Genomic DNA, 60,948 nt, shown 5'->3' on the forward strand with positions numbered 1-60,948 from the left:
GCATAATCTTCTCCAGAACCATCCATGTTCATGTAAAATTCCTCCTTTCTGATGGCTGAGTAATAGTCCATTGTATATATGGACCACATCTTCTTTTTATAAAGGTACTCTTTTTAAAGATTTTATTTATTTACTTGACAGACAGAGATCACAAGTATGCAGAGAGGCAGGCAGACAGAGAGAGGAAGAAGCAGGCTCCCCGCTGAGAAGAGAGCCCAATGTGGGGCTCGATCCCAGGACCCTGCAATTATGACCTGAGCTGAAGGCAGAGGCTTTAACCCACTGAGCCACCCAGGTGCCCAGACCACATCTTCTTTATCCATTCACCTGTTGAAGGGCATCTCAGCTCTTTCCACCATTTGGCTATTGTGGACATTTCTGCTATGTACTTTGTGGTACATATGACCCTTCTTTTCACTACATCTTTATCTTTGGGGTAAATACCCAATAGTGCAATTGCAGGGTTATAGGGTAGCTCTATTTAATTTTTTGAGGAAACTCTGCACTGTTTTCCAAAGTGGCTGTACCAACTTGCATTCCCACCAATAGTATAAAAGGGTTCCCCTTTCTCCACAACCTCTCTAACATTTGTTGTTTCTTGCTTTGTCAATTTTTGCCATTCTAACTGGTGTAAGGTGGTATCTCAAAGTGGTTTTGATTTGAATTTTCCTGGTGGCTAATGATGATGAACATTTTTTCTTGGGTCTATTAGTCAGATAAATTAGTCATTTATCTTTTTTTGAGAAGTGTCTGTTAATGTATTCTGCACATTTTTTTTTACTTGATTACTTGTTTTTTGGGTGTTGAGTTTGAGAAGTTCTTTATAGATCTTGAATATCAACCCTTTGTCCATGGTATCATTTGCAAATATCTTCTCCCATCCCATGGGTTGCCTCTTAGTTTTGTTGACTGTTTCTTTTGCTGTGCAGAAGCTTTTTATCTTGGTGAAGTCCTAAAGGTTCATTTTTGCTTTTGCTTCCCTTGTCTTTGGAGACTTTTTTTTTTTTTTAAAGTTGCTGTGGCCGAAGTTGAAGAGGTTACTACCTATGTTCCCCTTTAGGATTTTGATGGATTCCTGTTTCACATTGAGGTCTTTCATACATTTTGAGTTTATCTTTCTCTGTGGTGTAAGAGAATGATTGAGTTTCATTCTTCTGTATAGAGCTGTCCAATTTTCCCAGGACCATTTATTGAAGAAACTTTTTTCCCCTTAGGTATCTTTTCCTGCTTTATCGAGGATTATTTGACCAGAGTTGAGGGTCCATATCTGGGCTCTCTATTCTGTTCCATCTGTCTATGCATCTGTTTTTGTGCCAATACTATGCTGTCTTGGTGATCACAGCTTTGTAAATTAGCTTGAAATCAGGTGACATGGTGCCCCCAGCTTTGTTTTTCTTTTTCACGATTTCCTTGGTGATTTAGGGTCTTTTCTGGTTCCATACAAATTTTAGGATTGTTTGTTCCAGCACTTTGAAAAATGCCATTAGTATTTTTTTAAATTTCTTTTCAGTGTAACAGTTTTCATTGTTTTTGCACCATGCCCAGTGCTCCATGCAATGCGTGCCCTCCCTAAGACCCACCACCCTTGTTCCCCCAACCTCCCACACCCCCGCCCCTTCAAGATCCTCAGGTTGTTTTTCAGAGTCCATAGTCTCTCATTGTTTACCTCCCCTTCCAATTTCCCTCAACTCCCTTCTCCTCTCCATCTCCCCATATCCTCCATGTTATTTGTTATGCTCCACAAATAAGTGAAACCATATGATACTTGACTCTCTCTGCTTGAATTATTTCACTCAGCATAATCTCTTCCAGTCCCGTCCATGTTGCTACAAAAGTTGGGTATTCATCCTTTCTGATAGAGGCATAATACTCCATAGTGTATATGGACCACATCTCCCTTATCCATTCTTCTGTTGAAGGGTATTTTGGCTCTTTCCACAATTTGGCGACTGTGGCCATTGCTGCTATAAACATTGGGGTACAGATGACCCTTCTTTTCACTACATCTGTTTCTTTGGGTAAATACCCAGTAGTGCAATTGCAGGGTCATAGGGAAGCTCTATTTTTAATTTCTTGAGGAATCTCCATACTGTTCTCCAAAGTGGCTGCACCAACTTGCATTCCCACCAATGGTGTAAGAGGGTTCCCCTTTCTCCACATCCTCTCCAACACATGTTGTTTCCCGTCTTGCTAATTTTGGCCATTCTAACTGGTGTAAGGTGGTATCTCAATGTGGTTTTAATTTGAATCTCCCTGATGGCTAGTGATGATGAGCATTTTTTCATGTGTCTGATAGCCATTTGTATGTCTTCATTGGAGAAGTGTCTGTTCATATCTTCTGCCCATTTTTTTTTAAGATTTTTTATTTATTTATTTGACAGAGAGAGATCACAAGTAGATGGAGAGGCAGGCAGAGAGAGAGAGAGGGAAGCAGGCTTCCTGCCGAGCAGAGAGCCCGACGTGGGACTCGATCCCAGGACCCTGAGATCATGACCCGAGCTGAAGGCAGCGGCTTAACCCACTGAGCCACCCAGGCGCCCCATCTTCTGCCCATTTTTTGATATGATTATCTGTTTTGTGTGTGTGTGTGTTGAGTTTGAGGAGTTCTTTATAGATCCTGGATATCAACCTTTTGTCTGTACTGTCATTTGCAAATATCTTCTCCCATTATGTGGGTGCCTCTTTGTTTTCTTGACTGTTTCCTTTGCTGAGCAGAAGCTTTTGATCTTGATGAAGTCCCAAAAGTTCATTTTCACTTTTGTTTCCTTTGCCTTTGGAGACATATCTTGAAAGAAGTTGCTGTGGCTGATATCAAATAGATTACTGCCTATGTTCTCCTCTAGGATTCTGATGGATTCCTGTCTCATGTTGAGGTCTTTTATCCAGAGATATAGTAGAACGTATCAATGAAACTAGAAGCTGGTTTTTTGAAAGAATCAATAAGATCAATAAACCATTGGCCACACTAATCCAAAAGAAAAGAGAGAAATCCCAAATTAATAAAATTATGAATGAAAAGGGATAGATCACAACTAACAAAAGGAAGTAGAAACAATCATCAGAAGTTATTATCAACAGTTATATGCCAATAAGCTAAGCAACCTAGATGAAATGGATGCATTCCTGGAAAACTATAAACTCCCAAAATTGAACCAGGAAGAAATTCACAAGCTGAATAGACCGATATCTAGTAACAAGATTGAAGCAGTGATCAAAAACCTCCCAAAAAACAAGAGCCCAGGACCTGACGGATTCCCTGGTGAATTCTATCAAAGTTTCAAAGAAGAAATAACACCTATTCTCCTGAAGCTGTTTCAAAAAATTGAAGCAGAAGGAAAACTTCCAGATTCTTTTTACAAAGCCAGCATTACCCTGATCCCCAAACCAGGCAAAGACCCTACCAAAAAGGAGAATTTCAGACCAATATCACTGATGAATATGGATGCTAAGATTCTCAACAAGATCCTAGCAAACAGGATCCAACAGTACCTTAAAAAGATTATCCACGATGACCAGGGGGATTCATCCTTGGGTTACAAGGATGGTTCAACATTCACAAATCAATCAATGTATAGAACAAATCAATAAGAGAAGAGAGAAAAACCACATGGTCCTCTCAATTGATGCAGAAAAAGTATTTGACAAAATCCAGCATCCGCTCCTGATTAAAACGCTTCAAAGTATAGGGATAGAGGGAACATTCCTGAACTTCATAAAATCTATCTATGAGAGACCCACAGCAAGTATCATCCTCAATGGGAAAAAGCTTGCAGCCTTCCCATTGAGATCAGGAACACGACAAGGATGCCCACTCTCACCACTCTTGTTCAACATAGTATTAGAAGTCCTAGCAACAGCAATCAGAGAACAAAGAGAAATAAAAGGTATCCACATTGGCAATGAAGAAGTCAAACTCTCTCTCTTTGCAGATGACATGATTCTTTATATGGAAAACCCAAAAGACTCCACCCCCAAACTACTAGAACTCATACAGCAATTCAGTAACGTGGCAGGATACAAAGTCAGTGTACAGAAATCAGTGGCTTTCTTATACACTAACAATGAAAATACAGAAAGGGAAATTAGAGAATCCCTTCCATTTACTATAGCACCAAGAACCATAAGAAAACTGGGAATAAACCTAACCAAAGAGGTAAAGGATCTGTACTCGAGGAACTACAGAACACTCATGAAAGAAATTGAAGAAGACACAAAAAGATGGAAGACCATTCCATGCTCTTGGATCAGAAGAATAAACATTGTTAAAATGTCTACACTGCCTAGAACAATCTATACTTTTAATGCCATTCTGATCAAAATTCCACCAGTATTTTTCAAAGAGCTGGAGCAAATAATCCTAAAATTTTTTATGGAATCAGAAGAGACCCCGAATTGCTAAGGAAATGTTGAGAAAGAAAAACAAAACTGGGGGCATCACGTTACCTGATTTCAAGCTTTACTACAAAGCTGTGATCACCAAGACAGCATGGTACTGGCATAAAAACAGACACATAGACCAGTGGAACAGAGTAGAGAGCCCAGATATAGACCCTCAACTCTATGGCCAAATAATCTTCGACAAAACAGGAAAAAATATACAGTGGAAAAAAGACAGTCTCTTCAATAAATGGTGCTGGGACAACTGGACAGCTATATGTAGAAGAATGAAACTTGACCATTCTCTTACACCGTGCCATTAATATTTTGATCAGGATGGCATTGAAAGTCTAGATTGCTCTGGGCAACATAGACACTTTAACAATGTTTATTCTTCTGATCCATGAGCTTGGGATATTTTTCCATCTCTTTGTGTCTTCTTTGATTTCTTTCATGAGTGCTCTGTAGTTTCTAGAGTATAGATCCTTTACCACTTTGGTTAGGTTTATTCCAAGGTATCTTATAGCTTTTGGTGCTGTTGTAAATGGAATTGATTCCCTAGTTTCTCTTTCTACAGTTACATTGTTAGTGTATAAAAAAGCAACTGATTTCTGTGTATTGATTTTGTATCCTGCCACATTACTGAATTATTATATGAGTTCTATTAATTTGGGGGCAGAGTCTTTTGGGTTTTCCACATAAAGCATCATGTCATCTGTGAAGAGAGGGTGTTTGACTTTTTCTTTGCCAATCTGAATACATTTTATTCTTTTTGTTGTCTGATTGCTGTTGCTAGGACTTCTAGTATTATGTTGAACAATAGTGGTGAGAGTGAGCATCCTTGTCATGTTCCTGATCTTAAGGGAAAAGTTCTCAGGTTTTCCCCATTGAGAATGATATTCCATGTGAGTTTTTCATAGATGGATTTTATGAAATTGAGGAATGTTCCCTTTATCTCTGTACTCTGAAGAGTTTTAATCAGGAAAGGATGCTGTATTTAATCAAATGCTTTTTCTGCATCAATTGAGAGGATCATGTGGTTCTTCTCTGTCCTCTAAATGCATTCTATCACATTGATTGACTTGGGAATGTTGAACCACCCTTGCATTGCAAGGATAAATTCCACCTGGTCATGGTGGATAATCCTTTTAAGGTACTGTTAGATCCTGTTAGCTAAGATATTGCTGAGAATTTGGCATCCATATTCACCAGAGATATTAGTCTGAAATTCTCCTTTTTGATGGAGTCTTTGCCTGGTTTGGGTATCAAGGTAATGCTGGTTTTATAGAAAGAGTCTGGAAGTTTTCCTTCCGTTTCTATTTTCTGAAACAACTTCAGGAGAATAGGTATTATTTTTTCTTTGAATGTTTGGTAGAATTCCCCATCCATCAGGGAATCCATCAGGTCCTATACTCTTGTTTTTGGGAAGGTTTTTGATCCCTGCTTCAATCTTATTACTGGTTATTGGTCTATTCAGGTTGTCAATTTCTTTCTGTTTCAGTCTTGGTAGCTTATAGGTTTCCAGGAATGCATCCATTTCTTCTAGGTTGCTTAACTTATTGGCATATAACTGTTGATAATATTATCTGATAATTGTTTCTTTTTTTTTTAAAGATTTTTATTTATTTATTTGACAAAGAGAAATCACAAGTAGGCAGAGAGGCAGGCAGAGAGAGAGGAGGAAGCAGGCTCCCTGCTGAGCAGAAAGCCCGATGCGGGGCTCAAACCCAGGACCTGGGATCATGACCTGAGCTGAAGGCAGGGGCTTAACCCACTGAGCCACCCAGGTGCCCACTGATGATTGTTTCAATTTCCTTTGTGTTAGTCATGATATATACCCTTTCATTCTTGTTATTAATATGGGTCTTTTCTCTTTCCTTTTGGATAAGTCTGGTCAGTAGTTTATCGATCTTACTAATTATTTCAAAAAACCAGCTTCTAGTTTCATTGATGTGTTCTACTGTATTTCTGGTTTTTAATTCCTTGGTCTTTGCTCTAATCTTAATCATTTCCCTCCTCGTGCATAGGTTAGGCTTAATTTGTTGTTGATTCTCTAGTTCTTTAAGGTGTAAAGATAGTGTGTGTTAGGGATTTTTCTATTTTTTTGAGTGAGGCTTGGACGGCTATGTATTTCCCCTTTAGGACCACCTTTGTGGTATCCCATAGGTTTTGGACTGAAGTGTTTTCATTCTTGTTGGTTTCCATGAATTGTTTAAGTTCTTCTTTGATTTCCTGGTTGACCCAAACATTCTTGAACAGGATGGTTTTTAGCTTCCAAGTGTTTGAATTTCTTCCCAACTTTTTCTTGTGATGGAGTTCCAGTTTCAAAGCACTGTGGTCTGAGAATTTGCAGGGAATAATCTCAATCTTTTGGATCAGTTGAGCCCTGATTTGTGGACCCAATATATGGTCTATTCTGGAGAAAATTCCATGTGCACTCAAGAAGAATGAGTATTCTGTTGTTTTAGGGTGGAATGTTCTGTATATATCTATGAGGTCTATTTGGTCCAGTGTGTCATTCAAAACTCTTGTTTTTTTGTTTTGTTTTTGTTGTTGTTGATTCTCTGCTTAAATGATCTGTCTATTGCTGAGACTGGGGTATCCTCCAATTAATCTGTTATTATCAATATGTCTCTTTATTTTGGTTAACAGTTGGCTTATGTAGTTGGCTGCTCCCATGTTGGAGGCATAGATATTTACAACTGTTAGAACTTCTTGTTGGATAGATCCTTTAAGAATGATATAGTGTCTTTCTGTATCTCTAACTACAGTCTTCAGCTTAAAATTCAGTTTGTCTGATATGAGAATTGCCACCCCAGCTTTCTTTTGTGGTCTATTGGCATGAAAGATGGTCCTGAATCCCTTTACTTTCAGTCTGGATGTATCTTTATGTTCAAAATTAGTCTCTTGTAGACAGCATATGGATGGGTCCTGTCTTTTTATCCAATCTGTAACCCTGTGCCATTTTATGGGAGAATTTAGGCCATTCACATTGAGAGTGATTATTGAAAGATACGGTTTTACTGTCATCCTGTTGCCTGTAGAGGTCTTTGTTTCTATAGATTATCTCTGTTAATTTCTGTTCTATATCATTCTTGGGGTCTTTCTCCTTTCATAGACCCCCCCCCTTAATATTTCTTGCAGAGCCAGCTTCGTGGTCACATATTCTTTCAGTTTTTGCTGGTTTTGGAAGTTCTTTATCTCTCCATCCATTCTAAATGACAGCCTTGCAAGATAAATTATTCTTGGCTGCATGTTCTTCTCATTTAGGAAGTTGAAAATATCTTGCCAGCCCTTTCTGGCTTGCCAGGACTCTGTGGACAAGTCTGATGTTATTCTGATGTTCCTCCCTCTGTATGTAAGGAATCTCTTCCCTTTAACTGTCCTTAAGATGGTTTCCTTGGTTTTAGGATTTATGAGTTTCACTATTACATGCCTGGGCATTAATCTGTTCTCTTTGATCTTGGGAAAGGACCTCTCTGCCTCTAGGACATGAATGCTTATTTCATTACCCAGATTAGGGAAGTTCTCAGCTACAATTTGCTCAAATATATCTTCTGGTCCTTTCTCTCTCTCCACCCTCTCAGGGATCCCAATAATTCTGACATTGGAACATTTTATGGAGTCATTTTTTCTCTAATTCTGTTTTTATGGGTTTTAAAGTATTTGTTCCAGGCCTCCTCCTGTTCCTTCTTTCCTTCTTTTCTATCAGTTTGTCTTCTAGATCACTAATTCATTCTTCTGTCTCATTTACCCTAGCTGTTTGAGTATCTAGATTAGATTGGATATCATTGATAGCATTTTTAAGTTCTGCCCCCATCAGGTCTCATTTCTGCCCTTAGAGAATCTATGTTACCATTAATGGTTTTCTCCATCCTAGCTATTTTCTGCATAACTGTTACCTTGAGGTCTATTTTCAACATCTTGTTTATATCTTTATCTATTAGTTCTGTGGCAGAGATCATAGTCTGTGAATTTTTCCTGTATTTGGGGTTCCTCCTCTTAGTCATTCTGTTGAGGGGTGGTTGAGGGAATATATAGATTCCAGATTATTGACCACAACTTAAACAAGATTCACTTGTTCTATAGGGACCTTTGAGTTTTTGGCCTCTTGTTCTTCCAGTCTGTCTTCTGGAGGAGGGGTCTGTCCTGCTGTTACTCAGGCAACCCTGTTTGAGCAGAGTTGCCCTGCCCCCTATGGTGGGGATGGGCTTTGTAAAAACATTTTTGGGGGGGCTTTTGTTCTCTGGGTGCTTTCCCTGATGACTTCTGCTTCTCTTCTAAGAGTCAGAGCAGAAGTGACCATATCCAAACCTGTCTCAGAACAGAGAGATTGCAGTCTGATTTCCAGAGAGCCCTCCAGGGCACACTACCTCCGTTTTTGTCTGTGCTGCCAGAAACCGCAGCATCCTGGGTTGTGTGCCCCACAGCTGCACTCCCAGTTCTTGCTGGCTCCACAGCTCCACAGTCCCACAGCTCCAGGTTTCAGTCTGGAGGGGTTCCCTAAAGTCCTTTCCCCACCACTACCAGTCTGCGAGTGGGTGCCCAGTTCAGCGCAGGAGACTTTTACACGCCAGTGGCCAAGGATCCCAGAGACTCCCTCCTCCCTCCATTTATCTTCCAATATCTGCCTGCAGAATCATGGCTCTCTGCTTCATACCTCAAAACTAACCACTGGGGATATTCTGTTTGTAGGGATCCGGACATATCTTCTTTCATCTCAGGCTGACTTCATGGGTGTGCAGACTGGCCTGGTAGATATCCAGCTCAATTCAGGGGACTAGATGAAATAGGGTCCCTTACTCCCCACCATTTTTGTCCCCTATTCTGTGTGTTTTTAATGTCCCAAGTAGTTTTCAGTTTCTTTCTTTCTTTTTTTTTTTCCAAATGAAAGACAATTTTATATCCATTTTATGGGGATTTGGGCTTCATTCTGGGAAGAGAAGTTACCAAAGATAAGGTATCTTTCTGTATATTAAGAATACACAGGGGCTCCTGGGTGGCTCAGTGGGTTAAAGCCTCTGCCTTCGGCTTGGGTCATGATCCCAGGGTCCTGGGATCCAGCCCCGCATCAGGCTCCCTGCTCAGCAGGGAGCCTGCTTCTTCCTCTCTCTCTCTGCCTGCTTCTCTGCCTACTAGTGATCTCTGTCTGTCAAATAAATAAATAAAATCTTAAAAAAAAAGAATATACAGATATGTGTAGGCTAAATTAAACATTGGCTGATATCCAAAGGAGGGACAATTGTCTGACCCAGAAAAGATGACTGTTTACACTTTGACTCCTGAATGTAATAAGATATTAGAGTAAGAGAGAAGTATTTATTTTTGCCTTAGAGATTTATACTAGTTTGACTAAAATACTTACTAAGAACAGTCAATTAAAGTGTCACAAACCAAGGTGCCTGGGTAGCTCAGTCAGTTAAGTAGTTGCCTTTGGCTCAAGTCATGATCCCAGGGTCCTGGGATCGAATCCCCCATCTGGCTCCTTGCTCAGCAGGGAGTCTGCTTCTCCCTCTCCCTCTGCCTGTTGCTCTGCCTACTTGTGCTCTCTGTCTCTCTCTGTCAAATAAATAAATATAATCTTACATAAATAAATAAATAAATAAAATGTAAAAAATCTTGAAAAAATCTGTTCAGTAAACAAAGAACACTGAATAAGAAGTCTAGAGAACCAGTTTCTATTTCTGCTTTTATAATTAGCTATATATTCTAGGGCAAATCATTTAATATCTCTGGGTTCTGTTTTCTCATTTGCAACTTCCTACAAAATTGTGGGGGCAGAGGGGAGAATACTTTATTAACTATGGGATGCTGATGAAAGGCAGACACTGCATAGGAGGCTGGATCACTTTCTTCATCAGGAAATCAGTCAGGATGACTACATTCTGAAACCAAGAAGTGTCATGAAAACCTACAGAAAAAATTATCTGTTTTAGTGAAAGGGGACTTAATGAGCAGAACTTTACAAAGGGGCTATTAAATGTTTTTAAATATGAATAGGATCTAGGAGAAAAAGAAAGAAGCATTATAAGAAACTTTACAGTGCACACAGGGCTGTCAAATTTTTATTGCATCTGTAAGCATCAGCATAAATAGTAACAACCATCACAAACAGTATCTTTCTGTTAAAAAAGAAAAAGAAAAAGAAAAAAAGAAAGAAAGAAAGGAATGTCTCGAGCTTTCCAACAAATGTCAACAGACAAACTTACACCAAGATATTTACTTTGATTTTCTAAAGTCATATTTTAAAGAATTGGGAGAAAATTTATTAAATATTAATTCAAAATTTTTCTACCTTACAGTTAAACTAAAATCTACTTTACTCATTTTTTAAAATAAAGGCAAAAATAAAATAAAATAAATAAAGACAGGAACATCTGTGTGCATATGTATGTGTTCGAATACCAAAACAGCACAAACATCAGTATTTCATTAAAAAGAATTGCCAAATAGACTCAATAGCATCCAACACACCATATTAGCTCTCCTAACTGCACCTGGATTTATTTACTCTGTTCTTGGAAAATTATTGTTTCTATTTATTTTGTACTTGCAATCTCTTTCACCATCTCAAAGCATCTCCACCATCTCTCCTCTACTCTAAGGCTATAGGGAGGGACCAACCTATCAGCAGTCTGGCAAGGAAAAAAGGTCTAGACCACATGTGGCTGGGCCATCTTTGGGCAGGTATGCAAAATTAATATTTCAGCTGACCACTGAATGGTCTCTGTTTAATTGTGATTTGTGCAATTAGCTAAGATCAAAGCAAATTTATGGGCAGTTATGTAAACTTTTCCACAAAGAGAAAAAATTGCTTATTTTTTCATTACTGTAATGTAAAGAAATTAACCAAAAAAATTTTAGCAGAATGCAGTTCACACACACACACACACACAACTAAAATTAAAACATTATAAGGCAATATTTATCCTTAATACAAGTGATGTATTATCTATCTTCTCCTGTTATATATTGTTTTTCATGAAAAATGTTTGCAGTCAGTGGTTTGGTGGCACCACTCAAATCCACTGACAAGAAGAGATTAATTTTTCAGGAATTCTGAGAGCCAGGTGACATCACATTTATAGCTTATAAATCAGCAAATGAAGATATGTATATATATGTGTATATATATACACATATATATGCATACATATAAGCTAGAATCATTTTCATGGAATACCATAAAGGGCAATCTATATCTATATATATCTATTTATCTCAAGGAAATAGTCAAATTCTACAAATAGTGGCTCTTTCCTTCTTTCTTTTCTTTTCTTCCTCCTTCCTTCCTTCCTTCCATTCTTTTCAGAGCCAGGTGTTAAATACTTAGCAGCACACCACAGTTTGCAGATGACTAGCTTCATTTCAGGAGTTATTTATGGGTCTCAGCTTACAGTTAAAAGGACACTGAATAACAAATATATGGTTTCCAGTACTAAACCCTCCCCACCCACCGTAAATACTGGTTTTCTTAGCTTCCTCCTCTCACCACTCTATGATTTAAACATGTATGTATAAATATATTAAACAAACAAAAAATCACAAGTTTTTGGTATATATTTACATTTATTAAAAATCAGAACATAGGGATGCCTGGGTGGTTCAGTCCATTTAGTGGCTGACTCTTGGTTTCAGCTCACGTCATAATCTCAGGGCAGTGAAGTCCAGCTACCAGTAAAGTTCCACACGGGGCATGGGGTCTGCCTGATTCTCTCGCTCTCCCTCTGCTCCTACCCCCACTTGTGCATACACTGTCTCTCTTAAAAGAAAAAGAAATAAGAACACCAATTAGCAATACAAAATGTGAATGAGTCTCAGGAAGGAAGGAAGCACCGAGCAGAGTTCTCCTGCAAATAAACGGAAACTTGTCAGTGGCTGTGATTAAGGTGAAACATGAGTGAAAATATGAACGAAATCTGTTGTCTCTGATGTGCATTTGCCCTTTTTTTTAAAGAAACGTTTAGCCTCACCACAGTAAAATCTAGTAAAGTGTAACTTCCTGCTAACCAATGACTGGTTCCTGACAGAATATGTATTTTTGAAATTATTGCCATATTTATTTATCTATAGTTATTAGTTGTTAATGTTTCAAAATACATCTGTTCGGATGCTGAGGAACAAAAAGTGAATGGAAATGCGACACAAAATATTGGTGATGGTAAGAGGGAGCAGCACCCTCAAGGTCTGTTTGTGCCCGGATCCCTTCCAAATGGGGTAAAAGTCCTGTGTGTTCTCCTCACACCATTCCTGACTTTTCCTCTTCTCCTCTGTTTGTTTGTTTGTTTCTTTCTTTCTTTCTTTCTCTTTCCGTTCTTCTTCTTCTTCTTCTTCTTCTTCTTCTTCTTCTTCTTCTTCTTCTTCTTCTTCTTCTTCTTCTTCTTCCTCTCCTCCTCCTCCTTCTTTTTCTTCTTCTTCTTCTTCCTACCTACCTAGAAGTAGTGGATATATCAAGTATCCTGAAAAAGATTCCTTTTTTCCCCTCAAGTCTTAGAAATGAAAAGCTTGGGGCGCCTGGGTGGCTCAGTGGGTTAAGCCGCTGCCTTCGGCTCAGGTCATGATCTCAGGGTCCTGGGATCGAGCCCCGCGTCGGGCTCTCTGCTCAGCCGGGGAGCCTGCTTCCCTTCCTCTCTCTCTACCTGCCTCTCTGCCTGCTTGTGATCTCTCTCTGTCAAATAAATAAATAAAATCTTAAAAAAAAAAAAAAAGAAATGAAAAGCTTGCCATCATAGTCAAAAGTGTGCACACATTTGTGCACATGGCCATGCACACACACACACACACATTTTAAGTGACTTTATTCTTCTAAGTTCCAGTCCTTTTGCTTCAATTCACTCCTACAGAAGAAGTCCATTCAGTTTCTTTTTGAGTAAACAAATTAGTATTATGGAAATGCGAGCTGCAAATTTTCCCTAGTAAAATGTACTTCAGTGCTCTGCGAAACCAGGGATAGAAGAAACCATATATTAAGGGATTACACGTGGAGTTAAAATAACCAAACCATGTCAAAGCATCAAACAAAACCACAGGAGTAGAGAAGTCCAAAAAGGGATCCAATAAAATAGTGAAGAAGCAGGGAAACCAACATAATAAGAAAACACCCATCACTATTCCTAAAGTTTTGGCAGCTTTTTTGTCTTTCCTTATTTGGTTATTTTGATTTTCTGGCAAATTATTGATTGCACGAGCATGTTTTCTTGACACTGCAAAAATCTTGCCATAAATCCCCACCATCACAGACCCTGGAGTGAAAAAACCCGCCATAAACAAGGTGGTCCCCCATAGCTTATTGAACATCACTGGACAGGAACTGGAACAAGCCACCAAGATGTCATAGCCTTCTATCCCATCAGCATAGGCCTCAGAGAAGACCACCCCGAAAGCAAATGCTCCAGGGACAGACCAACAGAGAAGTAGCAACCTCTTAATGAGGGGAATCGTTATTTTTGTGGAATAACGTAAAGGGTAACAGATAGCATAAAATCTATCAATGGCCACTGAGCAAAGATGGAAAATGGACGTTATGCTAAGCATTAGGTCAAAACTATAATGAATCTTGCAAAATGTAAGCCCAAAATACCAGCAAGTCTCCACTGATCTGACCATACTGTAAGGCATGATGGTGAGCCCCAGGAGGAAATCAGTGACTGCCATGGAGAGGATGAGGAAGTTGGTTGGTGTGTGAAGTTGCTTGAAGTAGGAAATGGAAATGATCATGGCAAGGTTGCCAAACACCGTGATGAATATGGCTCCTGCCATAAATGAATACATAGCTGCTCGGACACCCAGTGATCTTTGATTTTCTGGGCAAGATCCATTTCCGTATCCAGAGCAATCCAATATTTCCTTCAGAAAAATCAAGAACACATGAAATTTTGTCAGCAATACATAAAACATTCTATAATTTAGGTAAGTTTTCATAGAACAACTCAAGAAAAATATCGAAGACTCAAGGAAGATACTTAATTTATGCTGAAGTATTAGTTATGATCTTTCTCATTTATTTATCCTAACCTTTATTTGGAACTTCATAGAATTTTAAATCTGAGCTTAAATGATCATTATTTACTTTATATGTTCCCAGATACAAATTATACATTTAGTAAGCTCTTACTTTATGCCAGGGCCAGAAATTTAAAAAAAAAGAAAAAGAAGAGGAAAAGAAAGAGAAGACTGGAAGGAGATGAAGGGGAAGAGAAGAAGCAACAAGTTCATTATCTAATTCATTATAACCGATGTTCTTTATGTTCATAGAAAGATTAGATATGTATCAGACAATACATTCACTTCTTCCTCAAATAAGTATTGAACAAATAATTAGATTTTATTTGATTCAGGTCTACTGCCTTGTGTGACCAGGAGTTTATTATCATTTGAAAATTGTTTTATTCATGTGTTGTGTTATTTTCATGGTGTTTTGATTTTGTTCATGCCAAGGTTGCTTAGAAGGGAAAGAGTCATTTAAAGATATCTAATAATCTAGTAGAACATCTTCAGCCAGTCATGGAGACTTGGCAAGCATCTCACCAGCCAGAGAAGCTCAATCAGATATGGACAGAGACCAAAGTTGGACCACCTTCAGTTCTTTATGAAGAGAAAACACCCCTCCATGGTGCTTCACCTCAGAGCCTTGGGCAATGTATAGCATTGTTTCAGTGTGTGAGTCACGGAGAGAGCTAGGAGCAGATGATAAGTGAACATTAGGACAACAAGCCATCTCCACTCTCTTCTTGTGTTGGTCTAGTATCTTCATTCTGCATATAAAAATCTGCATGATGCAATTTTACATGTATATTTGAAAGGAAATGTGTTCAATAATTAGGATGACTTTACTTTCTTAAAGTACATTGAGGGGAAAAAAACACTATTTAATACAAAGGATTAGCTATTAATACTGTAGAGTCTTTGGTTATCAAGGACTTCATAAATATCAGACATGACTACTTATTAACAGACAAACCAGTAGATTCTCAGCCCCTGTGAGCACCATCACACACTGATCAATACCTGTTTATTGAGTGCCCACAACACACAAGACACAATGAAAGAATAGGAAAGCATTAGAGCACTAGTCCCTGGCTTCAGAGAGTCTACAAAACAGGTGATGAGCAAAATACATCAACACTTAAAACATAAATGATTCTGCACTATAGATTAAAAAAAAAAACAACTATTGAGATTAACTGACCTAAGAGGGGTTGAGGCAAAATGTGCAAAGATAAAAAGTGGACATGAGAATTTCAGGCTGGGGTAGAAAATAATGATCCAGTGATGGTAAGACTTTCCATCTGGTTCTACGTAGGTGAGTGGGATTTAAAACAGAAGAGAGAAAGCCTGTTCCAAGCAGAAGGAAACATGAAAAAGAGACATGAGGTTGTTCAGAGACCTTCATTCTAAGGGTATCTGAAACAACACAGAGAAAATAGGGGGTTGAGGAGAGGATAGAGTGGGAGGAGGGTGGGTTTCTAGTTTCACTGTTGCCCCTCAAGCCAGTGGTCTTAGCCATCATGTAACCAAGGAACTTTCCCATTTTGTTCTCAAATTTAAGTAGTGATTTAAAAGAGAGAAAAATAAATAAAGCACTTAGGATAGCTGCAGGAGAATGAGTGCAGACTTGAAATTAAAAGCTTTTTCCAACTGATTCTTCTTTTTGTTCAATAATTGGTGTTCAAGATTGTATTCATTTCAGGTGTTCAGCATAGTGATTTGGTATTTATATGCATTACAAAATGGTCACTACAATGAGTCTAGTTATCATCTGTCACCAAGCAAAGTTGTTACAATATTGTTGACTATATTTCCTATGCTGTCCATTATTATATACCCAAGTCTTACTTATTTTTTGACAGGAAGATGGTACTTCTTAATTCTATTCACCTATTTTGTCCATCCCCACCCTTCTGCCTTCTGGTAACCATCAGGTTATTCTCTGCATCTATGAGTCTATTTCTGTTTTGTTCATATGTTCTGTTTTGTTTTGGGTTTTTTATTCATTTGTTTTGTTTTTTACATTCCACATATAAATGAAACCATATGGTACTTGTCTTGCTCTGTCTGACTCATTTCACTTAGCATAATACCCTCAGGGTCTAGCCATTTTGTTGCAAATGGCAAGATTCACTCTTTTTTATGGATGAATAATATTTCAATATAGATATATATATACCACATCTTCTTTATTCATCTATCGATGGGCATTTAGGTTGCTTTCACCTCTTAGCTATTGTAAATAATGTTGCAATGAACATAGGAACTCATATGTCTTTACAAATTAGAAAATGCAGTACAGTTGACCCTTTAAATTATATGTGGATTTAATTGCAAACTTCTTTGTGATCCTGGCTTAGTGACTTTGATATAATAATCATCCTACAGTCCATGTTTGGAAAGTCATACTCAATCCTTCTAAGCTTCAAATCATAGAGCACAGAACTGACCTCCTTTCCATGTAGCAAACAATTAGCCAATCAACTCTAAGAACTATAATAAAGTTCTTTGAAACACATAGCATGATGCATACATTAGAATATGTTTGCCTCAAACCCCTGCCATAGAGCAGGAAGGGACACAGGAGATGACTATTTGGTGACTTCACCAAACAAGACTTTTAAGTAACCTCCCTGTAAGCATCATTGTCCTCTCTTGGGTAATGTGACATCCATCATCAATTTAAACATTTCGATGGCCATATCTTTCACATCTTCCACAGTGATTATCTGTGAATGCTAAGACATAAAAGAGTACTTTCAAAGCCATATTCTTCTAGTGACACTAAATTTTTTTTTTAAACTACTAATATAAGCACATATAGATACATGGATGGCAAGAGAATTAAAGTCTGGTCTTTTCTTCATTATTGCTGTATCTATAAGAAGTGCAAAATTTAATGATCCAGAACATAAAGAATTGCTTGCCCATTCATGAATAATAAATAAATACATATCTAAACTGTATTCTACTAAATTGTTAAGAATAAAAATATTTTCTTTTTTTTTTTTTTTTTTTTAAGATTTTACTTATTCATTTGACAGGCAGAGATCACAAGCAGGCAGAGAGGCAGGCAGAGAGAGAGAGAGGAAGAAGCAGGCTCTCTGCCGAGCAGAGAGCCCAAGAATAAAAATATTTTCTACATTCCCCAGGAAAGTGATTAAATTACAGGGCCATGACCACAATAATAAGGAATTTTCTGATTTTTCTAATGCAATTTCATTTCTCTCTTTTTCTTTTTAAAGATTTTGTTTATTTATTCATGAGAGACCCAGAGAGAGAGAGGCAGAGGGAAAGTGGACTCCCTGAGGAGCAGGGAACCCTATGCAGGATTCAGTCTCAGGACCCTATGATCATGACCTGAGCCGAAGGCAGATGCTTAACTGACTGAGCCACCCAAGCACCCTCAATCTCATTTGTTTGTACCTTATTAAACTTGGTAAATACAGTAAATAGTAAAAATCCCTTTGCTTTAGCAACCATTTTTTAAACTTTCAACAGAATACAAAGTTCTTCTTCCTGCTAATCATTCTTTATACCTTTCTGGAATTATTCTGCCCTTACCCAAGCTTTTAGTTTCCTTCAGTTTTTCAATTTCTCTCAAATATTCCATGTTAATGAATCATAACATATTAAATCACACATATGAACAGCCTTAGCACAATGCCTGATATGCAAAGAACACTATCAATGTGATTTTCTTCTCATCTTTCTTCCTTGTTGGGATGAACACCACTCAAGAATACATTTGACTAGAAAATACTGTTCCTAAGAAAGTAAAGGAATGGGATTATGTGTAAAATCCTAGCTCTGTCTTAACTTTCTCTACACTTAAGTGAACACCAGTGATAATTTACTCAGCTACTTGTAAAGAGGTAATCCTTTCTAGGATTCCATATCTTCTTTCCAAGAAACTTGCTGCACTCCCAAAAGGCAACACATTATCCTATTCACATAATAGACTGACTCAGCCTTTTATTACAAATTTGTATTAAATCCTGCACCCACCATCTTTCACATTCCTTACATACTCTTTGCACATGACAAAATGCAAAACAGAAGAATCAAGTCATGCGTAATGCTATAACACAATTAGAGTGACAATTTACTTCTTAACAAAACCTCAAGAAAGAGAAAACCCAGGTCCATCCTTAATCCCCTTTCCACATACCCGTTGTACAGCAGAAGATGCCATTGTTAATGAAATTCCTTCCAGAAGAAATTTTATTGCCTTGTTTCTTTTATATGGAACTAGAAGACCTGAACTATGTGACTTATGCTCTTACAGAACTTTCAATTAGTCTTGAGGGAACTGGGGCTGAAAATTTTAAGGTGGGGAGGGGAAGCAAAAAACAAACCCTTGCTGCTCTAAAGTTGAACAGTTTGATAAGCTTAAAACACTCTCCCATCCTCTCAGGAGTGTCTGCTTACCTAAGTTGTCATCACCTGACCTGAGGTCTCGGAGTCTGTTATCCCATAATGACTGTAAAAGCAAATCTGAACTGTTGTGTTCATTACAAGTGGTGTCAAGGAATCTGATCCCAACTGCACAGGGATGGGACCAGTGTCTCCAGTGGAAAAAGGACATGTGTCTTGCATTTCTTTAGGAAAATCCAAGATTATCATAGTCCACATTTGTCTCACATTCCAGTCACTGAGAAGGGGCTACCATCCATTGTTCTTCTTTTTATTTTTCTTTTTTTTTTCCACATAAAAGTGACTAAAAGAACAAATCTCATCAACCCTCTTAGATCTGGAAGAATGGGGCAACTTGCTGAATTCTCTTACTATTTGAAAAATTTCCTTGTAGATTCTTTTGGATTTTCTATGTGGTTAATCATACTATATATAAATAATTATAGTTTTATTTCCTCCTTTTCAATACTTTAGGCTTTTAATTTCTTATTCTTAGTGTATTGTGCTAAGACCTCTAGAACAATGTTGATGAAGGTACCATTAGAAAATGATGAAGCTGATTTTAAAACAAAATTCACATGTCTTATGACACTGAAAAAGTCTTACGGAGATGATATGGCTCAAAACCTTTTAGGAACTCCTTTCTTCTAGTATTTAATTCAGACACAAAACACTAGACATTTTAGGACAGTACATGTTCCCTTCTAGAAAATAAATACCACAGTTTATTACCCAATCAAATCACTGAGACTATGCTTAAAGTGTTTCTTACTGTTTCTGAAAATGTAATTCACATTAAAATTTTTTAAAAATATATCTTAGCTCTTTTAATCTGCAAAAAATAGAATTATGTTTACTTTAGTCTGATAATGACATCTTCTCTGGATTACTAAAGCACTCATTTATCGTGGCAACTTTTCTTGTCACTCAAATACTTCGTATTGAGATTTTCAGTTGATCCTATGCTACTATATTCTGTTTCCACTTTATCTTTACCTTTATCCTTTCCCACCACAAATACATACTAACAGAGAAGATTTTAAACAAAGAATTTTTGTACTACAAAAAAAGAGAAGGAAGCCAGCAAAGAAAGAAGGAATGGAGGAAGCGGGGGGGGGGGGGGGAGAAAGGAGAAATGTGTGATATGATCATGCTCAATACTCTCCAATGGCTTCCCTTCTTGAAACAACATTCAAAGCTCTAATGTTAGCCATTCCAGCTACCTATTTGATCTTGTCTTCTATAACTCTCCTTCTTAAAAGAGAGAATCAGATTTGATAGAAAAAAGCTCAACTATAAGCTGTTTTAAAGAGAAGAATCGATTTTCAACATTTTGAGGAACCTCCATGCTGTTTTCCAGAGTGGTTGCACCAGCTTGCATTCCCACAAGCAATTGCACTGCTGGATATTTACCCTAAAGATACAAACGTAGTGATCCGAAGGGGCACGTGCACCCGAATGTTTATAGCAGCAATGTCTACAATAGCCAAACTATGGAAAGAACCTAGATGTCCATCAACAGACGAATGGATAAAGAAGATGTGGTATATATACACAATGGAATACTATGCAGCCATCAAAAGAAATGAAATCTTGCCATTTGCGACGACGTGGATGGAACTAGAGGGTATCATGCTTAGCGAAATAAGTCAATCGGAGAAAGACAACTATCATATGATCTCCCTGATATGAGGGAGAGGAGATGCAACATGGGGGGTTAAGGGGGTAGGAGAAGAGTAAATGAAAGAAGATGGGATTGGGAGGGAGACAAACCATAAGTGACTCTTAATCTCACAAAACAAACTGAGGGTTGATGGGGGGAGGGTGGTTGGGGGGGTGGGGTTATGGATATTGGGGAGGGTATGTGCTATGGTGAGTGCTGTGAAGTGTGTAAACCTGGCGATTCGCAGACCTGTACCCCTGGGGATAAAAATATATGTTTATAAAAAATAAAATAAAATAAATAAAATAAATAAAATAAAATAAAATAAAATAAAAAAGTGAAAAAAAATAAATAAAGAGAAGAATCAAAAACCAGGATGAAAAAAATTCCAAACAAATATAATCAAAAGAAAACTTGTATAGTCATGTTAATATCAGACAATATCTATGTTAAGGCAAAAAGCATTACTAGTGAAAAGGATACAAAATGAAAGAAGTTCAATTTGCCAAGATGATGTAATGTGTCTAAACTTAATCATAGTCTACTATATAGAATCTGACCAAACTACACGGAAAATTAGACAAAGTCCACAACACTTGTGGCAGATTTTAACACATATCTATCAATAATTGAAAGAATAAGTACCAAATATCAGTAAGATTTTTAGATAAGCTAGACCTAATGAAAATAGGTAAGGCACAACAAAACAACTGCAGAACATACAGTCTTCTAGGGTATACACAAAACATTCACAGAAACAGATAAAATATTGGGATATAAAGTAAAGTCTCAACTAATTTCAAGGGACTGACATGATGTACATCAGGGTTGTCTAAGCACAGAGGAATTAAGCTAGAAATAAATAAAAAGGTAACTAGAAAAAATCCCTTACCTTGGGATATTAAAAACACACTTTGAAATCACTCAATGACTAAAAAAAAGAATTACACATTAAAATTGGAACTTATTTTGAACTAGGCAATTAAAAAATGTATTAAGGCTTGAAAGAGTCATCTAAAAATAAAACTGAAAAGGATAATTTCTTCCTTAAATGCTTATATTAGAAAAGAAGAAAGACTGAAAATTAGCTAAATAATCATCCAAATTAAGAAGTTAGAAAAAGAGCAATGGAATACCCAAAGAAAAGGAAGGAAAAAATAATAAAATAAGAGCAATAATTGACTCAGGAAACCAACATAAATAGAAAGGTTAAATAAAGCCTAGATATTTTAGAGAAAAAGAGAAAGAAAAAAATAAACAATATTAGAAATTAAAAAGCATATGAATATGTGTAACTACATACTCAGCAAATATTAAAAACGTAATAAGACACTATGAACAACTTTATACCAAAACAATGGAAAACCCTAGAAATTCCTAGAAAAATATAGTTCATAGAAACTGACTCAAGGAGAAATGGGAGACAGTCTGTAGGACAATGTGTGCTTCCATACTATAAATTAGCTCATCTCCAATTGATCCATTGTAGGATGATGTCAGTATAATTCAGAATTATATGTTGATTCTCCTGTGATCTTTCCCAACACATTAATGTTTTGAAGTAATTATGACAGGCTTCCTTACAATTGAAAAAAGAACCCTAGCAGTAGATATATATATAGATATAGATATATAGATATATATATCTATATATCTATATCTATATATCTATATATATAGAGAGAGAATATACATATATCCTCTCTCTCTTTAAAAAATAGGTCTTAAGGATCTTGCTGAAGCAGAAGTAGTAGCTTCTTTGGTGGTTTTGAAAATGGCACCAGGAATCTCTCTGGGGAAGTCAAGAGTACATATGAAAAGACGGTAGAGTGTTTCCTCCAATGCTAATTTTTTTGGTTTTGTTTTTTGTTTTTGTGTTTTTTTTAAATTAATGATCAATGGCATGCATTTTCAGAGGTTAGATTTTTAATATTTATTTTGTCATTAAACTATTCTCTATTGGAAGCAAATGCATTCACACATCCAGAATTCATAGGCGCAAGCAGAAGCCCATCAAAGAAATTCACTGAGAAGCTGAGTGCAAATTCCAGTGGAAATTTACTCTACTCATGTTTTTGTTAGGATTATTATTGCTTTTTAGGTCCTAGGTACAGTGCTACATGGGGCTTGGGTGGTCTGCCAGTAATCCTATTTCCTCCATTAGCTTTATTATTCATTCATAGAGCACTGTTTTAATAACATTCATTTCTCTGGTACCCACACATTACATTAAAGCAGAAACATCTGTGCTTAGTCTGGGGACATTAAAATGAATAATTTGAAATGTTCTCATAAAAAAAGCTTCATGTCCAGATGGTTTTAATAGCAAGCCCTACTGAGCATTCCAGAATCAAATAATTCCTGTCTTACACAAACCTCTAGAATACAGAAAATGGCCAGTCTGCCAGTAAATTTTTATGAGGTTAGCATAAACTTCATATGAGCTTATGAAATCCTTACAAGGATATATAGTATAGGAAAATTAAAGTTTGTTCTTACTCATAAGCATAAAGGTAACAGTATATACACTACTGATTTATTTTTTTAAAAGAAAGGATAAATTCTGCCTACATTTTTACCCAGGTATATAAGCACAGTTTGACATTTTGACATTAGGACATGACTTATAGTCATTCACAATGTCGGAATAAGAGAGGGTAATCATTCAATTATCTCAGTTGACACATGATAAAATTCAAATCCATTTATTATTTTAAAAAATAACTTGGGCAAACTAGAGGGGAAAATGATTTCTATAAACCCAATTAGGAGTATCTCTGCAAAAACTGAAAAGTTTTCAACAGACAGCTTATCTTAATGATGAAACATTATTCCCTTGAGGATGATAAAAACCCTCTGAAATCCTCTAAAACTACTTCATTTCCTTCTTTTGATGAAGGCTTTGGCCAGTAAAGAAAAACAGAAGAAAACGTATAAGGATTAGAAATGGGAAAAATTATTATTGACAAATGATACAAACATCTATATAAAATATTCAAAATATATGTTACATTTTTAGAATTAATAAGAGAGATTAACAAGGTTGTTATAAAAAATCAGTATACAGAAATATATCACTTATAACAATAGAAGATTAGACATCATAACTTTTTAAAAGTCTATCTTTGCAACATAATAAAAAAATACATAAAATACCTTTAAAAATAGATGTGAAAGTTCTTTATGGAAAAGGTTTAAAATTTTATTTAAAGATGTAAATGAAGCCCTAAATAAATGAAGAAATATACCATATTCTGGGATTGGAAGAATCATTTTGGTAAAGGTGATAATTTTCCTCAAAATGATTTATATCTTTAATATAGCCTCTATCAAAATTTCAGAGGATATGAGGGTGCATATGTGTATGCATGTGTGTGTGTATTATTTGACAAGTCATCTCAATAATTTATAAGGAATTACAAAGGGCCACATAAACCTAAATTCTCCAGATGAAGAAAAAGAAAAAAGAAGAAGAGGAGGAGGATGAAAATGGGATGAAGGGAATTTTTTTTTACCTCATTTAAAGACTTAATATAAATTTATAGTAGTTAAGACATTGTGGTGTTGATACAAATAAGGAAAGCTTCAAAGAGCCTAAAATTGCATATTTTCCTTTATACATATGGAAATATGATTTATGAAATTGCTCACAACAGATTAATGGAGAATGATTAAGGGGGTTAGGACAATTATATAGAAAAGATAAATGAAATTGGACCCTATCTCACACCACATGCACCAATCAATTCCAGAATTAAGGTGAATTAAAAACCTGGGTGTGAAAAGCCAAGCTATAAAACTCAAAGAAGACATTTGGGAAAATTTCTTTATGATCTCATCATAGTAAAGGATTACTGCTATCACAAAAGGAACAAAAAATAAAGCTTGATAAATTTGACTACATGAGAATAAAGAATTTATGTTTAACAGTAGTTACCATAAGAAACTGAAAAAATAAACTACTAATTGAGGGAAAGTATTTGTCACACATGTAACTGACAAAGGGTTAGCATAAGGAATATGCAATGAACTATAAATTAATAAAAAATTTTTAAAATAATGTTATTTTTTCTAATCATGGATGTTTGTAGTAGTGGTTTTTATGCCTAACATTTGTACCTTACATATATTGTGTTAAATATTCTATTCAATATTTGTTAAAAAGATCATCACGCTGCACTGAATTATGTGCAGTAATAGAACTATGTCTGAGTTGCCTCTGGAGATCAGAGAAGAAAGTACCATCAGGGGCAGAGTGGCTCTCTAGCAGGCAAGCTTTGGGAAAGAGGCTATGGCAAGGCCTTGAGAATGAAGATGTAAACAATTTGATAAAAGAAATTAGTTTTCCTTCAAATATTTATTTATTTGTTTGTTTGAGAGAGAAAGAGAGAGAGAATGGTTAGGGGCAGAGGGAGAAGGAGTGAGAGAATCAAGCACAGTCCCAGCTGAGCACAGAGCCTGAGGCAGAATGGAGCTTAATCCCAGGACCCTGCAATCATGACCTAAGCCAAAACCAAGTGTTGACCGCTCAACTGACTGAATCACCCACACACCATGATGAAGGACATTCTGAACAGCAGAAATAGAGTGTTGAAAGTCCACATTTTGAAAAACCTGCTTCTGAAAAGAATTCTCAGGAAATTTAGGTAACTTGATGTGGCTGAAATATAATATGCTTGTAGGAAATGGGTTGAACATACAGATAGAAAAGTAGGCAGGACAGACCACAGTCTTTTACGTTAGCCAGGGATTTTGGACATTGTGATGTAAGTAATACAAAAAGTACTACAAAAGACATAAAGATGTTCAACAGCAAAAAGATACTTGGACAAGGGGCCAAATAGGGGTTTTACATGAATCAATGGTTACTGTGTGGAGACTGGACTAGAATGGTTAAGAGTTAAGGAATGAAACCCATTTTAGGATTTATCCAGAGTTCATGGAGGGAAAGTTGGGTCCTGAATTAGGATACATACCCCATATTTGACAGGATGTGAGGAGTAAGGAAGAGGAGGAACCAAGAACTCCTCTCAGACTCAGCTTGAGCCATTGCAAGGATAGTGGTGTCTTTCAACATTGAACATGGGTGGAAAAGGTGGGACAATGGAATAAATCAGTTTAATTAGTACATACAGAATTTTGATTCCTGCTGAAATGGAGATGTCCAATAGACAGACAAAGACACCCATGTGTTTTATGTAAGTTGGCCAAAAAAGAATAGAAACAGAGTAGGAGGCAGTGACTGTACCATCATAGCAATGACCTTGAGGATTTGACATATCAGCTAAATGGAAAGAGATCTGAGCTCAAGATGGGTATCAGGGCTATATCTTTAAATTCTCTCTGCCTCTGGAATAGCTCAATTGGTTAAGCATCTGCCTTTGGCTCAGGTCATTGGGCCCTGCCTCTGGCTCCCTGGTCAGTGGGGAATCTGCCTCTCCCTCTTCCTCTGCCAGGTGCTCCGTCCTGCTTGTGTGTTTGTACATTCTCTCTCTCTCTGTCAAATAAATCAAATCTTTAAAAAAAATTCTCTGTGGTATGTACTAAGTCGGCAATACCTAATGAATTGTAAATCATAATCATAACCATAGCTAATTTGTTGACCATGTGCTATGAACTTTGTACTGTACATCATGCAAACATGTGATAAACTATAATCTCATTTCATTTCCAAAAGCTTAGTTTTCTTTCATGAAAATTTCAGAGGGACCAGGAACATGTTGGTCTCATTCCTGTCTGTACCCTTACCATGTAGCTCACACAATGGGCTATAACAGGTGCTCAATAAATACTTGCTATATGAATGAATAAGTGATTTAATGAATGAATAAATCTTCACAACACACTGTAAGTTATGTATTACCCACTTTACAAGTGAAAAAACTGAAATTTAAAGAGGTTTAAAAAATTACTTTCTGCTACTGAACATGGCTAAAGAGCTAATAATCACCAGTGTTTGAAAGTAAACTCAGGGCAATATGCTTCTAGTGTACATCACAAGCAATGATTCTGGTCTCTTTTGGTTGTGGTTTTATTTGATGGTGGCAACAGGAATCGTGAGGAAGAGTTTAGATGATGCACCCAGGTAATGACCATGTTTTTCACTTCCCTTTTTATATAGATCTAACCCGTCACCTAGTTGTACATAAATCAAATTTAGCTTGGTAGTAATTCCACATCTAGTCTACTGCATGGTAGAAAACAGGTGTTATTGCAGTGTTTGTTCTCTTGAGTTTTACTTTATTGTTCCTTGTAATTTGAACCATGGAAGGAAAACCAATGGTTGGATCTATGTGATTTTCCTTATTCTTCAAACTTTTAAAATTTTCCATGCTTAGGACAATATACAGATAAGATGAAAATCCTAAGCCATTTAAAAATAAAGCTAAAATATTTCAAGCATATGATATCACTGTTTGCAAACTCTTTTGTTTGTTCAAAGTCTTGTGAGAATTGCTAAGAACAGTAATTAAATGTGTTGATTGGATATTTGCCAATGCCCACCGCAATTCATTTACAGTTTGACACTCTGAAGAGGCAATTTGAGTCCATAGCCGAAGAGACAAGTGTAAGCAGTATCTCTTTTGCTTTGCTCTCATTTGCCAAACTTCCAAGTAAATAGAGGCCAGAGGGCATCATTAACACATCTGCTGTTTGTCTTGGTCATGATGGGAAATAATTTCACACTCTAAGTCATTAGGGAAGCAATTGTGCTTAGTAGAGATAGGAAAACATTTATCACAGAACTTTATTTGAGGAATCAAATGTTTGGGGAATTCTCAGACTACTAAGCAAAGACAAAGTGGAAATCTGAGGACAAAAACTTCAGCTGATGCAAGAGAAGCAAAATAGTGACTTCTACCTTAGTCTACTTTTCTTATCTGATGTAAATATGTTTACAAAGTTGGCATCATGAGCAACAAAAGAAAGAATCAGCTATCTGGAAGATTTCAGAAGTCTCAGCAAAATCATTCAAATAATATCACACCTTAGCCCTGGTTGCCTGAAACAAGAGAACTCTTAACTAGATACTTATTTTCTTTTCCCTTAATGGGTAATTTTAGATTTTAAATTTATCAGTGAGTTAGACAGGTGGAATAAATTAAGATCCTGTGGTGAAAGGAGGAATGAAACAAAGAAAGGCTAATTTTGTTTTTGTAGCAAGAATTATTCTGTGTTTGGTTGTTGCCTTTGTCATCTGGTACTACTGACTGTGATTGTGGATTGTTAGCAGTCCTTATGACATTAATTTCTTCAGTGACTGGAGCTGACCAGTTGCCTCCCTGATATGTTTCAGGCCTACCATAAGATCTTGTTGCTCAAAACACGTTTCTTGCCATTGGGATTAGTTAGTAATAGGGTGGAATAGTGGATATTTCATAAATAAAAATTTTAAAAACATGGGTGGTAAATAGGTTTGTCAAATAGTCATTTAAAAAACCTTCCAGGGGTGCCTGGGTGGCTCAGTGGGTTAAAGCCTCTGCCTTCAGCTCAGGTCATGATCCCAGGCCCTGGGATCGAGCCCCGCATTGGGCTCTCTGCTCAGCAGGGAGCCTGCTTCCTCCTCTCTCTCTCTCTCTGCCTGCCTCTCTGCCTACTCGTGTTCTCTGTCAAATAAATAAAATCTTAAAAAAAATAAAAAAAATAAAAAACCTTCCATCTATTATCACCATATTTTCATAAAAGAAAAGAACATCTTAATCCTGAACATTTAGCAAGGTCATGATCTTAAATAAAAGAAAATTTATTAGGGACACCTGAGTATCTCACTTGATTGATTGAGTGTTCAACTCTTGATCTCAGCTCAGGTCTTGATCTCAGGATACTTACTGAGTTCAAGCCCCATGTTGGGTTCCATGCTGGACTTGGAGCCTACTTAGTAGAAAGAAAGAAAGAAAGAAAGAAAGAAAGAAAGAAAGAAAGAAAGAAAGAAAGAAAGAAAGAAAGAAAGAGAGGGAGAAAGAAAGAGAGGGAGAAAGAAAGAAAGAGAGGGAGAAAGAAAGAAAGAAAGAAAGAAAGAAAGAAAGAAAGGAAATCTATTAAGTTAGGTAAGTATTCCAAGATGAAAAACTCACTACCTTGTTTTTATTTTTGTATTTCACAACGATCTGTAAAATGTTTGTCACATCCAGCTCTAATGCACAGGCTGAGAGGGTTTGAGAAACTCTGAGTTGGACTGTCAAGGCACCCTTAATTTGAGAAAATGACATTAAAATGCCTAAATTTCAGGAGATAACTTGAGAAATAATCTTTTTCTTGCTGCTTTAAAAATATCACATTCTTGGGGCGCCTGGGTGGCTCAGTGGGTTAAGCCGCTGCCTTCGGCTCAGGTCATGATCTCAGGGTCCTGGGATCGAGTCCCGCATCGGGCTCTCTGCTCAGCAGGGAGCCTGCTTCCCTTCCTCTCTCTCTGTCTGCCTCTCTGCCTACTTGTGATCTCTGTCTGTCAAATAAATAAAAAAAATCTTTAAAAAAAAAATAAAAAATAAATAAATAAAAATATCACATTCTAATCACTTATCTTTCCTCTCTGCCTTCCTTGGATGCACGTTCCTGGAGCAACTATCCTGTGCTGGAGCCTGTGGCAGGTGCTGGAGATTCATGTGTCAGGACTTCTGAACTCCTTTCTACATGTGCTTAAGTATTTAGTATCTTCCTTCGTTTTCACCATACTATACACTCTGAAAATTTTAAACTTCCGTTTTCTTAAGAGGCTAAGTCAGTGGTTGTCAGAAGAGATGTAACCCAAAGAACCTGCATTATGGGTTGAAATTGAAGACTTCTGAGTCTCAATCCAAACATCCCCTCAAAATTCCAAGGCAGGGCTTCAAACATCAGCTTAGGCAGTAGACTGTAAGCTAAGTTTAGATATGTTTTAATAACTTACCTCTTGGGGCATCTGGGTGGCTTAGTTGGTTAAATGTCTGCTTTTGGCTCAGGTCATGATCTTAGGCTCCTGGGATGGAAACACATGTGGGGGCTCCCTGCTCAGTGGGGAGTCTGCTTCTCCCTATCCTTTTGTCCCTCCCCCCACTCATGCTTGCTCTCTCTCTCAAATACATACAATTCTAAAAAATAACTCTTAAAATAATTTCTATTCATATCAAGTACACATTTACTGCCAAAATTAAACCCGTCTAGGCACATCTGCTCTTAGACTTGGCTGGGATCAAAGTACGAAATCCTAGATTTTCTCCACTGTTGGCCCCACTTCTTGAAATAGATTTCCTGGAGGGTGGAGATTGTAGCCAAAGAGACTGGGACTCAAATCTGTCTTTAACTTTTATTAGCGTGATCCCCTTGGATACCTTATTATAATCCCTTATTCATTCATTCCCTCTTAAAAACAAGCATAAAGTGACTTGTCTGTGTCCGGCGTTGTTATAAGCACAAGTTATACGACAATGAATAAAACACACTCCCTAACTTCAGCAATTTACAGTTCAGTGGGGGCAGAGGACATCTTAGCACAATGAGTAAGGGCACCAACAAGGAAGCACATTGGATATTTTGGGAGTTCAGAGGAAAACACCTACCTGATCCAGGGAAATTATAGATGGCCTCCTGGAGGACTCAAGATGAGTCCTTTAAAATGAGTAAATGTCAGCCAGTTAAGGGAGGTGAAGTTAGGGAGGAGGAATTTCAGCATTTCAGGCATGGGGGGTTACAAGAGCAAAGGCATGAAGGAGAGAAAGTATAGGAACTAGGAACAGAGCTGGAATTTGAACTCAGGATTTCCTGCTTCCAAAGCCTGAGGATGTCCTTGTGGGGATGCAGCAGGCTTCTGCTCTATTCTACTGTACTTCCGGGCTTACATAAAGTCATAAAGTATCTGTTCAAACTCATCAGATAGGTAGGTAATAGTTACTTTGCAAATAGATGTCATATTATACATGTACACACACACACATATATATATATACTATATACTTAAATACACATTTTATATACATTATTTTTTAAAGAAATAAAAATTCCCATAGCCTCTCAAACATACTACATGCAGAACACTGACACATCACAGAACAGTGATGTGAAAATGTGGCCCCAGGTTCAATTTCCTTCTGTGTAGACCTTGCCTTAAATCTTCTGCTATTCTTTTGCATAATTGTAACATTGAAATTCATTAGGAAAGAGGATGATATAATTCTGCACCACCTTAAAAGAAAAAACAATCCGGTATGTAATGTTTGCCTATGTCAACTTCTCTGTGTAACCTGCCTGAGCATATTCTGAGTGAGCACCACCATAGCATATGCCAATAAAATTACAAGGAGTAATACTAATATTGTATATTTACTAAGTGTTTTTTTCTTTTATGTGCAAGTCTCCATGCTAGATGGTTTCTCTCATCTAATAATCAACAGTCCAGTGAGACGGGTAATATTATTGTTCTCATTTGTAAGTGAGTGAACTAAGGCTTAGAGTTTTTAAGTAACTTTGTCGAAACATTATTAGATAAATATGGCGCCAGAATTCAAACCCATGGTGTCTGGCTGCTAAGCTTTCCCTCTTCACACAGATCATTTTCTTGACATAGGACCCGAGTATCCACATAATTTATATTTATATTATTGCTCCCCAGCAGCAGCCAGGGTTGAGAGACACTACTTTCTAACATAACACATTGTGAAAACACTGACCAATAAACAAATCTTAGAGTTTATCCTCTATCTCAATTATTTTTATCTGACTTGTATATTTATGGAGAGGAAGGTTTGCCATTGATAAACCATCATGAGTGGCTTTACTTTAAGCTTCTAAGTCACTTAAGTTGATAAATATGCTAAGAACTTTCAATTTGTATGAGTCAAAGATTTCTCTCTCCTGGGAAAAATCAAAGACAGAAACAAATTAGATGCCGATGATATGACTTCACAGGAGAACCAGCCTCAACCAAGTTAAAATGTTGGAGTAGTGTAAATTCACTGGGAGCTTAAAGACTTGGGAAAGGGGTTTTAGGAGGAGGAGGAATATGGAAAAGAAGGTCAGGACTTGTCAAAGATAAATTTATTTTCTTTGAATACTTTTTACTGCTGGCCATATACTCAATAACCTGTATTGAAACACTTTGGAAAATGCATATATACCTTATCTGAAAAAATACTTCAATCTGATTCTTACATCATCTAGATTATTTCAATGCAGCATTCGAAATATCTCTCTGGAGAGTTGTTTTGTTAGTACGTTTTATAGTCTGTTAGACTTAAAAACAAATCATTCTTCATATATCTACACATTGAAGTTAAAGTACAAGCTCTTGTTGACAATGTACGACTAAACAGAAACCGTGACTCACCAGAATCTACAATGGATTAGAGTTCATATGGTTTGCCTTATGCTTTTGACAAGAATTTATGACTCTTTAAAGACTGGATATTGAGTTCAAGAGCGCAGTTAAAAATGGGGATGGACCTTCCAGTTTACTGATGTCTTAAGATGGCTTTATAATTATTATTAATAAGTCAGTTCCAACAAACCTCTTTGCTAATGCATCTATTTTTATCTCTTCCTGAGTGGTATTTTATACAAATCTGTCTCTTTGAGAGGGAGCAAGTGGAAAATGAGACTGTTTTGATTGGAAATTGTCTGGATTTGGTAAAGAATGTCATGTCATTGCAATCGCTTTCTTGGCATTTACCATAATACAGTGTATTAAGTTAAGGTCCTTTCCATGGATTCAACTAAAAATTATTCTCAAAGAGAATTTATTAGAATACTATCTAGGGGGACGCCTGGGTGGCTCAGTGGGTTAAGCTGCTGCCTTCGGCTCAGGTCATGATCCCAGGGTCCTGGGATCAAGTCCCGCATTGGGGTCCTTGCTCGGCAGGGAACCTGCTTCTCTCACTACTTCTGCCTGCCTCTCTGCCTGCTTGTGTGTACTCGCTTGCTCTCTCTCTCTCTGGCAAATAAATAAAATCTTAAAAAAAAAATACTATCTAGGATTCATGGAATACCTGAGAGACTGGAGAACTTAGCTTGGAAATGGACAGACCATGAAGCAGCCCTGGAATCTGGTAAGCATGAACCCCAATAACACCAAGAGCAGTCTGGTCATGACCTTACCACATGGATGGAATGGAACTCCACATGTCTTCATTGTTTTCTGCTAATGATTCTGCTAAAGATCACTGTCTTTCCCCTCTGCTAAAGATTCAAATTCTGAAGAAAAACTTTCTGGAAATGTTAGCATGGCTTACCCACCTGTCTATTTAGTTAAGGGGAAAAGCAGGGGTCTATCTTCTCACTACAGTTCCAATAGGCTATGCCCATTCAGAGTGGAAAATTTCTCAAAGGCTAATTGGATGCCAGCTGGGAAGTGAACTCTGGAACCAAAAGGGAAAAATATTTTGTGCATGAGGGGATGGAAGTTAGAGCAAAGCTGGGAATATAGAAACACAAAGTGAGCCTGTCTTTTTATTGTGCTAAGAAAGTGGGTTATGGCTTATCTCTTATTGTGAGTATTAAAAACAGAAGTTACCAAAAAAGGTAGGCTATAGGGCTGCAGTATTGAGTAAAAAAAGGTAAAATTATATGAGTCATGAACTTATCCCAAGAAAAATGTGGAATCAATAGTAAAACCTGAATAGTAATTTAAAATAGATGTAAGGGGCGCCTGGGTCGCTCAGTGGGTTGGGCCTCTGCCTTGGGCTCGGGTCATGATCTCAGGGTCCTGGGATCGAGTCCCGCATCGGGCTCTCTGCTCGGCGGGGAGCCTGCTTCCTCCTCTCTCTCTGCCTGCTCTCTGCCTACGTATGATCTCTCTCTGTCAAATAAATAAATAAAATCTTTAAAATAAAATAAAATAGATGTAAGACAAGGATGACTCTTATCACCACTATCAATATTGTTCTAGAAATTCTGACTAATATAGTACAGCAGAAAATATAAATAAGAATCAATTATTGGAAAGGAGATAAAACTTAGCATTGTTTGAGGAAAATATAACTACATGGAATGAAAGTCCAAACAAATCAACTGGAGAGCTAAAATAAATTTTATTGTATGCCAGCAACAATGGTTACATAGAAAATATAGTGTTTTTAAAAAGATTTACTCACAATAGATAAAACACATGTACACAAAAGAACAGAATGTCTGCGAATAATTTTGAGAGGAACATGTGGGAGCAAATGAAGAACACCACAGAAACTTGCTGTAAGGTACAGAAAGCTGTCTAAATACTTATTGATTTATTTGAGAGAGTGAGCAACAAGATGGAGCATGAACAGGGGGAGGAGCAGAGGGAGAGGGAGAAGCAGACTCCCAGCTGAGCAGGGAGCCCAACATGGGGGTCTCAATCCCAGGACTCTGGGATCATGACTTGAGCCTAAGTCAAATGCTTAACCAACTGGGCCACCCAGGCACCCCTTTTGTTCATTTTTTAAAATCTGACAAAGTGATCTCATGGGTGAAAAAAAGTCAAGGTAGTTTTTGACACGAGGAGTAATTAGCAACAATTTGTCTTACTTTAAATTAAATGAAAAAGTAAATGTCCCAGAACAAAAATCTAGTCCAATAGTTAAAACATTATACACAGTCCTGAAACAGACCATGAGCAATGGAAGGATTTAACATATCCTCAGAGATCATCCAGTCTGTGAACAGAAACTTGGATGCAGGAAATTGCTCTATAATTTCATTTCAAATTAGCTGCCTTAACTTAATCTTCTCATGAACCTAAGTCATTGTTATTAAATAAATAAATCCAAATCACTAGGGCTACTCAACATGCAACAGACTGCATGAAGTGTGTATGAGAAGCAGTACAATTGGAAATCAATGCTTATAATCAAGAATCTTACTTGAAACCACCATTTGTTCCTCTTTGTCTTTTTGTATATGCCATCTTAATAGGTATGGCATGTCTATTCTGATTATACCTCATGTTCATCCCTGATGGCTGCTTCTCTTTTGGTGCAGCCTGGAGTCCAACAAGTGATTCTGTTTTACTTCATAGAGCTTGTATTTTGAGTCCTGTCATACCAGGCACAACCTTGAACTATGGTAAAATCCTTCCAGACACTTTTATAACCTTCAATAACAAGTAACAGACAGAAATTTGGTTTAATTTCTATCATTAAAAAAAAAAAATTGAAATCAAAGTGGTCAACAATAGGGAAATGGTTTAAAAAAAAATCTTTGGAGGTGCCTGGTTGGCTCAGTCAGTTAAATAAACTAACTCTTGATTTTAGCTCTGGCCTTGATCTCAGGGCCATGAGTTCAAGCCCCGCATTTTGGGAAAAAAAAAAAAAAAAAAATCTTTGTAGATTCATACAATGTAACATTATAGAGTCACCAAAATATTACATTTTTAAGAATTTTAAATGATATAGTTCTTTCAGGAGACAAGCTATGAGTGATATCTTTATTTTCATTTCATTTCTGTATGATTTTTTTTCTGATTTTTTTTTGCAACTTTTTTGAAATCAAGACAACCTATTATAAAAAGAGGAGAATTAAGATACTTAAAAATTGGAATATATATTAATAAGGATTCATGAAAAATGGCAAATCATGCATAAACAATTATTCAATAACATTTAATGTGTACTTTCTTTGATTTTACAAAAAAGCATTTATAGTCAAGAAAATGAATGACAAAGCCATTCTAATTTGCATTCCCAAATGCATTCCCTGAACAGATGAGTAAGGTACTTCTGGCAATTTCATAGCAGTTCATGTAAGGCCTGGAAAATTCTTTCATGTAGAGCCTCCAATTGTGGACTTGCAAAGCCTCAGTGTGGATAGTAAGAATGGCAAAGATCACATCTATTACATCTCAAACAGGAAGGGAAATGTAAGAATTCTATCTTATTATTTGTTCTTTGGTTCAAATAACTGATAAAAGACCCTGCAATTGGTCCATGTGGTTGATTATGTTGTGGTCATAAATATGATCACCACCTGTTTTGCAAAACAGTAAGCAGTAAATATAATAATTCTATGGATGTGATTCTAAAAATAGTTTATACCTACACGAATCTTTTTGGAAAATTTTACCAAATAGAATCAACTTCAGTGCTTTTCTGAACCAAGGATAGAAAAAAGCATAAACCATTGGATTGAACGTAGAGTTCAAGTACCCAAACCAAATCAATGCATCATTCAATGTGGGTGGAATGCTATAGTCCAGGAAAGGATCCATGACCATGCAGACAAAGAAAGGACACCAGCATATTAAGAAAACTCCCATCACAATCCCTAAAGTCTTTGCAGCTTTCCTTTCTTTGCTTTGTAACATTCCATTTTTTTCTTCCAATCCAATTTGAAACTTCTGATTTGCATCATGAATTGATTTTGCCTGTCTCTGAGCTATGAAATATATTCTGGAATAGACACACAACATAATAGATCCAGGTATATAGAAAGAAGTCATAAAGGCCAGTACCCCAGATGTTTTGCTAAAGAAGACGGAGCAACCCCCTATGCAGTGAATGTATTTATAATACATCTCTTCAGCTCCTTTGAAGTTTAGCTCCAGAAAAATCATTCCAAATGCAAAAAGAGCAGGAACACTCCAACTAATGAAGATCATCACAAAGATAACCAAGATACTGATTTTGGCTTTGTATCTCAATGGATCACACACAGCATAGTAGCGGTCAATGGAAATGAAGGACAAGTGGAAAATGGATGCTGAGCTCAGCATAATGTCAGTGCTGGTGTGAATTTTACAGAAGACTTCTCCAAAGTACCAGCCATGCTCAACAGATCTGACCATGCTATAGGGCATGACCAGGCACCCCAGCAGAAAGTCCACAGTGGCCATGGAATGAATGAGCCAATTAGTTGGGGTATGAAGTTGCTTGAAGTGTGATATGGAAATAATGACTATCAGATTGCCAATGAGTGTGGTCAGAATTATGAGCACCATTAAACTATACAGGGAAGCACGGACATCATTCGACCTGCTGCTTTTCACACAGGAAATATTAATTATATTGTGGCAAAAAGACATTGTTCCTGAGGGTTTTCTACCAGTTTATTTCTTCCTTTGTGTATTGAGGAATCTTTCTTTGAAATCCATAATCAGGTTTGGGTTCATTCTTTTACTTCTATATACCTATTCCAGAAATCTGGGAGGAAAAAAAAAAGAGAGGGAGAGAATCATTGAAAATTTGATTCTTTTCACTTCTAGCATACTCACTATTACTTCTTGCTGAAAAGTCATTATTTTAGAAAGAGCTTTTATTCCTAAGTTTAGTTCCATAGGTCAGTTCAATAACTTTTTTAACATCTCCTCGTTGGATAATGGTGCTAGAAATGAAAAGTTGAATTATTAGATTGAAATACATGAAACTGACACTTTTTTTTGGTTAGAGAAGGTCAAATGATGAATTTTTCATATGCTTCAATCTATGGAAATAGTCTTTGTTCAAAAGAAAGTCTTGTGGGGAAAGTTTATATTCTACAGGGTACATATAAATTGCCAGAAATTTTAGAATTCAAATATGTTCCAGAGGAAAAGTGAATTTTTTTTTATAAACATATAATATATTTTTATCCCCAGGGGTACAGGTCTGTGAATCACCAGGTTTACACACTTCACAGCACTCACCATAGCACATACCCTCCCCAATGTCCATAACCCCACCCCCCCTCTCCCAACCCCCCTCCCCCCATCAGCCCTCAGTTTGTTTTGTGAGATTAAGAGTCACTTATGGTTTGTCTCCCTCCAATCCCATCTTCTTTCATTTACTCTTCTCCTACCCCCTTAACCCCCCATGTTGCATCTCCTCTCCCTCATATCAGGGAGATCATATGATAGTTGTCTTTCTCCGATTGACTTATTTCGCTAAGCATGATACCCTCTAGTTCCATCCACCGAAAAGTGAAATATTTTAAATGCATCTCTTGTACACAATAATATCTGCTAGTGTATGCTTTTGTACTTGATAAAATATAAGATATTTCTTATTTTCTAGTTAACTGTAATGGAAAGAAGCTTACATACATTTACTTCTGGTTTGCAAAGCACTTATACATATATTCCAAGCATTACTTCATTTAACCTTTTTTCATCTACAAAGTAAACATTATTGCTTATAAGAAAGATATGACGTTTTCCAGAGATATGACATTTTGTTAATGTAATTATACTGGCAAGAATTTGAGCTTTCGTTCATGAAACCACTGAAAGTAGAACATGACCTGAGGTATCAATTACTAGTATAGTTTCTTTTTTGTTAATCCACATTTTCTTTCCGTGGCAGAAAGGATCAAGTCTTCTTTCCATTCTTTTTTATTAATCCACATTTTTTCCCACAGCAGAAAGGATCAATTCAGATAAATTATTTTCATTAAACTTTGAACTTTCATATAAGAACAAAAGATCTCTTGAAAAGTGATATCTATTAATGAAGTGTGATATTATGGTCTCAGTTTTTAAGGATTTTAAATACACAGACCAAAGTCTGTGGTAAAGACATGATGTGGTGCAAGGAAAAGATGGCTGAGGTCAGAACCCAGGGAACCTGAGCTTCAGTGTGTGCTGTGGGCATGGCACTGGAGCTCTTTTTTTTTTTTTTTTTTTCTTAAAGCTCTGAAGCCCATTAATTTTTTTTTTTCATTCATTCCCAATTTTAAAACCAAAGTAAAATCTGGTTAAAACAGAGATGGCACCTTCTTCCTCCTCATGCCCATTAAGGAACCCAAGGCTCCATGAGAGCTAGTTTAAAAATATCCTCTTTGGGGGTGCCTGGGTGACATAGTCAGTTAAGTGTGAGCTTCTTGATTTAGGCTCAGGTCAGGATCTCAGGATCATGAGTTTGAGACCCTTCCCCCCAACCTAAGTCTTTCTCTCCTTCTCCCTCTTCCTCTGTCCCTCCCTCCACTGGAGTGTATACTCTCTTTCTTTGTCTCTCTAAAAATAAATAAATAAATCTTTTTAAAAAATCCCCTCTGTTTCTATATGATTCTGTGATCTCAACTAAATTCTGGAATTTTCAATATATTTTGAAATATATATATGTATATGTGTATATATATATGGTATGTATAAATATATATGTATGTATAAGTGTATATGAAGAGAAGGAGAGAGAATTTGGAAAAAGAATGGGAATTTCTGGCACTCAATAAACAACCTGCACTGTGTTGAAATGCTAGAAAAGAGCAACAAGTCTTAGAATATTCTCAGAGTCTGCCTTCCTTTTCATTTCCTCTCATTGCCTCTGAGCTGACAGTTTAGATCAAGACTACATAAAAATTTAAATGTACCCATAACTGGAACTGGAGGAATAAAAATAAATAAAATATCTAGCTATGAAAATGCATATTTTAATAAATTTAAAACACCTATCCTCCAATCCCTTCAAATAGTAGTACTCTTCCATAAAAACAATAAATTCCTCAAAAAGAATTATTTTTAATTTCACATCTTCAGAAGATCCCCTTTTACTTCCACTTTATGAGAAAGGAAAACAAAACAAAACCTCTTTTTGAAAGTCATTTACACTCTTTGTCTTTCATTCATCTACTAGCCTTTTGAATACACTCTAGCTCTAAGAGATTTTTGTCAACACTCTACCAAAACAGTTTTTTTTTTTCAGCTAAGACAGTAGAAGAGATGGTTTATTGTACATGTGTTACATTCAGGCACAAATGAAAAGAGAATTTGTCCAGAAAGTCACAGGTCCAGGGCAAAGGACCAAAAGGGACTGTTTTGGTATGAGTGACATGTGTCTCTCAAAGGTGGTCATTGTGATCAGATGGCAATGGATGTTCTGAATCCACTGAATCAAGTTCTAGACAATAGGCATGCAGTCCACAAATTGGTACTAGTGTCGCTGGCTTCTGGTTTTCTTTATTTCTGCTCCTGTGGCTTCCACGGGTGTACAAGCCAGAGCTTTACTTGGTCCTCTGGTCCATCTTCCTTCTTCTACCCTTCAACCTGTGCTTGTGCTGCTTCCTCTGCTTGGCTTTCATGGTGCAGAGGTTTCCAAGAAAATGGCACTAAGGCCAAGAGCCCCAAACCGTCTTTTAATCTTGTCCTAGGTTACTAACCCCAGTGCTAAATTCTCAGGCTTCTCCTTGCTTGACCCCTTAGATGCTTCTTGAAACAATCCCTTCCATTTGCAGCTCTGAATTCAATGGTTACTCTTTCTAGCTTCCATTGCCAGTTCTTCAACTCACTTGCCCTGAGGCTAGTCCTTGGTTCTCTTCTCTACTGAGGTCTGCTCCCTAGGTGATTTCTTACAGTCTTCTGGCCTTAAACTAATCTATATGCTGAGGAGTTTCAAATAAATAACTCCAGCCATGACCTCTCCCAACCCCACACTCTGGACAAACATTTCCTGCTGTCTAGAGAATATCACCATTTACTATATCTAAAGCCTCCAGTCTTCTCCACAACATGTGCCCAGCTCCTTTTCCTTTCCACACATCTCAAAAAATGGCAACTTCGTTCTTGCAAATCCTCGGTCCTAAACCTTGAAGTAATTATTGACTCTCTCTCTCACACTCAATAATATAGCTAATCCATCAGTAAGTATCTTGACACTTCATTGAAAATATATCCATAATTGGACCAGTTCTCATGGTCCCAGCCACTAACCACTGTCAAATTAGTAGCCTCTCGACTGGTTTCCCTGATTCTTTTCTTTTTTCCCTGCCTTTCTAGTTTAATTCTAGAGTCTTGACTTGAGCACCTAGCTTCAAAGCCAAGGAGAGGATTGGTTCCCTCCTCATCATTCTTTCAGAAAAGGTAAAGAATATGAATCCATTCTGTGGATGGTGTGGAAAGTGTTCCACAGACAATGCTAAGCAGAGGAGAAACTCATTCCGTTTGCCATCAGCTGTAATAATTAGTTATAAAGTCAAGGGAGGGGACCCACAGGGCTCCTTGAAAAAGTAATCATGGAGCACAGAGGAGAAAGTCATAGGTTTTTGTTTTTGTTTTTGTTTTAAAGAAAAATTGCCTTCTATTGATACATCATTTTCAGATTACTGATACAAACTGGTCAGAGAATAATTATGTATTTTGCCCAACATCAAACTGCAAAAAGTTTCCAAACACAGATGCATTTTGTGTTCAAGTTCCAAAAATAAATAAAGGCTTTCTATCTGAAAACATTCCTAGCCCTCTAAAGTAAACATTAAGAAACAAGTACAAAAAAATGACCTCCCGGCTTCTGAAGAGTCCACTTAGTTACATGAAGTATTCTCTTTCACAACACTTTTTCAGTTTCAAAAGATATTTACTTCCTAAGAACTTGAGGATCTTCATTTCAAACCCTTCTGTCCGTTTCCATGGCAACAGTGCAGCGTTCCTTGGTTCCCAGAAGTTGCATTAGTAGACTGTGGAATTTCTCAATCTTTTATACGACTCGGGCTTGGTCTGTTCTTTGCACCAAACAAACTAAATCACTGTTAACTTTAACACACGAACTCCCCCATCAGAATGCCAGTTTTTGAGAACCACACACGCCTCCGTAGGGCCAGCAAGGTAGTTTCTTAGCGCTGTTGAACACCTCCCAGGCCTGGTACTTTGGCGTCCAGCACCTACAGTGGAGCTCCAGAGAAGGCGAGGTTGGGGACATGGGGCGCCACCGGGCCCACCTCCAAAGTCATAACTTTTATTTTTTTATTTATTTTTTTTTAAAGATTTTATTTATTTATTTGACAGAGAGTGATCACAAGTAGACAGAGAGGCAGGCAGAGAGAGAGAGAGAGGGAAGCAGGCTCCCTGCTGAGCAGAGAGCCCGACGCGGGACTCGATCCCAGGACCCTGAGATCATGACCTGAGCCGAAGGCAGCGGCTTAACCCACTGAGCCACCCAGGCGCCCTCCAAAGTCATAACTTTTAAAACAGCAATCACGGCTGCCCATGGGAACAGAACCAGGGAGAGGCAGAAGCCACACAAGCCTAGATGAGGAATTTCTCAGCATGTCACAACCCTACAGGAGAAAGTCACCTGAGCTCCAAAGTACATTTAGGGAGACATCAAGAACTTCCACCCCTTAACCCAAGGAAACTGGCAGTTATTCAAGGTAAACAACAGTAGAATGGCCTGGAGCCACAACAGTTTAGAACCTCCTGGCATGTCCTTACCCAAACACACAAAGCCAGATAGAAATGCAAAAGCAGTTTCCTAGCAGGAAACAGAGCGGTTAAATTCCTGGGGAATTCAAGCCCGAGACCACTTGATACCTTAAAGGAATCTAAGAATAAACAACTGTCCTTGATCCAGATAGAAGCCAGAATGTCAATGCCTTGTTGGCTTGTTCAGATTTTTTCATTGACTTTGTGTTTCCTTTAGGTGGTGACTTTGTAGTTAGCACATAATATAAAATGAGGGATAGAGAAATGAAACATTATAACTCAGGATTTCATTTTTGTTCTAGAACTTTCCATGGATATTCTGTACTTGCTTTTTATAAGAAAATCTCTGAAGTGTATAATACCCTGACTGATTTGAGAGAGGGAATTTAAAAGTAATATGGACCTAAAATTGCAACTAAACTTTGTTTTAACCCAAATAGATTGTTGTCTTATGATTGTTCTACTGCTCCTAGATAATGTTATAAAAAATTGTATGGTCCTACATAAACTATTGTACTCAAACTTTTGGTAAACATTCAAAGTTTCAGATGATTCTTGCTTGACCAGTATGTGACCTTTGAGTGTCCTAAAAAAACAGTCACCCAATGCGACCACTTGAGCTAATGAGTCTATGATGCTCAAAGGAGATAAAGGATTTAAAGTATGCTAGGAAAAAGCCATACAATCTGTGTGAATCCAGTAAATAGTCCTCAAGTCTGTTTAGAGACCATAATTGCCCTCTCCAAATAGATGGGACCAGAAACTTGCTGATCCTGGATTTGGTTCCAGAACCAAGAAAGTAGGATGTTATTAACCAGCCCTAAAATGGAAAAATAATGCTTAGAATGAGATCTTCCAAAAGAGTTTTCAAGGCCCCATTAAAAGAACAGAGGGTGTAGCACGCCTAAACTTTCTAATCTATCAAGACCCCACTCGGCTGTGAGATTATGGCCAGAGGCTGTGTGTCCCTGTCAGAGTTTCTGGAGAAACTAAGATGGCTGATATTTGCCAGGTTAGCTCATTTTCTTCTCTATTTAAAGTTACCTGGTAAGTAGTTCATTTATTCACCATCAATACAGTCGAAAATTTAACTTGAGAATACAGTAAATATAATTTGTTATCTTCCTACAAATCCCAAACCCCAAAATAATGTACCTTCACAGGAACAAAAATAAGGCTGACCTCAAGTATACAGAGAGCTATGAGAAGAAAAATTTGAAACTAGAGATTTTTACACACAGGAAATGTACTTATGGACTGTGAAAGATGGTTTACTATATTCCAATGTTCATAAAACATTCTACCCATGTATTCCTTTTGAAAAAAAAAATATATATATATATATATATTTGCTGAGAAACATCAGTTGCTTGTGGAAGTCATGAGATTTAGGATCTCAAGAATTTGGAAATGAAGCCGTAAAAAGACTAAAAATTAGCTTTTGCAAATCAGAGGACTGAGTTTAAAATAATTCTGGCAGGGGCACCTGGGTGGCTTAGTCAGTAAGCATCTGACTCTGGGATCGAACCCCATGTCCATGTTGAGGAGAGGGGTCCTTTCTCAGAGGGGAGTCTGCTTCTCTCTCTCCCTCTACAGCTCCCCCTGCTTGTGCTCTCTCTGACTCTCTTTCAAATAAATATATAAAATATTTAAAAATATATAATACAATAAAATAGTTCTTCCTTTAAAATTGAAATGCAATTGATGAAGAGACACATTTTTTAAAAGCAAGTTTGAGGAAAAATACCTCTAAAATACCATTTACAAACTGGAAGCAAGTATTGTAAACAGCCTTGCCAGTGAGAGAAAAGCTTCCACCCAAGAGACTTTGACAGCCTGGCCTGCCAACAATGTGTACACCCCTGATAAGACCTCTCAGAGTTCATAATTCATTTAAGAAAATAGCAGTAGCAGCACCAAGAGGAGTCAAGTCAATTAGAAAAAGTGGGCAGCTACTCTAGAGGCAGAAAAGTGAGAACTTTAAAAAAACATTTAGTAAAAACACACAAGAACATCAAATTAGCACACAGAAAAGGTTTTACAACCAAAAGAAATGATATCAGGTATCCATAAAGAATTTATAAAAGAGAATAATCACAGCTAAAGACTAAATCACTGACCCTGGGAATCAAATGGAAGAGTATCACACATGCTAAGCTACAATACAAAGAAAGAGAAATTCACTCATTCTTTTTCACAAATATGGAGTGAATGACTTCGCTCCATCAGACACTAGGTCCTGGGGTGAACAGACACAACTAAACTTCTTGCCCCTGAGGAACCTACATTCCAGTGTGCATGGGGGACACAGACAATAAACATGAACAATAAATAATAAGTTAGATTGTAGTGTTTGCTAAGGTGAAAAAATAAAGAAGAGAAGAGACAGTTGCAATGTTTGGGGAGAGGACTGAACCTCAGGATAAGGGAGCCATGGAAAAGTTAAATAAGAAGCTGACTCTGAATGAAATACCTGAAGGAACTGAGGAGCTAACCACATGGATATGTAGGGGAAGAGCAATCTGGGGAGAGGAGACAGCCAGCTCAAAGGCCCTGAGATGGAAACATGCTTTAGTGTGTCTGCAAAATTACGAGATGTCAATGTGGTTGGAGCAGAGCCAGCAAAGCAGAGAAAAAGGGATGGGGAAAGTAGGGATGCTGTACAAAACTACACTGAGTAGGTCCCTACAGGTCCCAGTAAGAATTTTAGCTTTGCCTTTGAGTGAAAAAGGAAGTTCCTGGTGGGTTTTGAACCCAACAACATGATCTGACAGGTTCTGACAGATGCACCCCGACTGCTGTGCTGAGAACAGAGGCAGAGGGTAAGGACGAAGGCGAGAGAAGCTGCCACTGTACGCTGGTGAGGGAAGATGATGGTTTGAACATAGCAAGGGTGGTAAGTGTGGATAGGAGTGGCCAAGTTTGGAAATGTTCTGAAGGTACAGCAGGCAGGATTTACAGATGACTGAGCGCAGGAGGAAGTTTTCCAGGGAAATAGCAAGGCTTTTGGTTTGAGCAGCTTGAAAGGGGGGCTCCCACTGACTGAGATGGAAAAGATGGTGGTTGGAGAATGGCAAGGAGCAGAAAGAAATCAGGAGTTGAGTTTTGAATTTGTCAAGTTGGAGCTGAGTGCTGAAGAGTGTGGCCTCTAGTGTCTACTGTGTCTGTTTAAGTCCAGGCAGGCCTGGCCATTCACCTATTCTCTGCCTTTGGACAGGTTATCCAATCTCTTGAGGCTACAGTTTTCTTGTGCAAACAAAAGTAAAAAAGTTAAAAAAAAAAAAAAAAGGGAAATCTAGTTTCTGGACTGTTATAAGTCTGGAATGAGTTAATATTCATAAAGTGTTTACAATAGCATCCTGTGCCTAGTGTTTATCAAATAAATAAACATCTGAAAGGAATGGTATAGACATGTTAAGGAAATGTGTAAAAGGTATCAGGAAACCTTTACAAGAATATACATATATTTAAATCAATATGAAAATGGATAGTAAAGGGTTATTATAGGCAGAAGGAAAGGAAGAGGAATGGACAAGGGGGATCAACAGGGAAGAAACAAGATGAAACAAAACAAAGAGGGGTTAGTATGTCATAAGGGAATGGGCTGTTTTAGTAACTGCCATAGCTTCAGGGTCTGGGAAATGTCTAGAACATGCACTGAGAACAAAAATGAATAAAGGCTTGGATGAATGAACCAATGAGCTGAGGAGTTCATTAGCTCATTTCTGTTCCCCCTGGGGCCCTAGTAAAGTAAGGCACATGCACTTAGTCCAGCTCTGATTCCAAAGATAAGAAAGAAAATGTTATAACCAATCAGTTAGAAATTCTTTCATTGTGGTGATAGTATTACAGGTATTTGCATCTCTGCAAACTCTCAAGTCATGTGTGTTAAATGTATACAGTTTTTTACATATCAATTATATGTCAACAATGCTGCTTTAAAAAAACAAAGAAGGAAAGATGATTTGGCTACCATAGGATTTATTTGTAATTTTAGAAACCAGAAGACAGTGGAATGAGTTTAGAAACTCTTCAGGAAATAGCAACTCAACAGTCCTATATTCAGCCAAAATGGTAGTCATAGGAAGGCAAAAAAGAAAGATAGCAAATAATGCATTTATAACTACCTTCTGAGAAACTCTAGGAAATACTCTAACAGTATAAAAATTAAACCAAACCAAGAATTTCTAATTAACAAGAGATGAAGAATAAAAGCAACAACTGTGAGTAATATTATCTAAATTAAGATTTATTTTAAATCAAAAAGAATTATGATTATAGGACACAAATAATGCTGGTTATATAAGGATTTTTGAAATGAAAAATATGTATTTCAAAAAAACAATGTTAATCTGTAACTTAAATTCTCAACTATCTCAATGTCCTCCAGTTTTTATCAGGTTGGTAAGGGGCTAGCAAGTTAAACATCTTGACAAGATGACAAAATGTACAGCTAATCTTTTATTTTGGCAAGTTTCTCTAGCAGTATTTTTTAAAGTTTAAAATGCCTATGTTGTTCAACCCAGCAGCAGTTTTTGTAACAGCAGCAGAAGTAAAAACTAAAATAGTCTGAACTTCCGGGCGCCTGGGTGGCTCAGTGGGTTAAGCCGCTGCCTTCGGCTCAGGTCATGATCTCAGGGTCCTGGGATCGAGTCCCGCATCAGGTTCTCTGCTCGGCAGAGATCCTGCTTCCCTCTCTCTCTCTCTCTGCCTGCCTCTCCATCTACTTGTGATCTCTCTCTGTCAAATAAATAAATAAAATCTTTAAAAAAAAAATAGTCTGAACTTCCATCAGACACACACAGCAGTAGACATGATGTATGTTCAATAAAATGTTAAATTAGGGCACCTGGGTGGCTCAGTTGGTTAAGCACCTACCTTTGGCTCAGGTTATGATCCCAGGGACCAGGGATCAAGCCCCACAGTAGGGTCCCTGTTCCACAGGGAGTCTGCTTGTTCCTCTGCCCCTTCCCCCACTCATTCTGTCTCTCTCTCCCTCTCAAATAAATAAATAAATAAATAATGAATCTTAAGAAAATAAGATGTTAATTAAATGAGTTGGGTTTTTTAATGTACAGATATAGAAAGATGTCAATGATATCTTATCAAGTAAGAAAAAAAAGAATTTGCAAAATGTTTTAAAATATCATGTCCAGAGACACTCATACTGACACACACACATATTTGTATAAGCATGGAAAATATGTATGAAATGGTACACTCCAAATGCTTAGCATCCTTAATTCAGAGATGGTAAGATTAAAATTTAAAAAAATTAAAATTAAACAACAACATAAAAGAGAAATAATATCAAATTGTAGCAAAACTTTTCCTGGTTGGCAAAATAACCAACTTTTACTTTCTTCTCCCTAATTTCTACATATCCCAAGTTTTCTACTATGAGAATGTCTCACTTTCATAACTAGAAAAAATTATCTAATAAAATTAAATGGATTGTCTATGAATTGCTCTAAACGAAAGTTTAATGAAACTCAAAAAAACTATTGGTGAATAACAAGTAACAAATTATACAATTTGTGATTTTGTGCTTGTATAATTCTCTATATGAGTTATTGATCCATTTTAACATTATATTAAAATTAAATTTTTGCTGAATTTCTGAGCTGAACCCATATCCTGTTTTTGTTCTATATAAATTTAGAAATATAATTAGAAATAAAGTTGATAACAATTTTATTCCAAAAGTATGTTTGCAGCTCCGTAATTTACCCAGTATTCCTTATTAAAATACTAAAATATTTTTGAAAAATACTTATTTTATTTTTTTGAGATTTTATTTATTTATTTGCAATAGAGCAAGAACCAGCAAAAAAGCACAAGCAGGGGAGCAGCAGAGGAAGAGAGAGAAGCAGGCTCTCCACTGAGTAGAGAGCCCAGCACTACTGAGCCATCCAGACACCCTGGAAAATACTTATTTTATCTTATTTTTAAAAGATTTTATTTATTTATTTATTAATAAAATAAGAGAGAGAGACACAGCAAGAGAGGGAATACAAGCAGGGGAAGTGGGAGAGGGAGAAACAGGCTTCAGGCTGGGCAGGGAGCCCAATGAGGAGCTCGATCCCAGGATCCTGGGATCTTGATCTGAGCTGAAGGCAGTTGCTTAACAACTAAGCCACACAGGCACCCCTAAAATACTTATTTTAAAGGCGAGAAAAAGTCAAAGGGCAAAAGAAATAATGTTAATGTTATTTAATGTTAATGTTATTTAAGGCGTGAGTCTTGATGGGAAACATCATTGGAAACAATCTGTTTCTATCTTGAAGAAACAGGAAGCATGGCAAATTCCATTTGTTTGCTTACTCATCAACATGGCCTGACAGATAAGAGAAAAAACCATTTCCAGCAATATTATGAATAGGTAAATAGAATATACCTGAAAGTTTTTCTGCTATGTAGACCTGCATAAGATAATATGTATCAGATTTAAGTCATCAAACTAAAAGATTCTTAAACTAATCAATCTAATATATGGCATGTAGACACAAAAAGACACACACACACAATACACTAAAGAGTGAAGTCATTCAACAATGGGCCAGGATTTTTCCCACCAAATAATATTTGTGCAAATAAGATTTTAGTTCTCTAGTTTAGTATACAATAACAATAACAAATAATTTAATTTTAAAACCTGTACAAATCTCTGTGAAGTTCCTTTTCATAATGTTAAAACTAGCCAACATGCACAGAAGGAATGCCCTTCTTCATTTACAAGAAAAGGAGATAAAAAATCATGTTTCAACTTTAAGTCTCCTAGGTTTCCATAGGTGAAATTTTCATAAACGTGAAACATTTTAAAAGCACATATAAAGCGAGCTATTTAAAGATATATAACTATGTTTTAGCTTCTCTTACTAACACAGGTTTTAGGTAACTAAGTTACAGAAACCTTGTTAACTTTTCTATTAAATAATCATAAATTTTAATGTATGAGTAAGTACCAAGCCACGGATAACTTTTATGGTCTTCAGCATTCTCTCAATAAAAGATCCCCTGGACCCCCAGGCTAGTCCCTGCTTTTTGCTGTGGCTTTTGAGTGCATTGAGACCTACCTTCTCCGGCAAGAGTCAACAAGCGTGGATGAACTGGGAGAAGAAACAGCCTTTGGGAGGAGACCCACTGCATCTGTCCCCAGCACGGCTGCTGCTGGCTAAAGCCACTGCTGTGCTCCAATAGGCCACAGTTCACATAGGCAAGTGATGCAAATATTAAAATCTGGAAAAGATAAGCCGATAATAAATCTTTCTGAAACAAGGTAACAATATAGTATTAATACATGGAACTGGGAGGTGCTTTTATTCTAAACCAGCATCAGGAAGCTAGCAGTGAACAAGCTAAATAGAGAAAGTAAATATTACCATTACTTTAAAAATAATCTCAAACATGGGCCACCAGTAACCACAGTGATGGGTGTTAACAGCATATATATAAAAACACATGTTCGTTAAAACTGCCTTAATTGTGGATGGATTTGAAAGAAAAGTACTCCTGCATTAGACATCTTTACAAAGGAAATAACTAGCACTAAAAAAGCAGTTTAGTTTCAAAACAGGTAACTTTACCTGCCAAAGGACTAGTTTGAAAAATTAATATGTATTTAAGCCCAATAACGTCCTGTGGATAGAAAATAAATTAAAACAATGGTTCTCCCAAACTTTGTTTTAACCACAATAGGAAGAAAAATATTTTACATCATGACTCAATATACATGTCGGTAAGCATCCATAACAGAAGCAAATGCTTTCATTAAAACATGTGCTTATTTATGCTTATTAAATGTTTTCATTAAAAATATGCTTCATTCAGGGGTGCCTGGGTGGCTCAGTGGATTAAGCCTCTGCCTTCAGCTCAGGTCATGATCTCAGGGTCCTGGGAACGAGCCCCGCATCGGGCTCTCCACTCAGCAGGGAGCCTGCTTCCCCCTTTCTCTCTGCCTGCTGCTCTGCCTAGTCGTGATCTCTCTCTCTCTCTACATCAAATAAATAAAATCTTTAAAAAAAAAATATGCTTCATTCAACCCGTTCTGATATTTTCCACTTTCTTTTTTTAATAATTGGGATTTATATCCCAATAATGTTACTAATCACAATTATAGAAACACTGCTTTAGAGGTGAGATGGTCATCAATATTTTAATTCCTCTAAACAAAACTTCTAAAATGACCCTCTCACACATGGAGCCAGATCCTTCAAAATAGCCAAATAACTAGCTTCACAAGTGCAATTTCTCATCTATGTCTATTTGTTATTCTGCCACAGGAAATCATAGGATCATTATGATAGACTATTACTGTTCCTGATTCTTCACTCTCCTCGCATCTACACTTATGTCTTTTCTTCATTGAGAATGGATGTTTCTTCCCTGTCCTTCAAACTTCAGCTTTGCCACTTTACTTTTTTGGCTAAAAGAATATAGACAGAAATAAAAGTGTGCCAGTTCTAAGCCTTGTCTTGAGGAGGACTCCCATATTTACGACTGTCTTCGGTGCCCCTCCCATGATGAGACCAGGCCCCAAGGAAGCCTGCTGGTCCAAAAGGATGAGAGACATGTGGAACAGATTGGGTCATAGGGATAGGAAACATATGGCAGAGCCACCCTAGCTGACCCCACAGATTCATGAACATAAGTTGCTATTATTTTAAGATACTGAGTTTTGGGGTGGTTGGTTATACAGCGTTTTCATGGCAACAGATTATTGGGTTAATTGGTTTCTGAAAGAAGCCACTGAGATCCATCTTGCAGAAACACTGACACGACACAATGGGTCACCTATGGTCTAAATAGCCATTAACAAAAGCTGCCACAGCAAAAACAAAGAAACATAAAATTAAAATTACCCTTTACTAAGTTGAAGCTGACATTTTACTAGGTGAATATAACTCCTGTTTCAGAAACTTCCAGATACTAAACTTGGTTCAAGAAATAACATACAAGTTCACTTCTTATAACAATAAATAGAAAATATCACTCATCTTTCCAAACATGAGTTCCAGGTTTGCCTGAATGAAACATACACACATCATTTTGTGAGTTTTCTTTGCAAGCAAGCACAATGCCTCATGTAGTGGAGTTTAGTATGCTCTAGAAAACCAGAGCTCTCGTCTGCTTTGTTCATTCTGTCTCCTCATCACCTAAAATGGTGCCTGCGAATCATTTGCTCCATAGATATTTGATGGCTGAATGATGATAAATTACTAATTAAGTTAATTTTTCAGTTTTAAAGGTTTTTTAAATCCAAGTATTACATGAATATGGAATTCTCATAATTTCATTTGTGTTAATTACAAAACTGCTCCGCAAGTCTTCTTTTTTCTTTATGTCACATTCTTTCTTTTAACCTGAACATTTATTTAGCCAACAATCCCTGAATGGCAAGCCTGTGAGATAAAATATGATTATGATTCTTCCTTCTAGGAATATGTAGCTAATGGTGAGTTAAATGTGCAAACAGATACAGTATCATAGAGAAAGTGCTGACTTGAACTAGAAAGGCTGAATTTTGGGAGCATCTAAGAGATCTAGAAACCTCATGAGGTAACCTGGAAAGATTACCAAAAAGGTGGTCACATATAGCTGAATCAGAGAACTTCACAAACAGACTAAATTTAAAATAGGTAAATATACATGAGAACTTCATATTTAATCTTAATAAAACATTTTCATAGTGGGCAATTAAAATCATTTAATCGGTAACAATTGTGTCTTACATGATTACATACAGATGACAACAGAGACCATATAGGCTTTGTTACTGCTGTGTTCCCAGGACCTGGCACATAGTGTGTGCTCAATAATGACTGGTCAGTTGGCTGCCTGGGATTTCTAGCAGACTAGCTGAATATTTATGTGTATAGCACAAGGTGAGTGAGAACCCACAGTATGATTTGGAAGGGATCATTCTTTTTTTTTTTTAAGTTTTTATTTATTTATTTGAGAGAGAGAAAGCAAGAGCAAGAGAGTGAGCACAAGCAGAAGGAGGAGCAAAGGGAGTGGGAGAAGCAGGCTCCCTGCCCAGCAGACAGCCTGACTCGGGGCTCCATCCCAGGACCCTGGGATCATGACTTGGGCTGAAGGCAGACGCTTAACCACGTGAGCCACTCAGGCGCTTGTGGAAGGCATAATTCTTGTGGTCACAGCTGAAGTTGTCTGTGATAGAGGACTAAAAAAATCCCAGAGACAGAAAGAAAGAGAGAGGAAGGTGGAAATGTGTGGAAAATACTTCTAGATATTGAGAAGAAAAATAAAACAATACAGTCAAGGGGAGGAAAAAGAATGTTTAAGATGGAGTCACAGTATAAAATACTAAGTGACCAAAAAAGCACATGGATTGATGATAAGACCACAGGGTAAAGAAAGTGCCATTAGTGATTTTGGAGCAATGTCAATGCGGTATTATGGACCATGGGGAGGGGTCAGAGGGCCAGAGAAAAGCTAGATTCATGAGATTACGAAGATAGTGTGTAGTGAGAAAAGGGAGGTCGCTGGATTAAATTAACTTTTTGAGACATGTGACAGTGAAAGAAAAAAGAAAAATAGAATATTAGTTTGAAGGAATGGGAGGTTCAGAGGACAAATATAAATTTAAAATCAGATGCTTAATTTTCCTTGTTGAATATGAGACACTCTGCCTCCCCCGATGCTTGCTCCCTTTTCTTAAAGCATTTACTTTAGAAGATGTACAAGTTTCCCTCTCCTTGAAATGTATATAAATATTTTTAAAATCTTCATAATCCTCTTGCCAACTTTATGACCCAGGAATGTCTTGCTCAAGGACCTGAGAACCGACTCTTTGAAATGTAAACATAAAGGAAGATAATATCCTTATCTCCCAGTTTTTGTGGGATGAGCCTAACCTCAGTGGACACCTCACTCCCAACGTGCAAGACCACCTCTTGTCGTAAAGAGCTTAATTTTCCTTTGGTTGAAGTCAATTAGCTCACACGATGGTCACCCCAACGACCAAGTGTATTTAGGATGAACTATGTGGGACACACAATGATGTCAGTGCTTTTCCTTGAGGACTAGTGATTGTATATCTTGAGAACATCTATGTATTAGTCATCATTCTCCAGAGAAGCAGAACCAATAGGTTACATATATATATATATATATATATATATATATATATATATATGCAAAGAGACTTATTATAGGAAGTTGGGTTATGCAGTTATGAAGGCTGACCAGTCTCAGGATCTGTAGGGGTGGGGATCCAGCCTGTTGGAGACCCAAGGTTTCAATCAAAAGGATAGCAGGCTCAAGATCCAGAAAGAACCAACGTTTCCATCTGAGTCCAAGGCAGAAAAAAGCCAACATCCTGATTCAAAGGCATCAGGCAGAAAGAATCTTCTCTTCCTCAGGGAGGGTCAGACTTTTTGTTTTGTTCGGTCCCTCAGCAGATTGGTTGGGGCCCATCCACATTAGGCAAGACAAACTACTTTACTCAGTCTGTCAATTTCAGTGTTAATCTCATCCAAAAATATATCTACAGAAACACTCAGAATAATGTTTTACCAAATATCTGGGCACTTCATGGCCCAGTCAAGTTGACACATAAAATGACACATAAAATTGGCCATCACAGTGGGCTGGGGTATCTGCTGGGCTATACAGAAGAGTGAGAGTTTGTTCCATCTTCGCGGTTTATTAGTAGATTGCCTGTGGTGTGCATTACATTCTGGTTCAATGCTTATTCAATAACAAAATTGTTTTCTTTCTCTTCTAGCTTTTGGGGTGATTTTCTGGATTGAGAGATGGTTTTGGTTTTATTTTCCCCAGCAGAAGCATTAATACATCAGTTGGATTAGAATAAGCATGAAAGGATTTGTCAGCCACCAGGACAGACCAAAGGGGAGGAATTTGATGGGACACAGGCTGAGGTCAGAAATACAAGCAGTGATGAGCATTAAAAATAAGAGGAATTCTCCCATCTTGCTCTTCCTTTTCTTTCCAGTGAATTAGTTTGCTAGGGCTGCCATAACAAATGCCACAGGCCGAGCTCTGAGTCCTAAGAACAGACATTTGTGTTTTCATCATTTTGGAACTGGAAGTCCGAGATTACGGTGAAGCTGATCGGGTGAGCCCCAGCGCGATCTAACTAGTGTCTTTATAAGAAGAGGAATTTGGACACACAGAGACACCAGAGATGTGCAAGACCTTGTGAGGACACAGAAAGAAGGCCGTCTACTGCAAGCCAGGGAGACAGGCCATAGGAGACAACCATACCTGCTACATGACAGACACAGAGCTCAGTGTGTGTAATACAATGAGTAAGACTGAATTCCTATCCTCAAGGTAAAAGAGTTTACACTCTAATTCTGAACTGCCATGAAATGCATTGGTTTGTCTGGCTACTCTTGTTTCTCAGCTTCTACATCTATGGCTCACTTCGCAAAAATCATGTTTCAAGGAGTCTTTTCAAACTATCTTTCTCCTATTGTAAGTTTGGTCAATACTTTTTAGTTTTCAAGCTAGATACTCTACAGTCCTCTGGCCTGTATACATCCCATGAATACACATCACATAAATACTAAGCAATTAGGTAGAATGATGAGATATAATTTGAACGCCCCATAAACCCAATATACCTGCCTTGAGCCGTCTTTCCCAGTAACGAGCAAGGGAATCTGAAATCACCTCTTTACAGTAGCTTCTTTGGATTAAGTTGTTCTCTCTGGAAATCTTCTTTTGAAATGCAAGTATCATATCTTCTGTTGTATTTTCTTATAATAATTGATTGGAACCGTATCTTTTATGTCACATTTCCCACGGTGATGTTAATGTAAACAATGAATGAAGTAAAGTTCTCAGAAGATTATACCCACTAACATTAATAGAACTTTAACACAAGCGAGCTTATGAGAACAGAGCTTCTGGGTCATAGAGGTGGGAAGAAGGTAATAAGGTGGAAAGAAGATTTTGGGTTGGATTTGAAGACAGTTCTCATAGAGAGAATCAAGGTATCAAAGCAGATAACTTTAAATGCTCCGAACTATTAAAAATGTACCGAAAGCAGATGTATTGAGGTAGAATGTAGTTAGCACAAGAACTCCTTTCCAATATAATGGAAAAAGATGAGTACTTTAACCAGCTAGCACCATAAATGAATCAAATTCATAGAAAAGGTCATAAGTCATGAAATGCATAAGCAAGGAGTAAAATACCCACTTTTAGATTCATAGAGGTTTTCCTTACCATATAAGTGAGGAGTCAACAAATGGTTTCGGTAGAGAGCTAGATACTAAATACCTTAAGCTTTGAGGGCCATAGGGTTATGGCAACTATTCAATTCTGTCACTGTAACATGAAAGTACTCAGATGATACATAAATGAGTGGGTGTGGCTCTGTCTGATAAAACTTGGTATCTGCAAGAAAGAGCTTACTGATCCCTGATAGAGATTATAGAAGAGATGGGGCACCTGGGTGGCTCAGTGAGTTAAAGCCTCTGCCTTCAGCTCCGGTCATGATCCCAGCGTCTTGGGATCGAGCCGGGCCTCAGGCTCTCTGCTTAACAGGGAGCCTGCTTCCTCCTCTCTCTCTCTCTGCCTGCCTCTCTGCCTACTTGTGATCTCTGTTTGTCAAATAAATAAATAAAATCTTTAAAAAAAAGATTATAGAAGAGATACTATAGGGTTTCATATCATCGATCAAAGCAAAATGATGGGGACTCAAAACCATTTTACTGGTAAGATCCTTCTTTCCATTCTGCTACACATACACGTTTCTACTATGGTAGATATAACACTTGCAGTGGGGGAAAAAATCAGTTGATTGAGGCAAAAATAAGGAAAAGAAAAGTCTTTACAATTCCATTTGAATTTTATATTTTGGGCTATTGCTTACTGACATAAAGAGGAAACAATGTCATCATAGCAAGAAACCATTTATATAAACGTCTTTGTAAGGTTACCATAGGCATAACTTGTCATTACTTGGAAACTATTCCAGAAACGTCTTAGACTTATGGAATATTCTCGGATGTGGGGGGCCTTCTCACTTCCTAAGCATCCCTCAATTATTTATAGTAAATGTAGCAAAGATACTTATATGAAGCATTTCCACCTTTCGTTATTTTCAGATGCCCTCCCATTTCCTTCCATTCATCTTTTCATCTTTTCAGTGAATTCATCTTTTCAGTGAATGGTGGCCAATGATGGCAAGTTTTCAACAGCAAAGTAAATACAACCATGCCCAGAGACACTTGCCATTGAAAGGACTTAAGCAAACCAGGTCTTCAATGCATAAAAGAATGTCTCAACTTAAGGAATTTGGGGCAGATGGGACAAAGATCTTGGTTTAAGCAATGTGGCTTCAAGCCCCTGAAATCATAGCAGAGCCCTGGCATTGTCTAGGACATAGCCATGACCTAGACATGTCCTGACATGGGCCATGCCTATGGTCAGTTGGGCAGCACCATTTCTATTGCACATAAAACCAATTCAGCAAACTGTCATGGCCTCCTGAAAAGTATTCCACAATATTTTTCCACTCCACTTCAGAAAGTATTCCAATGATTTACTATCATTTTTTAAAGATTTATTTTATTCATTTCAGAGAGAGAGAGCGTGTGTGCAGGCATGTGGGAGAGAGGCAGAAGGCGAGAATTCCCAAGCAGGCTCCCCACTGAACATGGACCCCAAAGCAAGACTCCATCCCACAACACACGAGATCATGACCTTAGCTGAAAACCAGGAGTCGGTCGCTCAACCGACTGAGCTACTCAGGCAACTGTACTACCATTTTAAAATGATTTTTAGCAAGCATATCTATATGTATTATAAGAATCTACTGTCATGTCATCTGTATATAACTTTTGAATCTCCAGAAACTTAACTTCTAATAGCCTACTGTATGACTGGAAGTCTTACCAAGAACACAGTCGATTAACCCCCACTTTGCACGTTACATGTATTATATATTGTGTTCTTACAATAAAGGAAGCTGGAGAGAAGAAAATGTTATTATGACATAATGAAATACAATTATAAATAAAAATACAATTATAAAGGAAAATACAATTATAGTTCTGTAGTGTATTTATCCAAAAAAAAAAAAAAAAAAAGACTGTAAGCAGACCCACACATTTCAAACCCATGTTGTTCAGAGGTCAAGTGTATTCGGGTTTCCCAAGCAGGTTTTGATTCGTGAAAGATGCTGTATTCTGATATGAGTATCCAACTGGCTTAGTTATAAGCACTCAATCCCTTATGGAATGCCTCCTGTATGCCAGACACTACGCTAGCATGTCACCTTTAAAAAAGACTGATTCTCGAGGTGGCTAAGGAATTTGGTCTCAGAACAGCAAGGGGCAAAGCCAGGAATCAAAGGCAGGTCCCAAACTGAAGTTCCATTTGTCTCTGCTACTCTTTTACTTCTCTCATTATGCAGAAACCTAGAAACAGTCTGATTTATAAATTGTCTTCAGTGAGTTCCATTAAAGTGATTCAATTTCCCACACCCTGTTCACTTCCAGTGGCCTTGACACAACTGAGTTGTAGAGCTTGCAGTTTAGAGATCCAGACAGGAAATAGAACCCTTCCCCCTCCAAAAAATTCATCAGTTCTTAACTGTATTAGCAGACAGTGTTTAGTTACAGGCCTTTTACTAGCCTAGAAAAAGACATGCAGCCATCCATGGGCATGGAATCTAGTTGGGAGTCATGTGACTATAGAACTAATCTTCGTGCAGATCTCTACATTACTGCTGAATATTGTATCCGGGGCCACTTATATCTAAGTGTCTCAGCATATCTGAAACATTTATATCCTAAGGCCCTAGCACATCCCCTGGAATTTCTAAACTGGTAAATAATAGTTATGGAAACTAATAATAGTATAGAGGCTAAAAAGCAAAGTGATACTTCAAAAATTGTGTTCAAGGGACGCCTGAGTGGCTCAGTTGGTTAAGCCGCTGCCTTTGGCTTAGGTCATGATCCCAGGGTCCTGGGATCGAGTCCCACATTGGACTCCTTGCTCAGCAGGGAGCCTGCTTCTCTCTCCATCTCTGTCTGCCACTCTGCCTGCTTGTGCGCTCTCAATCTCTCTCTTTCCCTCTCTGACAAATAAATAAATAAATAAAATATTTAAAAAAAAAATTGTGTTCAGTTCAAAGCCCTGAGAACAGACCAAATGTTAGCAGGTCTCATGAAATCTCTGAAAACTTCTTTCAGAAAAGAGGTTGACTGTTAACTAAAAGCATATTGATGCCACCAACCCTGAATATTTTCATGACTATTACAGGGAGGAGACTTAGAGGATTGTCTGTATATCTATTCTCTTGGCACCACAAATAGAAGAATGGAATACAGGGGGAATTTAGCTTATACATTTCAGGAAGGATATTCTCTCTTTTTGAACCTATCCTAAGACACTACATTCACTTTGAATGTTAATTTCTTATTGAACTTGAATCTCTGACCCAGATATTATAGCCACTTGGACTTATAGAGGGCAACATTTGGGTTTTTATACTGGATCTCTACTCCCCAGGGCCCCGAAATGGAGTATGACCCAGTATGAAATAACTTCAACTCTCTTGTCCTTTTTGTTTGTTTTCCCCATGGAGGCAGAGAAGAGGGATAAACTAGGACAACAATTTACAATAGTGAATTTCCCACACTGTGCTGCTGGGAAACTTCTTTCACATTTTGGGAACTCTTAAAGATAGAACCTGAACATCTCAAGTGGGCAGCCTAAGCTTGGTTAATGTCAGTAGTAATAAAAAGAAATAAGGAGGAAATGGAGGGGAAAGAGCAGTGGTGAAGGAGGAAAAGAAAGAAAAGGAGGAGGAAAAAAAGGAGAAGGAGAGAAGAAAGAAAGGGGAGGCAGAATAACTTACTGAACCTGGGCCCATCACTATGCTAAGGGTGTTACATGAAGTCTCTAGTTTATTCCCAATATCTTCCAAATAGCTGAAGAGGGAAAAACTGAAATAATTACTACATTAATGAAAATTTCACTTAACATCCATCTATGGATAGGTGGAGAAGGGAATCTTACTAATTATAAGCTAAGCAAGATGACATTATAACGTACTAAATAGTAATTTCAGAACATTTTCAAAAGGTAGGGGGGCACCGGGATGGCTCAGTTGGCTAAGCGTCTGCCTTCAGCTGAGGTCATGATCCCAGGGACTCAGGATCGAGTCTCTCATCAGGCTCCCTGCTTCTCCCTCTGCCCCTCCCCACTGATCAGTGCTCACTCTCTCTCTCTCTTTCTCCTCAAATAAATAAATAAAATCTTTTTAAAAAAGAACATTTTTCAAAATAGTGTTTGTAATTGTCTTAATCAGTAATATCATTACAGTGTACTGTTATCAACAATCTCTGAAGATAACTTTCACATCTTTATTTCAGTTAAAATTAAATTATATATGTACTTAAGGAAAAATTGCAGGCGATCAGATTTTATTTTCTTGCTATAATGCTTTTATAATCCATCTCTACAACAACTACTTTCCTAGAACTAGGTACACACAATGGCATGTTTTTCAATCAATTTTTACTCATATTGCAATAGCAAATAAACTCTCGGTAATTGTCTTTGATAGAGCAAGATGAAATTTTATCATAGATGGAAAGAAAAAAGTCAACTGGTTCACAATGAATTTCAGTTAAATCAACATCATAATCTGTTAAAAGAGTATTTTAGGATACTAATATTTCCATAACTCAATTCAAAGTTTATCCAGTCAACATGTCTACAAAGCACATCGTCCAAACATTAACTTTTTATTAGGTAATCTACCACCATACTGACAGGTGGACCTTATTTGCCTTGGCCGGAGTTCAAGGTTTCTAGAAGGTATTGATAACTAAATAGCTATTAACACTGATAAGAGCTCTTGTTGTAATTCTGTGGCTAGACCACCATATGGAACCGATTTCAAATAGAAAGAGTAAAAAAGCTCACCCTTCTGTTAGCATATTCATTGATACTTCTAAACTTACCTCCCAAGACTGAAAAGTCCCCACTCTTTATGTTCACAGTCTTCTCTCAGTTTCTCAAGGCAAATTTTTATTCTCCATGCCATTTCAACAGGTATGACCAACTGAGTTCAATCTTTGTTCTGGGATATATATATATATATTATTAATCATATACTTTCACCTTAGCCCTTCCTGCATTTTAATTGCATAAGGATGCAATTAAAAACTGGCTTTAATAATCAGAGTACATAATCAGTGTCCAGCGTTTCAACCGACAAGATTAACCCTGAGTCTCCCAGAAAGCCACAGTCTAGTGTGGTTGTGTGAGAAACCACTTGTAACCCAAAATACTAGTGAAAGCACTGGACATGAAATTAAAAGATTCTGGTTTGAGGATCTTATACACATTAAGTTAGGAGATTAGGAAACAGTACTTTGTTCTCTGAGGTAAAAATGGGGAAAAATACACCAACTTTGCAAAATAAAAGAAAATGTACGTTAAAACATCTTGTAAACTATAAAACACTATGCATAAGATATTAATGATGTTTTTACTACTCTGGGTAAGAAGATAAAGTTTCCTTCAGATTAATGGCAAGGGCAAGAAAATTTAAAGAAACTGGTGGTATTGGCTTGCAACTGACAGGTCAGAGGGCTGACAACAAAAAAATGGGGTAGGAGGCAAGGGGTATAATATCACTATAGGTTGGAGAATAAAAGAATGATAAATTGCAGCCCTGGTGACTCATGGCAGACATTAATCATTTATTGAGTGATTTCAATATGTCAAAGTGGAAGAAGAATGTAAGATACATGCCTTTAAGGAACTTACGTTCAGTGATAGACATTACTAGTACTAACCAACATTTATGAATTTCTTCCCTTTCCTGGACACACAGGGAAATTATACTTCCTATGCCGCTAAATTTGGCATAGCCATCTCACTTGCTTTGGCCAATAAATACGAGTGGAAATGACAAGTATCTCTAAGGATGAAACCGTTTAAAAAGCAGTGTGCAATTTCTCCATTTTCTTTTATCATGCTCCAGCGATGATGGGAGCATTGGTTGATAAGAAAACAACACATAATGAAAAAGTCTGAGGTTCTGAGCTTTGACAAGGAGGCTTCCCTAGAGTAGACTTTAAATAAACAAGAGCAACTTTGAATAAGCAACTTTTGTCTTATTAAGTCAGCAGAATTTTTGGTTTTATTTCCTACTGCACAGTAAGCTAGCCTATCCTGACTAATACCCATAGTAAAGAGGAAGCACAGCATAGAGAAAGAAATTTGGTTTTGCACTGTCTGTATTTAAGATACTAAACCTATTATACATGAGAACATGCTACCTATGTATTGCTAGTGGATATAAAATATTTTCCGCATCTAGGACTCTGTTCAAAAACTAAAATTAAGGTCATGCATTTAGAGTATGCCCAAGACATCTAGAATAGAGAATCAGAAGAATGTGAGGAATGTGGAGTTAATTTTCAGTATAAGAGCCAAGTGA

At 37.3% G+C, this 60,948-nt stretch overlaps 2 protein-coding genes across 3 annotated transcripts; both read right to left on the reverse strand.

Annotated features, from left to right (window-relative positions):
- Positions 1 to 13,203: 13,203 nt before the first annotated feature.
- TAAR2 (trace amine associated receptor 2) lies at positions 13,204 to 14,208 on the reverse strand. The gene has a single exon (XM_047732009.1). It carries the CDS (start codon positions 14,146 to 14,148, stop codon positions 13,204 to 13,206), a length of 945 nt encoding a protein of 314 aa, XP_047587965.1. The 5' UTR covers positions 14,149 to 14,208.
- Positions 14,209 to 33,767: 19,559 nt separating this feature from the next.
- On the reverse strand, positions 33,768 to 59,533 carry TAAR1 (trace amine associated receptor 1). 2 transcript variants are annotated; one of them, XM_047734166.1, is made up of 3 exons: positions 59,462 to 59,533; positions 48,566 to 48,728; positions 33,768 to 36,509 (listed from the first exon to the last, which is right to left on the reverse strand). In XM_047734166.1, exon 3 carries the CDS (start codon positions 36,402 to 36,404, stop codon positions 35,388 to 35,390), a length of 1,017 nt encoding a protein of 338 aa, XP_047590122.1. In that variant the 5' UTR covers positions 36,405 to 36,509; positions 48,566 to 48,728; positions 59,462 to 59,533; the 3' UTR covers positions 33,768 to 35,387. The 2 variants fall into 2 exon arrangements, with proteins under 2 accessions (XP_047590122.1, XP_047590123.1); XM_047734167.1 differs by lacking the exons at positions 48,566 to 48,728; positions 59,462 to 59,533 and adding an exon at positions 40,569 to 40,991.
- Between the last annotated feature and the right edge of the window lie 1,415 nt (positions 59,534 to 60,948).

The sequence above is a fragment of the Lutra lutra genome, chromosome 6 (genome assembly GCF_902655055.1).
Source record: "Lutra lutra chromosome 6, mLutLut1.2, whole genome shotgun sequence".
Lineage (NCBI taxonomy): Eukaryota > Metazoa > Chordata > Mammalia > Carnivora > Mustelidae > Lutra > Lutra lutra.

Bases quoted from the DNA above. Each gene is read 5' to 3' on its own strand.
- TAAR2 (XM_047732009.1), bottom strand. From the start codon at position 14,148: ATGTATTCATTTATGGCAGGAGCCATATTCATCACGGTGTTTGGCAAC.
- TAAR1 (XM_047734166.1), bottom strand. From the start codon at position 36,404: ATGTCTTTTTGCCACAATATAATTAATATTTCCTGTGTGAAAAGCAGC.